Source organism: Periplaneta americana, chromosome 12, assembly GCF_040183065.1.
Source record: "Periplaneta americana isolate PAMFEO1 chromosome 12, P.americana_PAMFEO1_priV1, whole genome shotgun sequence".
NCBI classification, from domain to species: Eukaryota; Metazoa; Arthropoda; class Insecta; order Blattodea; family Blattidae; genus Periplaneta; species Periplaneta americana.
The window spans coordinates 38990689-39062777 of NC_091128.1; positions in this window are offsets into that span (position 1 = coordinate 38990689).

A 72089-nucleotide genomic window follows, 5' to 3' on the forward strand; every position below is an offset into this window, starting at 1 on the left:
GGCGGTATGGTCGACACTCCTTCCAGCGACCAGGAGTTAGCAGCGGCGGCACTCTCTTCCTCTTCAAATTCTGACCCCTCTCCGCCAGAAAGTTCCTCGTCCGTGTCCATGTCGTCCAAATTTATTACGAATCGATCGCTAATTTCGTCTACTAGTCCGTCCTTCTCCCAATAAAATTGTTCCACTTTTTCCACGTGTTCACAGGCCTTTCTCCAATTATCTTCCGTCACTTTTGCAAGAGCGCTCTCAAACAACAATTTCACATCTTTACTTTTGAACGAAATATTACGCTTCGCAACGTCATTTTTAACCTGCCCCCATATTAATTCGATCGCGTTTAAATCACAATGGTATGGTGGCTGTCTCACTACAGTATGGGAGTGCATTGTCGCAATTTGGTCGATTTCGTATGTTTTGAAATTATCTTTTTTAGTTTTTACAAGTTCATATAATACAGGTTTCGTGGATCGTAAATCAAATTCAATGTTATTGTTACGAAACCAGGACTGCATTTCAGATTTCGGTGTTGATGAAATTGGTGCCTTATTGAGTTCTGTTGAATGATAGGAGGCATTGTCCATTACAATGATGCTATTGAGAGGAATGTTTGGTAATAATTGATTAATGAACCAGTTCTTAAATACAGTGCTGTCCATCTCCTCGTGGTAGTCCTTAGTTGATTTAGATTTGAAAGTTAGAAGCGCGTTTGGAATGAAACCTGTCGAACATCCGGCGTGTAAAATAATAAACCGTTGACCATTTCCTATTGGGGTTTGAAGTGGGAAGTCAATTTCGTGATCATCGCTTTTCCAAACTTTGCTTTTCGTATGGTTCACATTAACCCAAGTTTCGTCTAGATAAACAACGGCGCGTCCAGTGGCGCGTAATTCTTTCATTTTTCTTAAGAATTTAAATCTCTTTAAAATAACATCTGACCTTTCCATTAAAAATTTTCTGCCTTGAGTATTTTTAACATACCTAAATTTCATTTTTTAAAGAATTTCTCTCAAACTCCATATGCTTCCAGTGAATAAGCTTTCCTTAATTAATGCGTCATTTATATCCTTCAAACTACGCAAAAAATCAGTCCCATACAAAGAATAAATTACTCGTCTTATAGCGGCGGCAGAAAATGAGGCAATTGCAGTTTTCTGAGGGGTCCTGTTTGGGCGTTTCTTTCCTGGAGTTCGCAGAACACTTCCACTTTCTAGCGCCTCCCTTTGTTTTTTTTAAATCCTGCTAACACTACGAGACGATATACCTGTCGCTGCAGCAGTTCTTTCGATAACACTCGACACATATTGTTTGCTTTCCGCATTTCAGCGCCTCATATTCTTCAGTAAAGAATTTGTGTACATTAATAACCATGTTCATACTGTCCGACTTCAAGGCTTTCCCGCGTTTTCCCATATTGCCTACCATGATTATTAAAAACAAGAGCGCAACACTCATTACAATGTTTAAGATAACAGGGAAACCATGCAATTCCGAAAACATTTTGTTTAAATTGTGAATTACTGTATATTATATTATATTATATTATATTAAATTGACACAACGAGACACACACTTACTTCACTATTCACTATTCACAAAATACTACTGAATAAATGAACTCGAACAACGCCAAGACGCCACTGAGAGACCCACTAATTGGGTTTGCAATAGTGTGTTCTAGAAGGGCCAAGGGAGAAGGAGGGAAGGAAATTCCAAGAATTCTACAAAAGAAAACCTTTCCCCCCTTACATCTGTTGACAGTCGATAGACAAGGACCGCAGACAAGGACAGTAGAAATCACGCCAACTTAACCCTCATGCACTGTAAATTACTGAGGCATATTCCAATTTAGCGCGAACATGACAATTAAAAAGGAGTGTCAAAGTCGAAGTGTTTTGTAAACTTTTTGAATTTCGAATAATAAAACCCAGATTTGTTTCTAGCATCCTCTCCTGTTCTTCTCCCATTTCCACTGTTCGTCTCGTAATTACTTTTTTGTCCTCGAATTCTCCTTGTATGTCCCCATTCTCCTTCTACTAATCTTGTTCTCCTTGCATCCTCCTATTCTCCTCGTACTTTCCCTATTTTCCTCGTATTCCCCCTATTCTTTCCGTAATCTCCTTGTTTGCCTCGTAATCCCATTGTTCTCTTTGAATTCCCCATATTCTCCTTGTATTTCCACTGTTCTCCTTGGATTCCGCTTGTTCTCTTTGCATTCCCCATGTTATTCTTGTGTACCGGATATATTTAAAAAGATGATAATAAAGATGATAATAATAATAATAATAATAATAATAATAATAATAAAAGTAAAATAATTATATTAATATTGTTATTATTTTGCGGATATTATATAAGATTATTATAATATTAGATACATTGTTTAGTTGTAGGACATTATAAACGGCAATATATTATAGTGAAGTAAGTAACATAATTATTACTTTCAATTTCTCTTAATTTCAATCAGCGAAATAGAGCAAACTGTAATATACGAGATGTTGCAATAATTTCCGATTTCACCGAGGACGTCTTGTAAGAATTAAGAATATGATAACCATTTAAATAAAACCCATGGTTACGGTATTCCACAACACTAGGAGACGCACTTCGGTTTTGCTCCCCATCTTTACACTATCACCTCACTTCAGGAATTATCTGCTAAACCTACCAAGTATATAGAATGAAAACCAGTGAAAATTGTTTGCAAAGATTCACTGCCTGAATTAGGAAATCGTCAAATTCTTTCTTTGTTGCTGAAATATCAGAATGATCTGACAAAATCTCTAGTATGAAGTACCGCTAAAATTATCGTTTTATGTTCTGAAAGCAACGTTCCCAAGGGGTGGTCGAGCTATGTATTAACTGGCAGGCAAATATACTTTTAGTTAGTCTCAACGTATATAAATGAGATAACGTCAAAATGTTTACCTGTATTTCCTTGGAAAACTACACTTCACTTTCTGTTAAAACAAGTTAAATTTAAAAATACACTACTTTTCATATCTATCGCGCAAATTCGCCTGTAAAATATTGTCATAGATGAACTACACTTGACACTAAACATGCACATACTGTATCTCTAACCACGACTAAAAATCGATTTTCGCGTTTATCGCTCATACCAAAGAAAAAGAGGGTTCTGTTCATAAGGCGCCACATACGCTTTGTGCTCAAGATAAAGCTGAAAACCAGCCTCTGAACTCGGGATCAGATTGCTTGGAATTCTATACAAACCTTACATATAATTTCCCCTTCATACATTACAAGAAACATTTTAAACAACATAATGAAACGTTTTACAATTCACAAAAATGAATCAATTGCACTGGCAAGGGAACCGTCCCAACTGGGCCGCGGCTATTTGAATGAAAATTATACAAGCTAATTTTTGTATGAAAAAACAACGTGGTAATGTTTGCTTTTATCGATTTCTTTTTATTAACGATATATAAAAACTTTAAACAAGGGCGTAGATATGCTACTCTTGCGGTAAATGCAAGCAGAACAACAAGCGCAAGTTCTAAATCCAGAGGTACTCTTCATGTAACATGTTACATTCTAAATAAATTTGAATTTTAAATTACTCTTACCTTATCGATGGAGTGTGGATTCGGACAAAGGGTCATGAACACTACAGACATTTAACAAATGCTGCTTCTTCACAATCTTCCATTTCACATTCTCAACTGTTGACTTGACGCAGAGTTTGAAAACCATTGTCCAGTATATATCTTACATCGCCACATGTCTTGCAGTACAGGGGAACAGAACTGATGATAGACAATTGAGCGTAATTTTATTATAAAACTACCATGCACATTTTCTGTACTATTTTCAATTATGATTTTGTGTCCGAAATAGTCTTCTATTCTCCGAATTACAATATTATAGTGCGGAAAAAGTAAACGTCAAGTGGCTGCACAAACTTAGAGGTCTTGGGGGGAATTATTTGCGTCTGACTTGTTTTATTATCTAAAAACATCTTTATTTCGGGATCATTAAAAATGGTTTTTATCAGTTTGCACTCCATGAATCTACACTGCCAAGCAAAAAAACGCAACGCTTGAATAAATTTGAAATATCAAAACATAATACAAATTATAACATTACTGTGTGCTTCTATGGACCTGTTTATGGTAGGCAAGTGTTAATTCATGTTTTGGTAAGGTAAATATACTCATCGGGTGATTTGTGACACCTTATTTTCCATATCCTGTCCCTCACTCTATATTTATTGCTGTGCCATTAAAATTTACAACCGTAAACACAAGCAGCTAAAACAAAGTTACAACACTATTGTTTTCTTTTTTGTGTTTAATGGAATTCCGTGATATTGAACTCAGTTTTAAGCAACATTTAAGAGAGTTACGATGCCGTTAAGTCCCGAGAACGCCACTAGAGCAATCATGTTGGAAAAAGATGACCGCAACTTACATTATGTGACTCAGGTGTTGCATACATGGCCCCGTAGCTCTTCAAGGGTACCTGGAGCATGTTGACGGACATTCCTCTCTAAAATTCCCCACAGATGATCAATTGGGTTAAGATCCGGACTGCGTGACGGCCATTGCATGAGTTGAATCCCTACTTCACTGAGGTACTGGAAGACGTATCGCGCCACACGAGGACGTGTATTGTCCTGCACGAGCACGAAATTGTCACTAATTTATGATGCAAAAGTAAGAACATGTTGCCAAGAATTCCTTCAATGTAGCGATGGGCAGTAAGAAACCAATCTTCCACAAAACAAGTTTGGTTCGTTTAGACAAACTGATGTCTGTCCACACCATCACTGAACCGCACAGAAATGTTGTCCTTGATGAAAAGTTGCATGGAGAATATCTTTCTCTAGTCCTCTTCCACACTCTTTCTCTTCCATCTGGGGATCTGAGGCAGAATCGGGACTCATCTGAGGACAAAACTGTTCTCCACTGTACCTCAGCCCATTCCTGATGTTCCCTTGAAAATTGTAAGCGAGTTAGACGATGTTGTCTTGTAAGTTCTGGGCAGGGGCAGATCTTCTGGAGATCAGGCCAGCATCATGTAACCTCCTCCTCACAGTCTACTCACTGACATTCACACCTCGCACTTAGTCTAGTCGATTTCTGGCTTCGACCGCATTGGTGTGGCGGTTACGCAGCACTTGAAGGCGCAAGAACTAGTGTTAGCAACTGAGTGAATGTTTCGAAACAGTGTGTCGACACACTGAGATGTTCCGTGATTCGAAACACTAGGACTTGAATGTTTCGAAACAGTAACTGTTTCAGTTTCACCATGGTTTGATGCTGTGTATCGACTGTTATCTGCTGTATCGAGCGTCGGGTGTAAGAGAAGAGAACCAATGAAACAGTTAATGTTTCGAAACACTGATTGAAAGCGAAAGCGTCCCATGCGTCCTGTCTCAAATAAACTGCTTCGCGAACGGAAGTTTGCCGACATACTTTTAAATCAAGACGAGTACCTATATTTATGTATTGAATTAACTTCAATAATCTGAATACTTCTCATATAAACAGTATTCCAAATCTTAATAGTAACAATTATCCTGAGTTTCACGAATAGGAGAACTTGGTGCACTGGAGTCACTCGATATAATCACATCAATTATTATTATTATTATTATTATTATTATTATTATTATTATTATTATTATTACATCCACTTGAATACATTTGAAATCATTGAGAAACTGGCTTACATTGTAAACTGTAGCTTTTCCCAGCATATTATGTCTGCAGCTTGCACCTCGTTAATAAAACTCTCCAAGAATTAACTCAACTTTTTCACATTACACTGAACACACAAACACATAATGACTCCATAACTGATTACATGTTGGATCGCTATGAATTATTGCAGTTTTTAACGTAAAATGGGCTCACTATTCTTCATTCATCACATATATGTAAACACAAAAACACGCGATAACACATGTCTATATACTGACGTAATGACTCTGAAAATTAATTGTTTTAATTGCCTATTATTGGTGCCCTATGGATACAATTTAAAATTAAATGCATTGTTCATTTAAGTTTCATTAACAAACTTATTATTGCATGTTAAAATTTAAAAAAAAAAATTATTTTCGACACTTTTTTACTTGAAAGTCGAGTACGCCTTTCTGTTATTATTTGCCCTTGCTTTGAAAAAATTCGTTCGCAAGGCACTGAAGTGGCCATAATACACAGGCGTCGTTTCATGACTTTATAAAGTGTCGGAAAAATCTCTTTATATTCCTTCCACCATTGTAATAGATTTTCCACCCTGCGTAGAAGTGGCATGTTCAAGAATTTATCAACCTCGACAATACTTGCTGCTCGAGGGTTGTCCACTTCGGGTTGAACTGTACTTCCTTCTATAGATGCGTCAAAATCTCGCCAAGCGGAACTCGAAGGTGTTGTGGATTCACCAATTACTGTTTCTTGAACAGACTGTACACTCGTAGTTTGCGCCTCATTTCTTTGCTGACCTCTTCTTGTTTCGGAACACTTGTTAATTATGACTTCCTTTGTTTGTTTGAAGCGCTGATCATCTTTAGAAAATCCAAAATATTTGAATCTAGGATCCAATAATGTTGCTTCCCATACTAATGGCAAGTTTCCATACTTTCGTATCAATTGACATGACACTTCATCTATCAGCTTTGTTACTAGCTCCAAAACAGTTTTGTCACTATAGCCGGTCTCTTTCAGACGAAGGCAGTGACTTGACAATCCTTTGCTGAGTAACACGATTTTCGATAAAGTCACATTTTTTTCGCTACTAACTTCATTCGTGACCTCTTCAAAACATGCAAGGGCTTCTGTATATTTTTCGATTATATACCAATCTCCCTGAGTCAACTTTTGAACTGACTCAGGATTTAATATTGCTAAGGCACTTTGAAGGGGCTCCTTCATTTCTAGAATTCTCTTAAACATGTAATATGTGGAATTCCAACGAGTAGGGCAGTCTTGAGTTGGTGTTAGGTCAGAATACCCCATCTGTCTCTGTATGTTATGCAGCTTTTCGAGGGCTTGTGGGCTGCGTTTGAAATATTCAACTGTTCCCTTTACTTTCGCCCGAGTTTCTCCCTTTAATTCTAGGCTACTTTGAACAACTAAATTCAAACTATGCGCAAAGCAAGGCACGTGCCACCAGTTGCAAAGTTGTACAGCCCTGATCATATTAGCAGCATTGTCTGTGGTGCAAGCTACAATTCTCTGTTGTATTCCCCATTCCTCTACAGTTATTTTTAGTTCTTTGGCAATATTTTCTGCTGTATGTTTACCAGAAAATTTAAAACATGATAGTAAGTATGACTTTAGACAGCAGTTATTATCAATGAAATGGGCAGTTACAGCGAAATAATTTTAATTTTTCAATGATGTCCATCCATCAGTTGTTAAACAAATGTATGAGGCATTTTTTTGAATGTCACTTTTGACTTCTTCCAATACCAGGTCGTACAACTTATTTAACATACTATCTGAAAGGGTTCTTCTACTAGGTAGATCATAATTTCGATCCAAGAGATAAATCAGTTTTTTGAATTCAGGACACTCTATCATGTTGAAAGCATAGTAACCTTTAATTATAAATCTCAAAAGTTGATCATCTATTTTGGCTCGTTTGGTGATCGACATCGGTCTTACCGTGAATCCACTGATTTTGGATTGCCTCGTGCTTCTATTATTGACAGCTGTTGAAGTTGAAGGTTGAGGAAAAACTTCATCACAATCCATGGAAGTGGTCAAAGTGTCTTGCTTCTCTGTCCGTGTATCAATGGTTAGGAGACCATTGTCCTCTTCTTCGATATATTCAACAGTTGTAGAGCGGCTTTCTTTTAAATTAACATTTCGATGTAAACAAATGTCGAGTCATATTAGAAGTAGATGATCCCCTTGTTGAAATCACAGCCGAATAAATGTTGCACTTCACTTTATTTGGAATTGTCCGAATGAAATAATCCCACACAGCACTTCGTAACGCCATCGCACTAATCACAATAACACAACGACGCCACGACGAACTAGAATATCTAAACTGAACCTCTAAACTCACACTGTCACTAGCTACTGAATTCTGGAGTCGTGCACATCCAGCAAATAGTATTTTGTTACTTATTAAGTTATTAGGCTACGTAAAATTATTTTGAGTTGCAGTTCCATGCTATTGGTTAGTTTAGGCCATAAAATTAGTCCTTCTTAAAAAAAAAGGAATATGATTGGTCAAAATTCTTGCAGAGGGATAGGAGTATAATTATTCTCATACTGTCGGTTCTGAAAATTCGAATCTTTAAAATTAATGCAAAAGCATTTTCGACAAAGTGGTACTTCGAGAATAATTCGGCACGTTTTATGGCACCTGTGCGTGATTGTTTAAGGCAACAGGGACTCAGAAAATCCCCAGCGAAAATTTTAAGAAGGCAGGTCGGCGACCTGTAACACAAGACGGCGTCCGGGATTGTGTGGGACATTCCCGGCTAGGAAGACGCGGTTAAAGCCATTGTCACTGTCGGTGTGATTAGAGAAGGTGTGTATCTCGTTTGCGAGTAATTCGGCACGTTTTATGGCACCTGTGCGTGATTTTTTAAGGCAACAGGGACTCAGAAAATCCCCAGCGAAAATTTTAAGAATGTAGGTCGGCGACCTGTAACGCAACAAGACGGCGTTCGGGATCTAATTATTGTATTCGTGATTGTGTGGGACATTCCATTGTTTTCCTCCAATCCGTCCATATCCACTGTATCAACTACAGTATCACTACATCTCACGTATTGAACATCTGGTTTAATTGACATATCATCAATGATTAACGAACCCAGTGTTTCTTCTTCCCCCAGCAAACTGCGCTGTTCAGCTAGCCGTTGAGATCCCTTTATGATGTTTTCGTGCATGTGCCAATATATCTCTTCAGTGTGGATCTGCTAGGAAGTGTAAGTTATGCGTTTCTTCCGAAATCATAAGCCGACTGAGATTTGCTTCGCCATAAGACACAATATCTAATAGTAGACTCACTCCAGCCATGACTTTTTGGTCCGAACGCGTGTAATTGTTCAATAAAGAACGATGCCTTAACGTCACCCTCATTTGCAGCATCTTCCAATTCTCTAATGTTTAACGATTTAATTTTATTTTCTGATTCAATGCAGCGCTTTTCTAAAGTCTTTGCTTTTGTTGCTAGTTCTTTTATTTTGCATTTCACTCTACGATTGATCCGCTTGAGCGATTGAATTTGTCTTCTTTTCAAGACACAATACGAACTAGGATCGGTCTGAATATGAACAGATTTCTTTGACGAATCTGCAGCTTCAGGGGTAATGTCACTCGTATCGACATTATTTTCCAAATTTAATTGTCCCGGTATGTCTTTCTTTTTCTTTCGATGGTTTTCAGGTGCTCCTTCTCTCACTCGTTTTGTTCTACAGGAAACATTCTTTACTTGTTTTAGGAAGGGTAACAAGGAAATACGGAAGGAGTTACACCTAATTTTAGGATCCTCTTTGAACTGCACTCCTTGAAATCGTTTTCAGTGAAATGTAAACTGCACACTACACTGCGATCAGAGGGCTGCCATAACCCGTCATCATCACCTACAAATATTGTAATAAAATAATTTAGCATGCATTATTTCACTTCTCAATAAAATCTCTGTTTTCCAAATGTTGGTACGTCAATGTAAGATAGGCCTACACTTCACATGATTTAGCATCACAACAAAACAAGACATTTGAAAATAGTGTCTTGCTTAGGCCTATTAAAAAGCTTAAATAACCATTAAAATGCATAGTTGTTGCTATTGTTGTTTAGTGAACTGTCAGAAGACAGGTTCAAACTTCATAAGTGGCACCAATAAGACATAATTTATGAGGCAACTAGACCAGGAGATAGTGGGGTAGGGTGTCTAGTTCCTGTTCCTCTCCATTGCATACATCGCTGACTAGTAATATTTTACACTAATCTGACTTCAGATGTAAACAAACAATAGAGAAATTGTGCTCATCAGACAGAGGAAACAGAAATAGTATTTTCGAGTTACCTAATTTTATGAACCAAATTCTTGCTAATAGGCAACAATTTCTTAAAAATGTTTTCATATTATCACTTATTGTATACATTGTTGAACAGATTGTAATTTTGCTAATGAACTAAAAGGCATAGACGTTTAGGTTTAGAAAATACAGTACTATTTCATTTGCTACATTGTATGACGATGGCGGGTGATCTGCTCGAAGGCATGTATATCCTTTAGACGAGACAGTGGGTATGCGAACCAGACCCTCCCTCGGTTTCCTAGGTAGGTTGATACTGCGGTGGTTGTCTTCCGCTATATATGAATGAAGGACATCACAGAACACAGTCCCACGAACAGAAGATCAGTTCCTCCATTCCCAATCGGAAATCAAACCACGGACCACTGATTGGGAAGCGCACATGCTATCCGCATAGCCACAACTGCGGACCATTTTATAATTTTTGGCTATAAAGCCATTGTTGAATACGCAATAATATATCGTGTTGGCCTATTAATAAAACTTGCCTTTCGCTACGCTCTAGTCCTAGTTGAACTTGACAAAGAAATATTTCCACTTTACATTTCGGATCACAGAGATTTTATTGCATTATATATTTATAGTTATAAATCGGCAGCTAATAGACGTCAATTCATATATAACAAATTTAACAAATTTTGGGTTTAATTAACCTCGTCGGGATATGACTTGCATCCACTTTGTACTATTCTCACCATCACTCGGAAATTCATGAAAAGATACTGTGGTACCTTTAATCCTTTTACTGGTACAAAAAGGAACACAGCAGTACACCATTTTACACTTAAAATACACTACACAATATGAAACAGAAACATATCATCGACATATCCACGTGCTTACGAACGAGCTGTCGTCTACTAGTGTTTCCTTTGTATGGTCAGAGCAGTGTATATTAGAGAGTACCGCATTCTCGGCGGCGGCAGCCATATTTACTCCTGGCTCGGCACAGATGCATAAGCAGTAATGCTAGAAGGAAGGTCATTAAAGGCGATATCATACATGTTGTTGTGGTTTATTGAATACAGGAGACGAGGATTAATAAACATTATTGTCATAGTGGAATGACTGATTAGAGATAACACTTTATTATTTATATAATGTCCATTTCAATAGGGATAACATCAGCAATTTTCTATGCAGTTCTCGTACCAACACTTCGACTGCCACCATTTAGCAGATTGCTGTAGTGCATTTGCTATAACAGACAATTTTCTTAACAATAAATAGGCCTACATTCTAGTTCTAAAATACAGTGATAAGACTTTTTCAAAAATATTATGACAAGTTGGGAACGTATGAGTTGAAGTGTTAATAATTATAGACTTCAAATTCTTTACTGTAAACTCATTTTCTACCAACGTTACACATTTTTCTACATTTACAGATTTACAAGGGTATACAAGTGACATATCCTTGTACGACTTTAGAGTCACTAATGTGCTAATAAAATTTACAGATTCATCCCTGTTATCAGTTATTACTATTAGAGATGAAAAACAGTTTTCACAAAAACGATATACCTATAACTTATTTTGTTTTATTTTGAACAAAACTGATCCCAACAAGTAGTAAAGAGCTTGTTGTTCACTCAAGTTAATATTTCTGTTTTCAATTAAATTACAATTTAGCCTATATCAATTTCCTTTTGCTCACATTCATCTTCACTAGACCTTTCTGCTTCGGGTTTACTTACATCTGTACTTAGAAACTCAACTAATTGTTCAGAATCGCAAACTGCGGAATATCCATGCTCCGTTTATGAGAAAAATTGAGAAATCGTAATGCAGTTTTGAATTATTTTGCATCCGGGATTGGATTTATGGAATGGAAAGTAGAAAATAAATTTTCTAACGCATCCTGCGTCGATCTATCTAGTATAAGATATTTGAAGTTCGCTTTATTATGACAACTTTCTTGAGAATCAAGAACTATTTTTTGTTACCAGTATTATACCAGTTTGGAATGGTTTCTAACGTCCGCTTTTGACCACCTTGATGTTTTCAATTATAAATATTATGTCATTACTTACTTACGGCTTTTAAGGAACTCGGAGGTTCATCGCCGCCCTCACATAAGCTCCACATCGGTCCCTATTCTGTGCAAGAATAATCCAGTCTCTATCATCATATCCCACCTCCCTCAAATCCATTTTAATATTATCCTCCTATCTACGTCTCGGCCTTCCCAAAGATCTTTCCCCTCCGGCTTCCCAACTAACACTCTATAGGCTATGCATTTCTGGATTCGCCCATACGTGCTACATGTCCTGTCCATCTCAAACGTCTGAATTTAATGTTGCTAATTATGTCAGGTGAAGAATACAATGCGTGAAGTTCTCCGTTGTGTAACTTTCTCCATTCTCCTGTAACTTCATTCCTCTTAGCCCCAAATATTTTCCTAATTACCTTATTCTCAAACAACCATATCCTCTGTTCCTCTCTCAAAGTGAGAGTCCAAGTTTCACACCCATACAGAACAACCGGAAATATAAGATTTTTTGACAGCAGACTAGATGACAAAATATTCTCAACCGAATAATAAGAGGCATTTCCCATGTTAATTCTGCATTTAATTTCCTCCCGAATGTCATTTATATTTGTTACTGGTGCTCCAAAGTTATTTGAATTTTTCTACCTCTTCGAAGGATAAATTTCTAATTTTTATATTGCATTTTCATTTCGAATAATATTCTGGTCACGAGATATAATCATATACTTTGTCTTTTCGGGATTTACTTCCAAACCTATCGCTTTACTTGCTTCAATTCCCGTGTTTTCCCTAATTGTTTGTGGATTTTCTCTAACACATTCATGTCATTCGCATTTACAAGAAGCAGTAATCCGTTCAATTCCAAATCCTCTCTGCTATACTGAATTTACCTAATGGCATATTCTAGAGCGAAGTTAAAATGTAAAGGTGATAGTGCATCTCCTTTCTTTAGCCCGCAGTGAAAATATTATGTCATTGAGAAATTAATCATTGAAATATATTCCTCCTCTTGTTTGTGACTAAGTGCTAATTTTGTACATCTACAATTGATTACACATTGATTAACTGCACGACAACACGGCATTCTTCAAGATAACAATGAAATATCGCATTAGAAACCTCTGTTCCTACGCAAGTCTTGCGTTGTACAGTCTTTCCGCAGGAGTAAATATGGCTGCCGCGGCGAATTTGTCGGATCAAAAGAATGCGGTACTCTCCAATATACACTGCTCTGTGTATGGTGGGTGACTAGCGCTCAAGCGGCCGTTTGAGAAGTTACAGGGCGGACAGTACTCCGACTGATCTGGGTAGATCTGTTATAATATATGTAGGTCTAGCTTGTACCTTTGCACTGTACGTGAAACCGTCGACGGAGTTGTATGCAACACCTGAGCCACGTAACGTAAACTACGGCCATCCTCTACCAACGCGACTGCTCTAGAGGCATTCATTGGGCTTAACGTCATCTTAACTTTCTTACATGTTGTTCAAAACTTAGTTCATTATCACAGAATTCCATTATAAGCAAAAAAAAGAAAACTATAGTGTAGTAACTTTGTTTTAGCTGCTTGGGTTTAGGGTTGTAAATTTTAATGGCACAGCAATAAATATACAGTACGGGACAGGAAGTGGCAAAGAGGGTGTCACAAACGACCCAATGGGTACACGTTTCTTCCCAAAACATGAATTAACACTTGCCTAACACAAACAGGTCCATAGAAGCATACAGAAATGTTATAAATTGTATTACAGATTGATATTTCAAATTTATTCAAGTGTTGCGTTTTTTTTTTTTTTTTGCTCGGCAGTGTAGTAGAAGTAATATATGAGCCGTTCAGAGCAAAAGTGGTGTAAATAAAAATTGGGTAATGAGGTTTAAAGTAAAAATTCTGTAAAATACAGCGCTAAGTAGCAATTAATATTCAGTTTATTTAAACAATTAGTAGTCAGTGGATAGCAAGAAGGACATATTAATTGCTACTTTGCGCTGTATTTTACTTTAACTCTCATTAGACTACCCATTTTTGACTTACACCACTTCTGATCTGAACGGCACATATCATTCTTAACATCAGTAATGAACTGACTCATCAGTCATCATTTCACATGGTTTTTTGTGAGTTTTCCTAAATTGCTAGCATCAACCACAAGATTAAATGGAGTTTCCCTTTCAATACTTCAACTTTGGACCCAAACTCTCCTTTCGGTTCTTGGAAGCAAAGGTAAAATCGAATTCCTAAGGTGCCAGCCGATGAAATACGGACATTTAGAGTGTAGCAATGCGTGAAAGAAAATAATGATTGCATAACTGTATGGGTGTTCTTTTCATCTGTCTGTGATAAAATCCTCCACATATCATCTCGTATTCAAATCGAGAGCGATCGGTGGTGAATACGCAGTCAGCATTGCATGGGATTTTAAGAAATAATTTTGTTTATATCTGTCACAAAATGTTTCGTTGTTTCAATTAGTATAGGTTCATCCTGTACCATCTTTTCTTTCTGTTATTTTTCTGTTTTGTTTCTTAAAACGTCGCAGAAACTTTTCACATGCAAGTATCTGATTTTTTGCTGATAATATAGCCTAGTTTTTTAAAATTAAAATCGTGGACAGTTAGGTTCTTTTGACGGCATGCCTTGAACGCATGTAGCATTTCTTTCCTTATTGTGTCCCGTGTGCTTGATTTGGGAGTTTTTAAAAATATTCTATAGTCTTTTTTTTATATACTTCACTGTGCACTTAATTTTTTTTTTTTTTTTTTTTTTTTTTTTTGCTGCAGATGTAATCATATTCTAGTTGTTTCCTAGGGTTTTCAGGCTCTCATACAGTTCCGTATTCTTTCGTACCTGTCAAGAACATTTGCATTTTTTCGTGTGCGGATTACTCAGTTTTTCAGTACTTGAAGGTTCGTATTCACTAGTGGAAGGTGCTGGATCAGATTCTGAATCTACACTTCCTTCATGCAAAGTTTCGCCACTATCCGAATCACTATCGACGTCTAAAGTGTCACACGTTAGAATAAATGTCCTGTTTTCATATTTGCCATGTTAAGTAGTAGAAGTTCATACGCAAATGCTCATCTTCTGCTTCTTCTCAGACTATTTCACATACACATTATCAACTTCCACTTTTAAAATGTTAACAACGCTAATGGGATTAATGCACGTCATAATATAAGATTCGTATTCAATACAAAATGTAAACACAAAAGTAGACCGTTCCTTACGAAAGATACATAAGAACATAACACAAGATAACACAGACTGTCTAGCCATGGACATAACCACATGCAACAGTGAACGTGGATTCAGCCGCAGAGAGGGCGCCGCAATTGCCAGTCACGTTCAGCTCAAGAGAGGAATAAGTCTATGCATTCGAATTTCATGATTTTATATATCGTCTAACAACAAAAAAACACAAAAGCGACTATTACCATGTTATTTACCAAACAAAAATTAGCTTGTATATTTCTTATTCAAATAGCCGCCGCCCAGTTGGAACGGTTCCCTTGGGAGAGGCATTCGCTTTAATTATTATCGCAGAGTAGTGCCAAATCACAGTGGCTGCAGTGAAACCATTGCACGTCGATAAGATAAATGAATGTGTGAAGTAAACATAACCGATATAACTAAGATATATATGTTTAAGAACCATGTAAACTCGAGAAAAGAAAAATGATTGGCTTCAGGAAATCTTCATGGTGGCCATGCACGAAGTTTTTCATCATACTGTCTTCATGATCTCGTTGACTGTTTTTCCTTCCACGTCTTTACAAACAATCTAACCCTATTCTGCTGATACGTATGTCTTTCTACTTTAGACAATGATAGGCTATAGGCTAACTCTCTAAACTCCCTAATATAGGAATTCAGTGGCTGTTCGTGCCCAAAATGTCAGGAGTTCACTATATTTATGATATTACATAGTTTTCCAACAATTTAAACAATGTCCCATTTCTTAAAATTAAAAAAAAAAAAAAAAAATACTACAGTTCTTTAAAGTAGATAATTCCCTTAAATTGATGATGATAATAATGATGATCAATATTTTTGAAAGAGCATGGTGTCTTCATTTTCTGAGCCAAATGGTTTAAATATTACACACCAGTGTATGTCCAGATCGTGTCTTTACTCTTAGCAAATAGCAAACTCGGGAAACAAAATAATTTATTTGTAGATGTTTCGCCGCTTTGCTTCTCTGACATCAAGTTGTTATGATGTCATACTTGTGAACAAGAAATTTGTTATGCTCAACAACTTAAGGCAGATGGCTTGCGGAACCGAAGGCTACTGCACTCGACTCCCACTGAATACCACACTCAAAGTTATCAGGATTTCTGACATCACCGTTATAATATCTTATAATGGAAAAAGAAGACTAACTGTACCTCGTTTCCAACTTCCTTAACATTTTATTGTGTAGCTAATTTCCCTAGTTATACTTAATTTTGCTAGTATCACTTGTTTTACTTGTTATATTGCTTTTAATCAGGATATATAGAAAATCTACTCACTTTCTCAATTCGGATTCAAGATTAAATTAATTGCAAACATAACTATACTTGATTTATTGAATTTACTACTTACTTACACAAAATAACTACCTTCGTTCGTTCGTTCGTTCGTACGTCCGTCAACCGATGCCATAATTTCTTCCGAATTTTCTTGAAATATCTTCTGCAATCTAGACGGTGAACAGCCAACCGTAATCGAAAATTAAAGAGATCCTCACGAACTCAGAGCAACGGGTTTTGTATTCTCAACAGCAGCAATTCACTTTCAGTAGGCAAAATACCCTTAAGACGTTTATGCCTTAAGAAAAACAATAGTGTCAACATAATTAGGACAATACGAAGACGCATGTCGGATTATATTTAACAGTAGTAACGTTGTAAGTGAAAACAATGCAATTCCGCTGAGGAAAATAGTTCTGTTAACGTTCCCGGCATCGATAGTCAATTAGAATTAAACACGACCATACTTAAAGAAAAAATCAAAGGGTGTTAAATCTGGAGACCTAGCGGCCATTCTCCTGGTCCACGCCGAGCAATCGAATGTCCAGAGAACTGTTCGTCCAGTCTGCTGCAACATTTCTGTGGTTTAACCTACCAGAATGAACAATGATATCAATTCTTTGCTATTTCGATAATGTCATCACGAAAATCAAGAAATTTGTTACAGGAAAGCTTCAAATACTCACAACAATGCATTGAAACTGTCACAGGTTAACCAAACATTATAGCTGGGAAAGTAAATTACAAGAATTGCATAAAAACACCTTTTCCAAAGCTTCTTTAGTACTGTACCATGTTACAAAATATCTGTAGATGCAGTATTAAATAACTATTGTTTGTGTCATTATTGCGATTAGAGATATCTCAAAACGGATTGCACCATCGTTTTTTCTGAAAATTCCACATGATTTTGAGTACATATATGACTCCTTTTCCATTTAAAATTTCAATATTGTATTCAAAATGGTGGCTTTTCAGATAGCTGAGGGCTAGAATCGAATGTGTCACTAGTAGAGCATTTGGTCTTCGGTAACACAAATAGTAACCGAAAATCAAGCATATGGAAGATATTTATATAGTTAAGACTTTTGATTCACCCTGTACAGTTATTTAAATAATTAAATTGTTTTTCCAGCGGTTCTCTGAACCACTGAATACATAGGACGCACCACCACTGCAGGAAATAAGCACCAGTTGTCCGCGATTTTCACCGGCGTGCATGTGGACAGGAGACTGCCAAAGCCTTGTGTCGTAGCTAAAAGTTTTATGATATCAAACGAATGTTAGGGTGTTCGAATCGCGCTGATTGCTTGATTTTTATAAGTTTTTAAACAGTCTCTCGTGATATTAATTTTATTCCACTATCGGTATCGTCATCGTCATAATTTTCCCACAATTTGTCTTATTAGCATGTAAATTTACTGAGCTGCCAGAAACAAAAATACTCATGAGCATAATAAACAATCTCACGTTTGACTGACACTGCATCGGTGTGCTTCTGGTCGACTAGTTTGTTGTTGTTAGCAAGCAGAAATTGGTTTTTAGGCTTGACGAGTTTTTAACTTTGATAAAAGGAAATGGTGCTATTGAAGAATAATAAAGACGATAAATTATACTTTGAAGTGACAATGAAAAAATGAAAATTTTACTTTAACTTACACTAATAGCCTTCCTTATCCAACGATTCTGTCTGGACTTCATGGTTTATTAGCTAAGATAACCAGTGTAGAGATTATTCTCTCATGTCTTTTCGATGTAAAAACTTCATTTTAATTAATTATTCTATTTTCTCCTTCTTTGAAATAGTTGAACAAATTATTTCAAAATTACAGTAATTAAATTTACGTACTAACACTTTTATGTGCATTTCATTTCAGTTTCTTCTATTTTACATTTCGTCATTAACATTTTTATATTAACGTTATGCAATAATTCCAGTTGTGAAAAACACCAAAAAAATACTGTACACTATGAGTTTTATTTAAAGAGAAACAAATGTTAAAAGGATTAGGTAAACTGTAATTAGGCTAACTTTATGACGATGTTACTAAACTCTAATATTTTAAATATTTTGTATTAACACCGTTCATCTTTACGGTGTGGAATACGTAACTATAAGGCTAGACATATATAATTTAGATACTAAGTACAGAGGACTGACCTGGCTTATGCACTGTAACTCTTTCAATCTTATAAATAATATAATTATGCTTCCGCGAGTAGTAAGAATTATATTATCTTTTTCTATTCTAGTATAAGAAATCGCTCACAAGAGAGGGCATTGATTTTCATATTGAATGGACACTCAAAGTAAGCTCTTTTCAGGGCTAGGTACATCAATTTCCAAAAAATTATAACAAAAAATAGCATATTCAAGAAACATACAATTCCCATTTAGACCTACCATAAATTAGAATCAGGATATAGATTATCATCATCGTCCTTGCAGGTAGGCCTATTAGCCCTAGTGTCCTGTTACGGTCTGCGCCCATCTTTTCAGGGGGCGTCCCAAAGATCGTCTTCCATGTGGTATATAGCGGAGAATTTGTCTTGGGAGTCTGGAACGATCCATCCTATTGACATGGTTAAGCCATTTTTGTCTATAGTGGTTGAGATGTTCATAAATAGGTGTAATTTGCAATTCTTGTCTAATTAGTCAATTCCTTTTTTGGTCAAGCAAGCTGTAGCCGGCAGTCCTCCTTAGAAATCTCATTTCCGCAGTTGTTAGGCGTTGAATATCTGAGTTTCGGACAGTCCAGGCCTCACTACCATACATGAGGACAGGTCTTGCTACAACTTTATATGCTTTTAAGATGGTATGTTTTTGGGTTTTCGTGGTTGTGAAAACCTGGTTGATGGTTCTTAAGGCTCCATTAAAATATTGAATATTTTCAGATATAGGCCTATCAGTAACAGATAAATAAGTCATATTATAACCTAATTATTTAAATGAGTTTACCTGTTCTAACGTATGGGTTCCAATGCAAATTTTACTCCTACCTGGCTGTTTACCTTGGAACGCCATAATTTTTGTTTTGTTTGGGGAAATTTTCATATTGAAATTTTGTGCTATTATATTCAGGTGATGTATTGAGTATTGCAGTTCGTCTTCATTTGTAGGAAAAAGAACCTACCTGATCGTCTGCATATAATAATGTATCTAGAGTACAATTTCGGAAGAGCGGGATGTTTCCATGAATTGTTAGTCGCCAATGTCTGATGATGCAGTTGATGTATATATTGAATAAAAGTGGTGACTGTAAATTACATAATTGTGTAAGATAGAAATTTAGTTAATACTTTATTATATCCAAGCTCAATCTGCAACATGATGATATTATGTATTACTGTTAGTAGTAGCCAGCGGCGTAGCTCAGTCGGCTGCTGAACGGAGTTCGCTCGGACGTGGGTTCGTTTTACTTGAAAGTTGGTTTTACTGCAGCGGTCACTGAGTGGACAGAAGTGCAGACAGCTAATGCTGGACGTCCAACTGTGACGATCAGATAATGCCAAACCACGCCATGAAGACACTTCAGAGACATTGAGATAGATCATTACCGTCTTAATCTCGGCACTAGAACGAGGTGGTATGGTCGGCACCACGCTGCGATTGTCTTTTGCCTCCGGAAAGAACCCGGTATTCATCTAGAATGATTCACCATGAAAAACCTGAGCAGTTACTGAAAAGATGAAAACAAACTGAAGTCTATTCGAGACAGAAATATTATTTTCTCAATCATATTATGTGGTGTGCGTCATGTGTTAGTGAAACAAGGAAAGTTACACTTTGACAGAAGAAATGCAGCAAAATTATCACTGACATTATATGTTTTTATCACTTTTCGCGAAGTCGAAAGGAGTTTCTTACAGTAAAGTATTGCTTAAGTGATCACTTCACTTCAATTTCCGCTATTTTCACATAAGCACATTCGCCTTTATAAATAGGAGACCTTGTATATTATTCATTATTGACATAATATATGAAAATTAATTAAAATAATTTATAAATGAAGTGAAGACACCAGGAGATCAAACTTATAGCAGCAAAGAATGAAGGCAAACGAGAGACGAGGAAATAAGAAATAAAGAACATAATATTACTATGAATGCCACAATAAGTTCTTACCTAGTGTAACAGAATAATGCAATAAATGCGAGTGCAGCTGGAAAAAGGATACAAAAGAAATGTACAAAGAAAAGAACGTCATTTTATATCGATGGCTAAGAGATGATACGTCGTATCTACAAAAATTATTTAGTTTAACTGCATTATATTATTTATCATTATGTTTACAAAATTGGACAGTTAACTAATATTTTGTCCTCGAGTAGAAGACCTTGCGAGGTAGAAGCATATATAAAAAGTCTGTCTATTTTGAGAGAAACTAAGGTACCTGAGAGTGTTAAGTCCCAGCATATTATAAGGCCCACTACCTAGTTTTGGCATTAGTTACACAAAAGAGAGCAACCGCTCTTCAGGCCTTTTCTTCTTGCATTCGAGTGAGGCATAAAGAAATTAAATTCTCGTTCTTGTTTGTAGCTGACTGGTTGCAACAAGTTATGTGATTATTTATGCTTTCTTCAAAAATGTTTGCAAAATTTAAGTTGATATTTAATCGTTTTACTGTGTGTTGTTAATATAATGTTAAATACACGTTATTGTGTAAACTTTAAAAATTTGAGGCTACCATGAAACTTTCGCTAATGAGCATATGAGCAGTTCATAAATTAAAATTGGCGCGAAGTAACAGAGCAGGCTCATGAAATAAATACGTAGAAACGCCCACAAGTTCATAGAAGTCCCTGCACTATAAAGTTCAAACTCTGAAGCACAAACTTTCATGCAAGAAATGAAACAAACGAAAGGCTGACAGTTCCCAATGCAGAGAGAACATTGGATGAACCATCAATTTCAGGATTTATAAACATCCAAGGGACTCGAATGAGTTCTGTCTGCGAAGAAAATTGTTTTAGACATGCATATGTGTGTCTCTTGTGAATATTGGGTGCACGATGAATGTGTAGGTCTCACTGAGGAAAAAATTGAAGGCTTTGTATGTCCAAATTGTGTTCAATATTTATATTCTTTATTGTGGCCTTATTATCTGTCATAGCAGGATATAAGGCTCAGTGACATGATGTGAATTTTCATTGCTCAGAGCATTTATGTGTCTGAATATTTATTTGAAGTAAACTATTATAGGATAAATGTAAAAGTATGCTATTCCATTATTTAAAAATTGCTAAACGTCCCCATTTCAAAGAAAGAACATTTTATTCCTTAGGTGGGCCTTATTACCATCGGTTACCTTAATTGCAGACCTCGGGGGTAAATACTGATAAGCATCAAAATTGAGATCGACAGTTTTCTGGTTGTTAACAGCCTATTAGTCACATTATGTTTGATTTGATTAAATAATTATGTAAATATGTTAACAAATTATTGGATTATGCTACTTGAAATATACAGCAATCTTCTTGCGTTTGCAGTAAAAATTAAAATGTATGCAATTTGTATATGTGGATTATCATTATTTAACCGCCAAGTCTTCAATTTTTTTAACAATTTTCTAATTCACCTGCAAATTCACAGATACGAGGTGTCACTTCTTAGCCATGGATATATTATGTCAACTGAATGTTAAGATACTACCTAATTCTTACTAATTGCAAATGGTCTTTGGAAGTAAAGAACAACTGATATAGAAACGAAGAACTGTAACTAAGAATGTGACAAAATTTGATTATTATAACATTATTATTCATTACGTATTATACTACAACTACATCTTCATGGAGGCTTTCACAGCCTCAGGTAAAGAGTTGTAAAATGGAACGCTAATATATATATATATATATATATATATATATATATATATATATATATATACAAGACTAACATTGTTTCACGTGGAAGAGTCTGAAGATATTTAACTGAACATTATAAATGAGTAAATAACCATGAAGAGCCCTTGTCCACAAGGTATTGAGGTTGGGAATGGCAGGGCGGAACTCGACGTGCAGCCACCTCCTCGTGGTGAGTTCTGGGTTGTTTCATTTCATAGTGAATGAAACAAGCAAAGAGCTGCATTTTTACTGTAAGTACATTAATTTTAACTATTTATGATGTTTAGAAAAACTCTACTGCAAGAAACAATTTGATTTTTTCATATAACACTGTATAAACAAACCAGCGTCACAATAGCCCTGCCAAGACTCTGGAATTCGTTACCTTCTAGCATCAGGGACTGTCGAAATAAAATTCAATTCAAACGCAAACTTACTAGGCACTTGGTCAGTAATTGAGACTCGTTCAGACATGGTTTCTTGTAAATAGTTCTTTTAATCTACCACAAAATATCTCAATATCCGGTAATTTCATCACTATAGAATTTTGTTATTCTAGGTTTAATTTGTAATTTAGTAAATACAAAAATATTCTTTGTTCTTAACTTCTATGATAAAATGTCTAGCTTTCATTAATCAGGTATTCTTGTCGCACTTTAATTTTTATTGTAATTGTAATTGTAAATTTAATATTAATTGTAATCTTATTGTTCATGTTATAGTTGTAATCCCCTGGTAGAGGGGCAGAGAAGGCCTGACGGCCTTATCTCTACCAGGTTAAATAAATAAATGTAATTTAATCTAATCTAATCTACATCGACACATACTTTCTCACCGAATGTTTCACTACTTCACAAACATGCACATTTCTACTGAAAATGATGTAACCATTTATAATTTATTTTCTTGCACTAGCATTCGAGGGACATGTGTAAATGAGATAATTTTAGTAAGTACCAAATTCATTGGATGAAAGTTCATATTCTGGATTATTGATAACCACGAAATTAAGAATTTATTTCAAATAATGCAACGTATGTTTTCAATACGCGCAGTTCCCCAAGAAAAGGAACGAGACGATGGAATATTCTTAAGTCCCAGATGTAAGACACTGCGCATGATCGGACACCAGAGCACTGATACACAAGGTAACGAATATTGAGTTACTTAAATTCAGACAATTTGGTTTGTTGCTAGAATCGTTCCGAAATTCACTTCAAAAACTGCAAAACATATGGCAATATCACGTAAATAATAGATAAGTATATGCAGTAGATAAATAGTGTAGTTAAATCGACATTTGAACCTTCATGACTAGAACGACACACCGCGCAGAAATGAAAGCTTTCGTGTTGTCTCAGTAGCCAGAACCTAAGACTTCTGTGTCTTGCCCAGAAGAGAGCGGGTTCGATTCTTAATCTATAACAAAGTTTTTTTTTTTTTGTCTGAATAACGTTGAAATATAGTTTTACAGAGTTCTCAGATTAAGTGTTAATGATCGCAGACAATAGAAAATTACAAATTGAGGCGGTAGCCTGAAAAGGGGCCCATGGGTCTATAGGCCCTTTTTCGGGAGAATGTTTAAATCGAGTCTCCGTGTTAAAATCTACTTGCTTACTTAGTTTCGTTTCAATATCTTGTACACAGAGGGCAGGGTAGCTAATTGAATGAACCCATCGACTCTTGCGTAGTTGTGAAATGCAGCAAACATCGACACAGTCAGTTTGAGGCAGGCTCTGCAGGCAGTATAATTGTGTTGTGTGTAGCAGTTGTGATCTGTGTGCGATCTGAATTGTTTCAAAATGGAATGAAATGAACATAAACGAAAAAAGGGGGAGAGGACATAAAAATGAACTTAAAACGGGAAGACAGAAAAATGAACAAACATGATATCACGTATGTAACTTCGAAAGGTGCTATTGTTGATGGTAAGTTTTTGCACCCATTACCTCCTGCTGCCAGAAGGAATGTTTCTCCAAGTTCACTGCTGATGAAATATTTTACAGTGGGCAAACAAAGTTACTGCAGGATGCTACAGTGGCAGGCTCATTATAAAAAAAAAAACTTGTCATAAATGTAACTTAAATTCCAAAAGTAAGTCGTGAAAATGTAGGGACATATTCTCTGCGTCGAAGTGGTGTTCAGCTAGAGGTATGTCGTCAAAAGATTTTGGAAATCTTCAAAATGTTTCCCAAAAAACTGAGAGTAATACAAGGGAAAATATTTAAAAGTGAAAGATTTGAGGGATAAAGGAGTTCCCATGAAAACAGACCATATAAAATTAACAACAATATAATGGGATTTACTGCAGTCATACCTGCAATCGATTCCACATAGCAAGATCCTTTATTGTCCACTAACCCAAACCTAAACATCAAGATTATCTTTGGGTTATTCTGCGATTATTACAAAGAAAAGACTGTGAAAAACTGAATGTGAAGTGCAAAACATATTGAAGAGAGAAGAGTTAGAGTGGGAGAAAACATCAATGTAGGCCTACTTAGTTGATTCCCAAAGTGAGTGTGAGTCCATCAAGGATGTGCCCTGAAGTGTAAACTGCACTGAATGTGAATCGAGATTAATCTATACTAATAATAAATCTGTAGCCGAAATTTTTCTGGTAATTTTCGATTTTCCAAAAATAATTGGTCGTAACATATATAATTAACCACCCTGAAACCGAAAATCGCATTTTTGAAATGTTTGTTTGTATGTCTGTCTGTATATTTGTTACCTTTTCACGCGATAATGGCTGAACCGGTTTATATGAAAATTGGAATATAAATTAAGTTCGTTGTAACTTAGATTTTAGGCTATATGGCATTCAAAATACTTTATTTAAAAGGGGGTTATAAGGGGGCCTGAATTAAATAAATCGAAATATCTCGCTTATTATTGATTTTTGTGAAAAATGTTACATAACTAAAGTTTCTTTACATATTATTTCCGATAAGTTTTATTCTTTACAAAATTTTGACAGAACTGATATTTAATGAGATAAATGAGTTTTAAAATTAAAATAACGCCATCTAAGACGGTGCAATGAATTAAGAACAAATGACTTCGTCTATAAGGGGCCTTGGACAACAACAATCTATACAGGGGCCTTGGACATCAACAATCAAAAGCTATTAAACATAGCCTACAGAGAATGTTTCTGTGTTTGTATGAAGTAATATCAGAAGCTAAATTAACCTATTTGTATAATTAATTACATTATTTCACCATTGGAAAGTGTAGTTTCTCTAGATGGACATAATCCTATAATGTTATTACAGTAACGTCTGAGTAAATCGAGGACAGGTAAGATTAAAATAGCTTCTTATGCACAGAATATTTGATAGGCTATTTTGTACATTCGTTTTCTGTATGTCTTAAAATAATATTTATGTACACTCATTTTAATCTCAGAGAATTAACGAACAAGGAGAGTGTACTGATTTAGTATGCAGTAATAGTACGTTAGGTTAGCAATCCATTATTTTATAATTCAAATTTTAACTATGCTCAATTGAATCGTGTTAAAATACATAAAATATATATGCGATAAATGAAATGCAAAAGAAATTGGGTAATGAGCGAAGCAGATTATCTTGCGCTGTTGTAAAAGTTGTTCCCTCGATCAAACGTCCTATTTTAATTATGTAATTACTTTATATTTATTTCTAACAGGTGCAGCGGAGCGCACTGGTACGGCTAGTATTAAATAAATAACTTGTAATCTGTATTCTGTACCCAATAGATATTCTTGATTCTTACGTATTCGGTACAATTTATGACGTAACTATGAGATATATGTAAGAAATATAATTTTTCTAAAATTATTAACAAATCGTAAACCTCTGTAATGTGCGCCGTTCAATGATTATATCAAATTTTGCTAAAATATAATCATACTGAAAGTGTTTTGATAAAATAAACTTGTTCTCTCGAAAAAGGGCCTATAAAATACTTCAATAAAATATATTCTTTTATTAACACTATTAAATTCGGAATATATTATTTAACAAAAACTTGTAGACCAATATTATTGTAACAGTATGAAAATTGTTATGTTGATAAAAGTGCATCCAAATCGCAATAACATACAAATAAATTTTTCAATCATTGTTTTCTCCAAACATGACTTTTGCTTATGGGCCCTTTTTCCGGCTACCGCCTCAATTATAAAAGATTACAAATGCTAATAGTGTGCAGCTTAAAAGTAGCGACGTGTGACAAGGTTCTCAGGGTTGCAGTCGCAGCATTTTTGATATCTGTTTTGTTAAAATTTAGCAGCGGTTGCGAACAGTGTTGCCACCCAAATGTGCCAATAATACATTATATTATTTTAATATATTTCAAGAAGAAGAACAAGTCATTCATAATCATAAGTAATGCCCTGATACTGCCTTTATCAGCGGAATCGTGATAAGGAAGGTAGTAAATATAACAGAAGTACGAGGCCAAACTTAGAAAACCAGACAAACTTGGGATGACGGGCACGTCCCATGAGATTGGAATTGACTCCCACAATCTGAATCATCACTTGTACTTATAGAAATTGTTAAAGAGGAATCTTGTATAAAAATCCAGAATTTTAAGGATTGAAAGGCAATATAACGAAGGTCCATTTTGAATCTTGCGTACACTACTTTTAACACTTGAGAATATGATAATGATTAACTGATTAAAACTCCCTCGTAAGCTCCGCCCCTCCCGGGATTCCTGTGTGAAGTTTGGCGGGCGGCGAACCCTGTTCCGCCGGTTGGAATCGGTTGCCGTCCTCGGTCCGTGATCTTCATGACCTTGATTGTAAGAGGGCCTAAGTTGGTCCAAGGCCGGTGTCCATGCCTGACTGAGCTGGAGTCCACTATCTCTGTTAAAGTTATGACAATTCCCGGCCCCGGATTGGCCGATCCGCCAACCAATCCCGTTTCACCTGAGACAGCCTAACATCTATATTACCTTTCGACTTTCTGTTCGGACATCACTTCCCTGAAGATGGCTGCAGAGATAGCAGTCGAAAGCTTGGAGCATTCCAAAATCTTAACTCGGCTGATATCCCGCGAAAACATATTAGCGAACCAACGCCGAGAAAGCCTCAAATCATACATACTTGCCGTATATAGCCTATCGATTGTAACAATAACAACATCCGTGGTTAGTAAGGAAGGCTGTGAAATATCACATAAACTGCAGTTTCACTATTTTCTTGTAGTATTCCTGCTAATGTTGTAAAATAAAAGTATATGAATAATTTAATATCAATTCATATAAAATAATAACGTCAACATGTTATAAAAGTCGTATTTATATATTTTTAAAAAACTAGTCTCAATCCCAGGAAAATAGCTTTCCACCTCGCCATGACTGCTAAAGTCCTCGAAAACCAATATAATTTCTTATCGAAATTTCTTTTGCAATCCAGTGTACTAGACTGTCATCTACAGCTTCTGCTCACTGAAGTTAGTTTCATTTTTCATTAAAGAATCCACGTTCACCACTCATCAAGTAACAATGCCGTCTTCAACAATGCAAATGTAATAGTAAACCGCAATTACGAGTTTTTATTTCATTTAAAGCAAGCAAAGATAGCGCTTTGTGAAGGGAATATGTATTGAGGAGCTCGGTTCGATTCCCATAGGACAACCAGGATGAACCTCTTCCCACTAAGGCAAGCTTTCTAAGTTATATTACGATTCCTACTTGAAAACTGCGATAACAAGTAGGGAATAAAAACATTTAGGTCTTGTAGCGTCAATGGCGATTCTAGGAATATATATATATATATATATATATATATATATATATATATATATATATATTACTGGGGGCTGATAATTAAATCTCGAAAAGTCAGGCACATTTAAAAGCACTACGGAAAGAGTGACGCAATATAAAAATTATTCAGGACAATGAGGATTTACGGTTTTAATACATTACATTGTTTTATTACCATCATTCATTGTCAGTAAATATAAAAAAAAATTAAATGTTGTAATGCAGCGCTTCTGAAAGTGTGGATACTCTGAATCGTAAATTGTATTTAAATAGCATTTAAAATTTGGAGAATAGACTACTGCAAAATGTTACAAAGTCACAAAAATACGAATCAATACAACATCAAACATCACCAATAATAATTTTTATAATATAATCGTATTATTACAAAATAAATATTAATAATTATTATATATCATTATTAATATCATCAATACATTAAAGATCTAAAAAGAAATATTATATTAAATTTCTCAGTTCCATATCTGGACTCTTGAGTATTTATCCATGAAAACAAATTACCGAAATAAGCTAAATGCAGAAGGAGAAAAAGGTTTTAGCTTTCCATCTACGCCGATGATCACTAGTTGTGTTAAATTAAATTCCAAGCGTTCCGAGAATTTTAGGCGGCTTTTACAAGTATTTCAGAAATTTTAAAACAATTCCAGGAATCTATATGTAATTCAATGATTCGATCATCGCTGTTTATTGCAGTATTGTAGGTCTAGAGAGACTCTACAAGCGACAGAGAAATATTTCAGAGAAAGTGAACTCTAAAAGTTTCATACAATCCAATCATTCAGGAATAAGAGTAATTTAATTGCGTCAATCATGGGACACCCTACATTATTTTCATTTATAGCCCTTCAAACTTCACCCTCGTCGATTAAAATTTTACTATTTACTATTCCACATTTTCGAAATTTTCTAGGGAAAAACAGGAGCTCATGCAGTGGGAATGACATGCAACCCATGCAGTGGGAACCAGCATCTGGCTACACCAGGATACCAGCAATGTATGGGAATTAATACTGGTGGACTAAATGTTTCGTCAACAAGGTAAGACCTTGCGGCTTTCATTTTCTTTTCTAGGTCAAGTAATTGAATTAGCATGAACTGTTACTCCAGCAATATTCCTGGTCCGCACTGCAGTAGCAGGGAACTGAGGTTTGAGATTGTTTACCTCTAGAAATATAAGGCTTTTGCTCTGAGAAATATTCATGTTAAATTATTGCATTTTCGTAACGTCTTGAACGGGAAATTCTCTTTAATTTTTTTAATGAATTTGTACAGATATTTTGATAGCTTGCATATTCGAATGTGTGGAAATATTTAGATTTGAAAGACGATAAAACATTATGTTCTTCCGTAAAGGGTTTTGTGTCTTTTGGGGTTTATGCAACATGAACTATTACAAACCGCGTAGAAAATAATCACGAGTACAATACGGAAACAAAAATTGGAGCTCCCTTATTATCAAAGTTCCGCTTAAAACACACTGCGCATGTGCAGTAAACAAAAGCTCCTGTATATATGTTACTTGTCGACAATCGTGCGAAATTGTTGCCTACATACAGGTGGACTTCCATCAAGAATCGCTCCATGAAAGAATTTCGAGAAGATTGAGTACTCAGTGTGTATGAGAATGCGTAGCACTTCTTTTTATAACGATTTTGTTGAGACGGGCTGTTCGCTCTTGTAGCCCCTGTTCACTCTGCTTAGCATTTTCCTGGAAATGCAAGTGCTGTAATTTTAACTATGATTTTTCTGGCGTTCACAACAAATATAGAAAGACGAGAATAAGATCATTCCAGTATCCATGTTAAACAGTGTAGCGTGTACATAAATTTACAATACGAATAGTGACCATCGTGGAGACTTGCAATGTCCAAAGATTACTGGACACCGCATAAAATAATCTTCACACGTAATTTCACGTCCACATCAAATGTGAGCTCTGTTAGACATATTTTCGCTCACGGAACCAAGAGCCAACGCGCTTTCGCAGTACAATCAAAATTACCCCATGTCTAACTTTGTGCCACCCACTCCACATGAATATAAAAATTAAAGTTGAAACTTTTCGTTTTTCAGGATTTTATTAACCCTATAAATTATTACTTTAATAAATCATATTCAGTTCACGATTATTTCTTAGTAGGGTCTGTTTCAAAATTTCTCTTATAATTGAACAAATTAATAATACTGAAGTACTCGTATTAGTTCCATTAATCTTGATACAAATTTAACTTCATCTTGTTCCTGTTTTGCATCTATGTATTCCGCAAACTGAAAATTAATTAATGGCATTTGTGAACTTAAAAATGGTGTCGTTCTAACAATCTTAATATTAATGTAGACAGAACATCATGTTTATTTCTTTTACTAATAGTGTTATTTTCACGCATTTACCGTTTCAATGGCATGAATTTAGTCTTAAATCATCCTGGAAGACCAATTTTTTTGGTTTCATATTCGATAATGATCTTAGTTGTCTTTTCACATTGATGATCCTTATAAAGCCTTAGACTCAATAAGGGGGGCAAAGGCTAATTGGGATTTCCTGGTCTCTGATCGGGTCAAAAACCCTGATGGAACTGATATTTAACCCTTGCGGTGAATTTCGGTGAAGTCCGGAGGGCCTAATTAGTCAAATCCACTCTCCTCACCTCCACGCTGGGGCCCCCTGGGATCTTTTAAGATGCGAAAGAGAGAGTGGTGTGCGGAAAGCAGTGGAAAGCTGCCGCATTCATTATCACAAGAATAATTTGCAAGTATATCATGATGAGTTCGTCCCTGGTAAAAAACTCCGGACGTAAACTATCCCCCCGATCGGATGTCCGGGTGGGGGATACTAGGGAAGGACGCTTCATGATGCAAGCCAACGAAGAGAAGAAAAGAAGACCGATGTCTACCGGATCGTGGAATGTGCAGACTTCAAATCTACCAGGTAAGTTGGAAAAATTGAAGGAAGTAATGAGTCTCGGAAGTTGTTGAAGTATCATATTTTTTCTTAGATAACACAGACAATGCAGGATACAATATAAACTCGTTTCACTTCAGCGCGAACCAACATAGCCTGCTTTTATTTTGCGTTTATTTGAATATTTAAAATCTTTTTTGGTTTACGGGTTTTTTAGGAAATGTTCTACTTTTTGGTGCATTATTGTCCTTTTCTTCTTTTGAACGGAGTTTTTTTTATGGTGTAAACATAGTCTACATTCCAGAACCTACTGTAGGTTGAGTCATGCAGAATTTTGCCTTATGGTTGCAACAGCCTTAACTCCTGATCACGTGTGTAACGTGATAGCCCCCATTCAACACAAAAAACAAATACTGCAGCCACAGTCCTCGCAGTCAGCATATGTATCTTACAAGTGAAGACACTATTGACAGAGAAAGTGCTGCTTCTATAGCAGTTTCTCAAGGCTTGCTGGCTGATTATCATCGTACCACAATCTCTTCACACGCATGCAAAATAGCCGCATACTAGCCATTCCAACACATAAGACATCATCGTGTTCTTCATACACAATCTCGCTATCGCGCTTGTGGAATACTCACCCAGTGGCATCAGAAATCTGTTCCTCCATCCACTGTTTGAGTTGCTTGAGAAACTTCTTGAACTAGCAACTAAAACTTACCCTAGTACAAGCCCTAGTAATGCCGCACTTCGATTATTGTGACGTTTTGTTAAGTGACCTAAGTTCTGAACTGTCAGTCATGTTACAGCGAGTTCAGAATATGTGCGTCAGATACGTGTGCAACATCCCACGATATGATCACATATCACCGTCCTTCGCAAGTCTTTCGTTGCTCCGACTTAAATAACGTAGAACTTTACACTCCTTGTCTTTACTCTTTCGAATTCTGCACACCTCAACACCAAGTTACCTTTCGTCTCGTTTCTCTTATCTATACTCTAACCACAACGTAAATACCAGATCACTTAGCCTATCTGTGGCACGCTAAGTATACCTCTTCATAGAACATCTTGTTATGCATCTTTTACAGTATCCACCTCGCGACAATGGAATTCCTTGTCACAAAATATTATGGGCTGCAAGACAATAAACACTTTTAAAAACAGCTTAAAAGATAACCTTCTTAGCATTTCACTCCAATCATACTGATTTAAACTATCACGGACTACATTGTTACTTATTCCTTTAGACATGCATCCAGATAGCGTTTTTCAAAATTGTTTCATAATAATCTCTTTCTATCATCTAACATTATTTGAAATATATTAACATTCTACGTATTTTAGCTTACTTCTGCTACACAGTTTGTATTTCAGTGCTTAAATAATAGTTCATAGTATTTTGTTGTTTAATTCGTAAATAACTCTTGCACACATGTAACTCTTATTTAAATCAAATTTTTGAATTGTTTGTAAGTTCATACATATGTAGGCCTATGTATACTTTTTGCTGGTTGAGTGGAAGAGAAGGCCTTACGGCCTTAACTATGCCAGCTAAATTAAATTATTATTATTATTATTATTATTATTTTTATTATTATTATTATTATTATCATCATCATCATTATCATCAGAGACTGTCAGAATTAAACAGTATTCAAAAATTAATTTAGTAAGCTATTTTTACTGGGTAGAGTACAATGTAGTAAACTGAGTATTCTAACTTTATTGTAAATGTTTCGAAATTGTTACTGTTTCATTTACATTAAAATCTTACTTATTCAAGCCCGTGTCCCTCCAATAACGTTCATTCATCGTCGTCTCTACACATGTAATATTTCGATAATAAAACCTGTAGCATGCCAAAACTCCCTTGTCGGTATAAAATATCTTATGGAACAGCAGAATTAAATAAGAGAGAAATTCTCTAATATTTATCACTGTATGAAGTCAAAACGAGTAGTAACCCACCCTGGAATATTACCTATGTATAAGTAGGCAGATTGCATTCTTATAAAATATTATAATTTCTACGTATTTGTGTGTCAGCATTTAACACTTGTACAGCTATAAAATAGTAATCAATTTTTTACTCGTAAGTATTAATGAAGTGAATAATAATAATAATAATAATAATAATAATAATAATAATAATAATAATAATAATAATAATAATATCTTAAATGTAGAAGATGTGAAAACGTTCGCATCTTTTTTTGTATCAGTATTTCAACGTATTCGCGCGTTTGGATATTGTCGTGCGACGTCATAAAAAATGGCCGACAGGCACGACAAGAAGGATAATTTGCCTTGGAAACACTATGGTTTGCTATTTTGAACGAATGTTTCAGGATTGCTGCGAACTGCGGTTGGAGTTTTCAAAGCAGGATCTGCGCTCGCGGGACACCGTGGATTTGCGGGAGGCGCAACACGGATGTCCTTAGGGAGGCCAGGGCTGGTGAGACTTATTACAATGACTGGGATGGCGGGAATAGGGGGGTATTATCTGTGAAAGAACGGTGGTCTGGCGGACAGGGATGAAGACTCCGCGACGCCTGATCCACCTCCCTCTTCATCCACAAAGTCAGACCTCCGGTATCCCACACGATTTCGTTATTTTTACATACCCCCCACACCAATAGGTTCAATGGCGGTCAAAGAACAGTCATCACCACAATCCCCATCACCTTCACCTCCATCTCCACCGCCACCGCCACCGCCAGCTCAGTCTCCGCCTCCGCCTCCGCCTCCGCCTCCGCCTCCGCCTCCGCCCCGTTCTATCCTGAAAAAGGATAAACAAGAAGAACGGGATCCCGATCGTCCCAAGAAGAAGGTCCAATTTGACCTCTCCCCGAAGTACCGGCACTATTCACCTCGACGATCAGAGGACGAAGACTGCAAACCCCCAGAAAAAGAGTCTCTCCGCGAGTTCTATGTACGAGTTATGGGGGAGGAGTACATCAGGAGAAAGGAACTCGGATTACCAAGCAGTTCAGAGGAGGAAGACTAGCCCCAAAGGCAATAGGGAGAAACAGCGTGAGAAGATCGCCAAAAAACCAGAAAAGAACGCCTGTCCCGGAGACAAAGGTAAGAGATTACGTATCGAACTTAGATAATAATGTACTCCTGCCTCTATCTTGTAGCAGCTTCTGTACTCTGACTACTTAGATCAGCGGCTTCCAGCCTATAGGGTGTCAGGATCCTTAAAGGTTCATATTTTATTTTAACGGACTCTCTAAAATGTTTAGTATAATTTAGGCCCTCAAACTTGTTCTACTCGTTAAATGTTTGCGTGGTGTAGTGAAGTAAGCATCCTTAATAGTATGTATGGAAATTAAATTTTAGTTTCAGCTTTAAATATGATCTGAAATCAACATATAAACATAATTTGCGTTGTGCAATGTTTTCTGAGAAAAATGCAATTATATATATATATATATATATATATATATATATATATATATATATATAACTGTAGACAAGTTTAGTTCAACATTAAATTTATTCTCTTGCGAGTACTAAATCGACGTTTTAATTCTAAGAAGAACAGTTGGACGAAGAGCAGTTTCGCTTCAGAAAAGAAAAGTTATGTGATTGAACTGCTACCAACAATCGGCGAAACATACCTAGAAAAGAATAAAGAAGTATATGTGTAGTATTTGTGGACCTAGAAAAGGGGTTTGACAGAGTGGATGGGAATGAACTGATGGCGATCCTAAATAAATAAGTGTGGACTAGAAAGAGAGAAAGCTGTTCAGTAATCTTTATTTGCAACAACGAGTATAAGTCAGGATAGGAGAAAAAATGGCAGAAGGAAGTGAAATAGGCAAAGGAATACTTAAAGAGTGCCCTCTAACACCTACCGTGTTCAACATCTACCTGGAGGATTTAGTGAACAACTGTTTTCAGAACATGGGATGTGTGATAGTAGGAGGATAAAGAACAAAGTGCAAAAGATTCGGTAATGATATAGCGTTGTTAGCAGGAGAGGAGATGATACTAAAGTGTATGCTACTGGGGTTATATGACAGCTGTGTTAAGTATGGGATGAAGATAGATGCAAACAAGACGAAGACCATGATCATAGGAAGAAAAATGAAGAAAGTACATTACAGAGTTCTAAATAAGGCAGTAGAGCAATTGGACAGCTTCATATACTTGGGATGTACTATAAGCAGTAACATGAGCTGTTACCAGGAAGTCAAATGGAGGATAGCAATGGCAAAGGAAGCTTTTAATAGAAAAAAGAGCATCTTCTGCGGACCTGTGAAAAAAAGAATTAAGAAAGAGACTAGTGAAGTGCTTCGTGTGAAGTGGAGTATTGTATGAGCCAGAAACATGGATAGGAAGTAAAGAGAAGGAAATACAAACATTTGAAATGTGGATATGGAGAAAATGGAGTGCACAGACAGACTAAGAAATGAAGCTGTGTTGGATAGAGTGGATGAAGAAATAATGATGCTGAAACTGATCAGGAAGAGAAAAATAATTATTTGGATCACTGACTGAGAAGAATTGCCTATTGAAGGGTGCGCTGGAAAGAATGGTGAAAGGGAGAAGTGTTCGGGGCAGAAGAAGATATCAGATGATTGACGACAGTAAGATAACGGATCATATGAGGAGACAAAGAGGAAGTAGAAAATAGAAAAGATTGGAGAAAGCTGGGTTGGCAATGAAAGACTTTCTCCTGGGCAGTACACTATGAACAAATGAATTTGTTCTTTAGAGGAAGAACAATTGTTTGCACACATCTGAAGTCTGACTAGTGTAATATGTAGCTAGTTGGAGATGTATGCAATGAAGAGGGAACAATTGTCATCCAGTGAAAACAAGCACCTGTGTGGGAGAAATTCTGAATAATTGACTATTTTTCAATACTTTCCCGCCAAATAAATCTGACAATAAATTTAGAGGTATCACTGTGATGTCAAACGAACCTCAGTTCTGGGCAGTAGGAACACTAATCTTTCACCTTGCAATTAGTGCAGACAACACACGACTCGAATACTGGTAATGATGTTTGAGCAAAAACAGTTTCTGGGTTGAAGGACGGGATATCTTGCTGTTCCGCGAATCGTAAATGTTACGGAATGCAAGCGTTGAGAGATTATAATTGGCAGCAATTCGTGTCACTGAAAAATTGCGGGCGAAATAGGAAGAAGCCACGCTATATTGCAAATAACGATGTAATTTATCAACGATAAAAGTGACTACATTGCTTTAAACAAAGGATTTAATGACTTGAATTGAATTTGTTTGCAGAACAGCAGCACGACAACATACCTGGACAAGATATCTAAACAACTAAATAAAGACATTTCACGTAATTAATGTCACTTACCTGGCTTTAAACAAATAAATTATGTTACAGAATAGCATTTTATGTCTTTACAGAAGCGCAAGAGGAGATGATTATACCTGGATATGACACCTAACTCCTCAACAAAGACATCCCACCTAATTAGTGTTATTTGACTCGCTTTAAACAAATGATATAATGACTTGAATTGTAATACAGACTGGCATTTCTTTCCTTTACAGAAAGGAGGACAAGAGACATCGTCGCCTGTAACATTTTGGTGAGTTAATATTTACCATTTCTTACTTGTTTCTAGTGGCACACCCAAAAATATAACCATGGGAAGCTATTCATATTAGACGAACATTAAAGCTGTACGCAAAGCGTGGATAGACTCAGAAGTACAGACAGCGTCGCTGTATGTGATTGGCTGACTGGGAATGTTTACGGCTACTAAATATTGTCCAAACAAAATTTACATAACTTCGAACATTATCGAAAGTTTGAGCTTTCCAACATCTAAAAATCTAGCCACATAGAAGCCTATTAAAAATAAACTGTTTCAAACATCACACATTTCCCACAATAATACTTGTAGATAAGACTCGTCAAGCATTAAAACCTTTCGCCTTCTTCCTTTTTTTTTTTATTTTCCTTTCTTTCTCCGTTTCATTATTATTATTATTATTATTATTATTATTATTATTACTATTATGATTATTATTTAGGAAGCTTGAGCCCGAGTAGGTGTGCCGCTGTTTGTTTCTAAACACTTTTCTTTTATCAAATACCTTTGTTAGTGTTATGCTTCAAGATAAACATGTTGTAACCAGAATACGCACCCATCGCGCTAGTCTCACTTTACCTCACAGACAACACAAAGGTCAATGCCTTGCTCAAACTTAACAAGTTATTTGAGCCGTTCAGAGCAAAAGCGGTGTAAGTCAAAATTTGATAATGAGGTTTAAAGTAAAAATTCTGTAAAATATAGCGCGAAGTAGCAATTAATACGTCGTTCTTGCTATCCGCTCACTACTAATAGTTTAAATAAAGTGAATATTAATTGCTACTTTGCGCTGTATTTCACAGAATATTTACTTCAACCCTCATTACCCATTCTTGACTTACACCACTTCTGCTCTGAACGGCTGATTCATTAAATGTTGTGCTCTTGTATCATCTGATCTTGATTTCAGACAATTATAGCTAAGCGAAAATTTTACAAGGGAATTGTCCCACGTCGTGTACTTGGAATTTAATGGAAATGCATATTTAAGCTAATTTTCGTTCGTTAAAAAACGTGGTGATATTGATTCGTTTGGTTTCTTCCTAGTTTACGAAATATAATGACTTGCAAATCGATCTACTTACGCCGCTTCTTGTGCGCACCGTATCACAACTCTAGTATACTTTTCTTTTCTAGCATGGTACAATAGGAGATGTTAAATATCAGTTTTTTTTTTTTTTTCGCAAAAAACGTTTTAAGTTAGTTAACAAGAGAATAACAATAATAATAATAATAATAATAATAATAATAATAATAATAATAATTATTATTATTATTATTATTATTATTATTATTATTATTATTATTATTATTATTATTATAGCATCAAATTGTGTCTTTCTGGATCGATCACAATTTTTGATTCTATACAGTAGATCACACTTTTACAAGGCAAACTACAAAATTATAATGCTGGGAACATACCATTGAGACTAATTTAGTTCTATCTAACCACAGATTACGAAAGGTACAAATTTCAAAACGTGAATATAATAATTAAGAACATTCTATTCAACTAAGAGGGCAATTAAATTTTTTGTACATCATCATTATGAACAGTTTTCATAATCGTGCATAATATGCCACATTATCACAATAGTGCCATATAAATACTATGATGACAACAAACGCACACTTTTGTGCCAAGAAATCTCTTTTCCTCTAGCTGCCACTAGAGTGCACTGAAATGTATGTGTGAATGACAACATACTTACTGGAAGCTAAGCTCATGCATTTGCTTTGTTTCCTTGAATGTAGTTAGTACATACGTATGTTCTAGAATTTTTAAAGGTTATGAGGTACTTTGTCTGAAACTACATTAACAACTTCGTCATAGCTAACCGTTTAATAAGGAAACATGATAAAAAATTTAAACATATTTTTTGTAAACTCAATGGTTTACGGTAAAATCATGACCACGTAACCAAAAAGGACAAATGTTGCCAATGATAAGGGAAAACATATTTCCCAGCAACTCTCACCTCACCCCCATACATGAAATGGACGAAGGGGAAATTAACTTTATATAAATTATTATTATACTGTATAAACATTCAGATTTCTGCATAATGTTAACTAAATAAAAAGAGACAAGCAATATCAAAAGAAAAACTTTAATTCAAGCAGAAAAAGATTAGGAAAATTTGTTGCAAATGCTACATGGGATGTTAAGGAGGGAGGATGGCTTTAATATGGTGGAAATCCAGTGAATTAAAAATAATGTTTTGCTGTAAAATACACTTTGATATGTGACAAATGCATGTTACATAGAATGTAATACGGATTCGTGCCTTTGCAACGCTATTTTGAGGCTCTAGTGCACAAGGTTTTCAAGGGGCAAGGACGTTTACAGTGTGGTGGAAAACCAGAAAATTTTTGAAAGAGAAATGTTTTCTTTAAAATAATTTTCGAAATTTGAAAAATTCATCAGACAAAATTTTTATGAACACTCGCGGCTCTTTTAGGAGTCATTTTTAAAGCTCTGGTGCACAGGGAAAACGACAATAAACTTGGATTGCAATTTCTATAACTTTAATTTGTTGTTTTATTCTCACACAAAAGAGTTAATATCTTTACATCTTCCGAACTATTAATGCTACATAATTCATGATATGTGAAACACACATTCTTAGGCTATTATGAAACTTTTCCCTGTTGTCATTTTGTTGTCTTTGAAAAATATCCTCTAATGTTCGGAGATGAGAATCACTACTCAAAAGTGGATATTAAAAATATATATTACTAAACACACAGTATGGTGAGTGTGTAATTTTTTTTGGAAATCACAACGCAATTAAACTTTAAAATTATAACAGGAAAATTTATTATTTTAGTAAAAATATTTTATTTTTATTTTGTGTAATTGTAAAGGATGAACTATCTGATTGTGGCTCCTACGCTGTTTCATTGTAAAATACAATAGAAAGCCGGAACAATTTATACTAATGGTGGTAGTAGTAGTAATAGTAGTAGTAGTAGTAGTAGTAGTAGTAGTAGTAGTAGTAGTATTAGTAAACGTACCAGTGGCAGTAGTAGTAGTAGTAGTAGTAGTAGTATTGCTAGTAGTAATAGTAATAGTAGTAGTAGTAGTAGACGTACCAGTGGCAGTAGTAGTATTAGTAGCAGTACTTCTAATAGTAATAGTAATAGTAATAGTAGTAGGAGTAGTAGACGTACCATTGGTAGTAGTAGTAGTATTAGTAGGAGTACTGCTAGTAGTAGTAGTGGTAGTAGTGGTAGTAGTAGTGGTAGTGGTAATAGTAGCAGTAGTAGTAGTAGTAGTATTGGTAGTAGTAGTAGTGATAATAGTAGTAGTAGTGGTAGTAGTAGTAGTGGTAGTAGTAGTAGTAGTGGTAGTAGTAGTAGTGATAATAGTAGTAGTAGTGGTAGTAGTAGTGGTAGTAGTAGTAGTAGTGGTAGTAGTAGTAGTGATATTAGTAGTAGTAGTAGTATTAGTAGCAGTAGTGGTAGTAGTAGTAGTAGTAGTAGTAGTATTAGTGGTGGTGGTGGTAGTAGTAGTAGTAGTAGTAGTAGTAGTAGTATTAGTGGTGGTGGTGGTTGTAGTAGTAGTAGTAGTAGTAGTAGTAGAAGTAGTAGTAGAAGTAGTAGTAGTAGTAGTAGTAGTAGTAGTAGTAGTAGTAGTAGTAGTAGTAGTAGTAGTAGTAGTAGTAGTAGTAGAAGTCCTCCTTTATCTTCCCTCTATCCCATTCCTGGTAACTATGTATTACTTGTCTACATTAATCTTATAAGAATCTTTATAGAATGGGATTCTGTCAAAATGACTTATCGGTATTTAAGAAAGAACAACAAATATTTAAACATATGAATAATAATTCATTGAATTAAAGAATATGTTGATAACGTTTTCGCCTATTTGGCATCTTCAGGCATATGTTCAAATATCTCACGTGGTGCATTGAAGAATTTTACTAATATTTACATATTCATTAAATAGAATATTAAACAATCTAACAACAAAGAATTATTCATTTGAATATTTATTTATTCATTTGTTTACATATTTATTTATTCATTTGTATACTTATTTATTTATTCATTTGTAAGCTTATTTATTTATTCAATTGTATGCTGATTTATTTATTCATTTGTATGCTTATTTATGTATTTATTCATTTGTATACTTATTTATTTCTTCATTTGTATACTTATTTATTTCTTCATTTGTATACTTATTTATTTCTTCACTTGTATTATTATTTATTCAATTGTATGCTTATTTATTTGTTCATTTGTATACTTATTTATTTCTTCATTTGTAAACTTATTTGTTTATTCATTTGTATACTCATTTGTTTAATCATTTATATAATTGTTAGTTTATTCATTTATCGATTCATTCGTTTATTCATTCGTCCCTTCCTTCGTTCGTTCATTCGTTCGTTCATTCATTCATACATTCTTTCATTCGTTTGTTCATTTGTTTATTCGTTTGTTCGTTCTTGCATGCATTCATTCGTTCGTTTGTTCATTCTTTCATTCATTCGTTTGTTTGTTCATGCATGCATTCATTCGTTCGTTTGTTCATTCTTTCATTCATTCGTTTGTTTGTTCATGCATGCATTCATTCGTTCGTTTGTTCATTCTTTCATTCATTCGTTTGTTTGTTCATGCATACATTCATTCGTTCGTTTGTTCATGCATACATTCATTCGTTCGTTTGTTCATTTGTTCATTCATTCATTCCTTTGTTCGTTTGTTTGTTCATTCATTCATTCATTCATCCATTCATTCATTCATTTATGCCTATTACAGGGCAAAGCCCAATTACAATAGACAGTACAGAAATTTGTTTAAAACACAGAATTGCAGATAACATGAAAAAAGAGATGAAACAGATACAAATGCAAAATATGTGTAAATACAAATTGAAAATGAAAAATGAAAAATGAAAAAAAAAAACAGACAAATAGATACTATCTAAATAATGGCACGGATATAGATATAAATGAAAAATAGGTAAGTATAGATATCAAAGCCAAAAATGTAAAATATAGCTATAATTGGCAAATCACAGAGTAACAAATAGATAGCAATACTATTTAAAATCAAGTAACTTCAGTAAATTAATAAGAAAATGTTTATATTTCATGTAAGAAATGCTGAAATCTAGATCCCATGTTTTACATATTTCATTGAAATTTGAACATATTTTTAACACTGTGAATTTTTATGTGCTGAAGTGTTTGGTTTTTTATAATACGTATAACAATTGACGAGTTCTTAAATGTGATGTTCTAGCGTTAACCTGGATTTGTGATAATATTTCGCTATTATCCAATAGACCGTTGAATATTTTATACAAAAACGTTGCTCAGCAGGTAATCTACGACTTCCAAGAGACATTAAATAAATTCAGCAAGTAGTTTGTTGTACGAAATTTTGTTATAAAGGGCCGAATAATGATATTTTCTGAAATAGAACGAACAGAGTCACAATTCTCATAAGGTTGACGACATCATTTAATTTAGTATGTTATTGCAAAATTTATGTGTATTTCTTATCAAACTGGTGAAGGATAATTATCACTACGTACACAGTCATCCTTTCCTACTTTTTCATTAGAAACAGCGATAAAGTTTGCAGTAATATACTGCATTAGATGATGACATCACCCTTAAGAAAATTGTGACTGTTCGTTTTTCCTCTGTACCCTTCAGATATCTTGAGAATCGTTTTTGAAATTTTTCAATTTCATTACTAAGATATGATTTGCAAGTGGGTGACCAAATTACTGAGGCATATTCCAATTTAGCGCGAAAATGACAATTAAAAAGGAGTGTCAAAGTCGAAGTGTTTTGTAAACTTTTTGAATTTCGAATAATAAAATTCAGATTTGTTTTTAGTATCCTCTCCTGTTCTTTTCCCATTTCCACTGTTCGTCTCGTAATTACTTTTTTGTCCTCGAATTCTCCTTGTATGTCCCCATTCTCCTTGTACTAATCTTGTTCTCCTTGCATCCTCCTATTCTCCTCGTACTTTCCCTATTTTCCTCGCATTCCCCCTATTCTTTCCGTAATCTCCTTGTTTGCCTCGTATTCCCATCGTTCTCTTTGAATTCTCCATATTCTCCTTGTATTTCCATTGTTCTCCTTGGATTCCCCTTATTCTCTTTGCATTCCCCATGTTATTCTTGTGTACCGGATATATTTAAATAGATGATAATAAAGATGATGATGATAATAATAATAATAATAATAATAATAATAATAATAATAATAATAATAAAAGTAAAATAATTATATCAATATTGTTATTATTTTGCGGATATTATGTAAGATTATTATAATATTAGATACATTGTTTAGTTGTAGGACATTATGAACGGCAATATATTATAGTGAAGTAAATAACATAATTATTACTTTCAATTTCTCTTAATTTCAATCAGTGAAATAGAGCAAACTGTAACATACGAGATGTTGCAATAATTTCCGATTTCACCGAGGACGTCTTGTAAGAATTAAGAATATGATAGCCATTTAAATAAAACCCATGGCTACGGTATTCCACAACACGAGGAGACGCACTTGTTTCGGTTTTGCGCCCCGTCTTTACACTATCACTTCACTTCAAGAATTATCTGCTAAACCTACCAAGTATATAAAATGAAAAACAGTGAAAATTGTTTGCAAAGATTCATTGCCTGAATTAGGAAATCGTCAATTTTTTTCTTTGTTGCTGAAATATCAGAATGATCTGACAAAATCTCTAGTGTCAAGTACCGCTAAAATAATCGTTTTATCTTCTGAAAGCAACGTTCCCAAGGGGTGGTCGAGCTATGTATTAACTGGCAGGCAAATATACTTTTAGTTAGTCTCAACGTATATAAATGAGATAACGTCAAAATGTTTACCTGTATTTCCTTGGAAAACTACACTTCACTTTCTGTTAAACAAGTTAAATTTAAAAATACACTACTTTTCATATCTATCGCGCAAATTCCCCTATAAAATATTGTCATAGATGAACTATAGTTGACACTAAACATGCACATACTGTATCTCTAACCACAACTAAAAATCGATTTTCGCGTTTATCGCTCATACCAAAGAAAAAGAGGGTTCTGTTCATAAGGCGCCACATACGCTTTGTGCTCAAGATAAAGCTGAAAACCAGCCTCTGAAGTCGGGATCAGATTGCTTGGAATTCTATACAAACCTTACATATAATTTCCCCTTCATACATTACAAAAAACATTTTAAACAACATAATGAAACGTTTTACAATTCACAAAAATGAATCAATTGCACTGGCAAGGGAACCGTCCCAACTGGGCCGCGGCTATTTGAATTAAAACTATACAAGCTAATTTTTGTATGAAGAAACAACGTGGTAATGTTTGCTTTTATCGATTTCTTTTTATTAACGATATATAAAAACTTTAAACAAGGATATAGATATGCTACTCTTGCGCTAAATGCAAGCAGTACAACAAGCGGCAAGTTCTAAATCCAGATGTACTCTTCATCCTTGATACCTTCATACAAATGTAACATGTTACATTCTAAATAAATTTGAATTTTAAACTACTCTTACCTTATCGATGGAGTGTGGATTCGGACAAAGGGTCATGAACACTACAGACATTTAAATGCTGCTTCTTCACAATCTTCCATTTCACATTCTCAACTGTTAACTTGACGCAGAGTTTGAAAACCATTGTCCAGTATATATCTTACATCGCCACATGTCTTGCAGCACAGGGGAACAGAACTGATGATAGACAATAGAGCGTAATTTTATTATAAAACTACCATGCACATTTTCTGTACTATTTTCAATTATGATTTTGTGTCCGAAATAGTCTTCTATTCTCCGAATTACAATATTATACTGCCGGAAAAAGTAAACGTCAAGTGGCTGCACAAACTTAGAGGTCTTGGGGGGAATTATTTGCGTCTGACTTGTTTTATTATTTAAAAACTTCTTTATTTCGGGATCATTAAAAATGTTTTTTATCAGTTTGCACTCCATGAATCTACACTGCCAAGCAAAAAAACGCAACACTTGAATAAATTTGAAATATCATAACATAATACAAATTATAACATTACTGTGTGCTTCTATGGACCTGTTTATGGTAGGCAAGTGTTAATTCATGTTTTGGTAAGGTAAATATACTCATCGGGTGATTTGTGACACCTTATTTTCCATATCTTGTCCCTCACCCTATATTTATTGCTGTGCCATTAAAATTTACAACCGTAAACACAAGCAGCTAAAACAAAGTTACAACACTATTGTTTTCTTTTTTGTGTTTAATGGAATTCCGTGATATTGAACTCAGTTTTAAGCAACATTTAAGAGAGTTACGATGCCGTTAAGTCCCGAGAACGCCACTAGAGCAATCATGTTGGAAAAAAATGACCGCAACTTACATTATGTGACTCAGGTGTTGCATACATGGCCCCGTAGCTCTTCAAGGGTACCTGGAGCATGTTGACGGACATTCCTCTCTAAAATTCCCCACAGATGATCAATTGGGTTAAGATCCGGACTGCGTGACGGCCATTGCATGAGTTGAAGCCCTACTTCACTGAGGTACTGGAAGACGTATCGCGCCACACGAGGACGTGTATTGTCCTGCACGAGCACGAAATTGTCACCAATTTATGATGCAAAAGTAAGAACATGTTGCCAAGAATTTCTTCAATGTAGCGATGGGCAGTAAGAAACCAATCTTCCATAAAACAAGTTTGGTTCGTTTAGACCAGCGGTTCCCAAAGTGTGCTCCGCGGAGCCCTTAGGGCTCCGCGAATGATTCTCAGGGGCTCCGTCCGCGGAATTGATGAAGATGACAAAAATTGCTAATTCCATCTAGTCTCTAGCGGGAAAAACGGAAACTACTTCCATCAAGCTAAAAATACTTTCTGAGAAATTAGTTTGCGTTCTTATTGCTACATGGAAGCATTAATATTAGATCTACTCGTCACTGGAACTATCTTGATCTTTCTTGCTTGCCAAGTATTCAATGATTCTCGAAATTTATTTTATTTTTTATATACTGGACAGGCAGCGTTTATTATTCGTGGTACGTGGAATCTACAGGGACATCATTTTATTTTTACTAACATTTCTGATATTAACCTGGCTATACCTTTGGGTCAACGATTAAGAACCGGAAACGCCGTTTGCTACCCCCTTCCATGACTGGAGTTCGATGATACTGGCGTAATATACAAACAAATTACTTTACTAGGTACAGGAGGGAAGAAAAGTAGTTCATCCATTTACGTAAACTAGGAAATATCGCGATTTTGAGTTTGATAATTTTCATTAGATTTTTGTTTAATCAAATTACAGTACAGTATTAACAATGAGTGTTTTTACTCTCGAACTGAGTTATCCATGAGGACGTATTTATTATGCAGTGTATATTATACTGTCTACAACACATTAGCGTACAATATAGAGAATGAAGTTAAATAGAAAAATAATCATAATATGGATATTTAAACACATTTTTAAAAAGGTGGCCGTTCATTTCGATACAAGCTTCAATTCTTTTGTGCATATTATCGCACTATAGACTATTGTACGTAATTCCAATTACCAGGTTCGTACTTCGTATTAGTAACTCATGTTGAAATAATTCTGTACCTACTCTATAAAAGAGACCTTACGTACTGTAAATTCAATCTTCACTTCTGCCCATCCGAAAGGATAAAATTACTCAGACATGCTATCTACTGTCCGCCCAAGTGGTTAAGTCGCAGCGTCGTAGAAAGGGAGGAAAACACGTGACAGTTAATTACTTAACGAGATCCTTTTATTTCAGTTATTTTAAACAGTTGTGTGGGTATAATATTACGTAGACGTTCAATTCCTAACAGAAATTAATGTTCTCAGAAAAGAGCTAAGACAGCCTAGCCATTAGCATTTACAGAGAGGCGAATAGAAGCAGGTGGGGGGGAAATCGGGATGCGACATAGGCAAATGGAAAATGATGCAATATTGAAAGCTCTTTCGTCACTGGAAAACGCGAACATATTTTTGGAACGTACTGTTTACTATGACCGTAAGGTTACTATGACTGTATATGCGGTCTTGGATCTGTGTGGAGGACGGTTGAACTTCATTAGTAGAAGGGGTGGGAATGAAGTACATTCAAAAATTCAGGTACAATAAAAATTTAAGTAAAATAAAATGATGTCCCTGTACAATCTATTGACTGTTACGTTACCTCAAAAAAATATATACCGGTACCGTATACCAGCATGTTAATTTGATAGATGTGTTGGCTAAACTTTCATTGAACCGGAACTGTGGCTTAAGACGGGCTCCCTAAAACCTAAGAGTCATTAGCCATCAACCATTGCTCAGTCAAAGGGAGATAACAACAGCTATAACCTTACTTTCAAAGAAGATAGTGCGAATATGTTGAACATGATCCTGTCTCTGAGTCTACCATGCCTAGTGTAGAGGTATTGAAAGTAACAAAAATATTGTGATTTATATTTGGACATGGGATTCACTGAGTTTGCTGATGAACGTCCACAGTGTGTGATACGTAACAAAGTTTTTTCCCAATAGTTTTATGTCTCCTGCCAAGCTTAGACGGCATTTCTCAATTCAAAAATTCACAAATAAAACTGCAGACTACTTTGAAAGAAAAAGTGACGAACTCCATGCAGTTCAGACAAAATTTTACCTCGTGTAAAAACAAACAACGAGAAAGCATCAAAAACGTCGTACTTGGTTAGTCATGACCAGGCTCTTCCTGGTAAACCTCACCCTTGCTGAAACTCTTATGAAACCACTATTAGTGAAGGTAGTGAAGTGCATGGTGAACGAGAAAACTGCAAACTTGAATCCATTGTGCCCTTGTCAAATAACACTGTGCATGATGGAATCCAGAATATATGAAAAAATATCATGATTTTCCGTATCAGTTAAACGAAATTTTCGTTACAACTTGACAAATCCACGGCCTTTGCCGGATTAGCTATGTTAATTATGTTTGTGCGGTGTTAATTTTCAGGTTCTTTCATGAAATATTTTGTTCTGCAGCCATTGCCATCCTCTACAAGCGGTACTGAAATTTTTTCTTCTTCATTGAAAAGTCGATACCGTGGGACAATTGCACTGACGTGTGCACAGATGGCGCAAAGGCCATGGGAGGTCCTGTTGCTGGCGCTGTTACAAGGATCAAGAAAATTTAAAAAACTGAACAAGTAGTCACTGTGTAGGTACTATACCAACACCTCCTCTCAACGAAAAAATACCAGCTTATTAAAGCAGGTACTAGACAACGCCGTCAAAATTATCAACTTTGTTAAGGCACGACCTTCGCAGTGTAAACTACTTAAAATCCTGTGTGAAGATATGGGTAGTATACACAAGTCCTTGTTAGTAATATTACACACAGAAGTGCGATGGTTGTCGCGCGGTAAAGCGTTGTCCCGATTACATGAACTTCGAACGGAAGTTCATTTACTTTCGAATTACCAGAACAGTTTGCTAGCAGATTATTTGAATGATCAGGAATGGTTGTACAAATTATGTTACTTGGCAGACTTTTTTCAAAAATGAATTCAGCACATACATACAAGGTAAACGGAAGATTATATTCGATGCTGATGACGAAATTGTCACACTGAAGAAAAATATAGCGTTCTACATAGAAAGCGTCGGCAATAAGGATCTTACGTTTCTCATTGACTTCAAACTTTATAGAAGAAAATAACATAACAATGAATTTCTCATTCATAGCAATAATGAAAGAACACCTTGACAATTTGCTTCAAAATATGAATTCATAATTTCCAAGGGACACTCAGGAATCGATTATAAAGAAATATGAGTGGCTTGTAGATCCATTTCCAGTGATGTCAAAACCAGCAGCCCTCACTGCTTCAGATATGAGGTCCTTATAGACATGGTTTCGAACAGCCACTGTCAGGCATAATTTAAAAGCAAACCATTTCCGAAATTTTGGGCTATGTTAGGGGAGGGTCTTTTGATATTAAGTTCAAAAGCTAAATTTCTCTCACTGCCTTTTGGCACTGTGTACGTCAGTGAAACGACCTTTTCGAGGTACACGGCTACAAAAACAAAATATCGAATTTGTTTGGAGACAGAAGACGATATACGTCTTCAACTGACTTCTGTGACACCGGACATTGACGAACTCTGTCGCAAATAACAGGCACATTCTTCACATTAACTTTGGGTGGGTCGACTTGGTTGGCGAGTTGGTATAGCGCTGGCCTTCTATGCCCAAGGTTGCGGGTTCGATCCCGAGCCAGGTCAATGGCATTTAAGTGTGTTTAAGTGCGACAGACTCATGTCAGTAGATTTACTGGCATGTAAAAGAACTCCTGCGGGACAAAATTCCGGCACATCCGGCGACGCTGATTTAACCTCTGCAGTTGCGAGCGTCGTTAAATAAAACATAACAATTTAACAACTTCGGGTGTATATGTTACATTGTAACATTTTTTAAATATCTTAACTACGTGTTAATATCATTTTGTAGATTTAAATAAATTATATCCAGTACTTATTTACTATTGTTTCCTTTATATATATATATATATATATATATATATATATATACATACATACATACATACATACATACATACATACATACATACATACATACATACATACATACATACATACATACATACATATTCATACTTCCGTTTATGTACCGTGTGAAATATGCTTCATAGAACGTAGACAGATAAAACTAAAAAGTAAACATTTCTTGGGGCTCCACGAGAAACTTTTGCTTCAAAAAAGGGCTCCGTGGCTGAAAAAGTTTGGGAACCGCTGGTTTAGACAAACTGATGTCTGTCCACACCATCACTGAACCGCACTGAAATGCTGTCCTTGATGAAAAGTTGCATGGAGAATATCTTTCTCTAGTCCTCTTCCACACTCTTTCTCTTCCATCTGGGGATCTGAGGCAGAATCGGGACTCATCTGAGGACAAAACTGTTCTCCACTGTTCCTCAGCCCATTCCTGATGTTCCCTTGAAAATTGTAAGCGAGTTTGACGATGTTGTCTTGTAAGTTCTGGGCAGGGGCAGATCTTCTGGAGATCAGGCCAGCATCATGTAACCTCCTCCTCACAGTCTACTCACTGACATTCACACCTCGCACTTAGTCTAGTCGATTTCTGGCTTCGACCGCAGTGGTGTGGCGGTTACGCAGCACTTGAAGGCGCAAGAACTGGCCATCTATAGCAAGAAGTTGACCTTTTCCTACCATTCTCGGTCTTCGAGAATATGAACCGAGTTCCTTGTACCCTAGACCTACATATATTATAACAGACCTGCTCACTCTTCCCGCACACAATGCAATGAGCTGTCCGCGTCGTAGTTCAACGTTTTGCCGCAGGATCGCCACTCACCCACCATCAAATGTATTCGTTCATATGGAACGTAACCATGAATGTCAGACTGTTATACATGCATTTAATATCACATTTAAACAGTTCATGCAACAAATGTAGTACGGAATGTTATATAGTCAATTGATTACCTTATAAGTTGACGCGCCGGGATGCATTTGTTTTCAATATAAACAATGTGGTGCCGGTACTTCATCATTATCGATTATCCAACTGCAGCTTATATTTTGTGCACCTTTCTTGACAAGGGCTTAGAGTAAAGTGCTGTTTTCTTACATCTTGCCTCTTCTGACATTCTCCGACAAAAATTACTAATGTAAGGTCTGAGGAATTTGTTTAATAGGAGATCACATAATTTTGACTCGTGATTACCATCGTTTTTAGGACTATCACATTTTACAGTAGGATTTCGGATCAAGACAGGATGTAGAATATCTTTACTTTTTTTTAAGGGATTTTTATCTTTGTACATGTAGGGAAGAGCGATTTTTGCTGCAGAATCGAAAGAACACACTATTTTCAAGAATTTCAATGTAGGATAAAAATATCCTCCTCTGTTGACATTTTTTAAGAGAGAGAGTGCAGGGATACCAACATCCTTAGATACAAATAATTGTTTACAATTTTCACAATTTAGATTGTCCTTGACAGTTCGTATCAAATAGCTAGCAATAACTGCTAATGTTGCTGTAGTTAATGTGGATCAATGTTATTGGTGCCATTTTCTAAGTCTTGTAAGGTGGGGAAAGAATTTCTATTAATGTTGAATTATTATTTTCATTCTGTGAAATACTAGTGCATGTTGATTGTAGCGTCACATCTCCTGACAGTATATTCTGTATTCCTGTACTATTGTCAACAGCGTTAGCGTTCAGAGATGCAGATATCATGCCTGTAGTTAGGATTTTATGAATAGCCTGGACAGCAACTACTGCATTCGTCTGGTCATTACTCCCACCCATTCTCCCTTTGGAACTAAACAGAATTTCAATTTGATCACTGGAGAACTTCCTTGTGAGTACAAAATGAAAACCTGATAATAGAAGATATTTAATGCACTGCATAGTTGAAATAGTTGTCAGAGTAATGACATCGTAATTTTCTTTACTCAGAAAGTGAGTTTTCGGATTTGTGCAGGTGTTTTTCCAAAGATCAAGGTAATTCGGAAAATCATTTTCAACCAATAAAGTCTGGAATCATCTACTTCAAAAAAATGCTTACAAGTCTCGTCGCGAGAATGGATATGATATGTGGTATTCCGAACATTATGTATGTTAAACCAAGTCCTCATTATTTCCAGGAACTGTACAGTTGCTTCACAGTCCTCAAAGCCTGTTATTCCGAATGCTGGACCCTGATCCTTTAAAATAATTAGAGAAGCAGTGACATCTTCAGAAAATATTTGCACGGCTCTCTTAACATTCATCTTTTCAAAGTTACTGGGATTTAAATGTTTTTTCTGTAGGGAATCGGACAGGCTTCCAGACTTCATTCTTCTGAATACTATACAACATTCTAAGGTACTTGGGACTTATTGAACTGCCATTATTGAGAAATGACTTCTTAAGGAAGATGTTTCTGACATTTTTTATTACATGACAGTAATCATATGACAAAAACAGAGGTCTTGAGGAATCAAGAGGGCGCTGTATTTGTGGCTTAGGCTGTCCTCCACACATTTCAGAGAACATCTTGACATTGGTCGCGCGGTTGTCGGTGACGATCCTAATTACAAAAAATCCTGCAGATTCTACTTCTGAAATAACATTCAGCGTAAGTTCTTTCAGTTCTATTCCTGTCAAGTTATTAGTAAAATAATAATGCACAGGAATAGCAAAGTGTGTTGAAAGACCTTGAAATACAAAACATGTAAGATGAGTGGCAATTACATTTTCTCTTCCATTGTTTTCCTCCAATCCGTCCATATCCACTGTATCAACTACAGTATCACTACATCTCACGTATTGAACATCTGGTTTAATTGACATATCATCAATGATTAACGAACCCAGTGTTTCTTCTTCCCCCAGCAAACTGCGCTGTTCAGCTAGCCGTTGAGATCCCTTTATCATGTTTTTCGTGCATGTGCCAATATATCTCTTCAGTGTGGATCTGCTAGGAAGTGTAAGTAATGCGTTTCTTCCGAAATCATAAGCCGACTGAGATTTGCTTCGCCATAAGACACAATATCTAATAGTAGACTCACTCCAACCATGACTTTTTGGTCCGAACGCGTGTAATTGTTCAATAAAGAACGATGCCTTAACGTCACCCTCATTTGCAGCATCTTCCAATTCTCTAATGTTTAACGATTTAATTTTATTTTCTGATTCAATGCAGCGCTTTTCTAAAGTCTTTGCTTTTGTTGCTAGTTCTTTTATTTTGCATTTCACTCTACGATTGATCCGCTTGAGCGATTGAATTTGTCTTCTTTTCAAGACACAATACGAACTACGATCGGTCTGAATATGAACAGATTTCTTTGACGAATCTGCAGCTTCAGGGGTAATGTCACTCGTATCGACATTATTTTCCAAGTTTAATTGTCCCGGTATGTCTTTCTTTTTCTTTCGATGGTTTTCAGGTGCTCCTTCTCTCACTCGTTTTGTTCTACAGGAAACATTCTTTACTTGTTTTAGGAAGGGTAACAAGGAAATACGGAAGGAGTTACACCTAATTTTAGGATCCTCTTTGAACTGCACTCCTTGAAATCGTTTTCAGTGAAATGTAAACTGCACACTACACTGCGATCAGAGGGCTGCCATAACCCGTCATCATCACCTACAAATATTGTAATAAAATAATTTAGCATGCATTATTTCACTTCTCAATAAAATCTCTGTTTTCCAAATGTTGGTACGTCAATGTAAGATAGGCCTACACTTCACATGATTTAGCATCACAACAAAACAAGACATTTGAAAATAGTGTCTTGCTTAGGCCTATTAAAAAGCTTAAATAACCATTAAAATGCATAGTTGTTACTATTGTTGCTTAGTGAACTGTCAGAAGACAGGTTCAAATTTCATAAGTGGCACCAATAAGACATAATTTATGAGGCAACTAGACCAGGAGATAGTGGGGTAGGGTGTCTAGTTCCTGTTCCTCTCCATTGCATACATCGCTGACTAGTAATATTTTACACTAATCTGACTTCAGATGTAAACAAACAATAGAGAAATTGTGCTCATCAGACAGAGGAAACAGAAATAGTATTTTCGAGTTAACTAATTTTATGAACCAAATTCTTGCTAATAGGCAACAATTTCTTAAAAATGTTTTCATATTATCACTTATTGTATACATTGTTGGACAGATTGTAATTTTGCTAACGAACTAAAAGGCATAGACGTTTAGGTTTAGAAAATACAGTACTATTTCATTTGCTACATTGTATGACGATGGCGGGTGATCTGCCCGAAGGCATGTATATCCTTTAGACGAGACAGTGGGTATGCGAACCAGACCCTCCCTCGGTTTCCTAGGTAGGTTGATACTGCGGTGGTTGTCTTCCGGTATATATGAATGAAGGACATCACAGACCACAGTCCCACGAACAGAATATCAGTTCCTCCATTCCCAATCGAAAATCAAACCACGGACCACTGATTGGGAAGCGCACATGCTATCCGCATAGCCACAACTGCGGACCATTTTATAATTTTTGGCTATAAAGCCATTGTTGAATACGCAATAATATATCGTGTTGGCCTATTAATAAAACTTGCCTTTCGCTACGCTCTAGTCCTAGTTGAACTTGACAAAGAAATATTTCCACTTTACATTTCGGATCACAGAGATTTTATTGCATTATATATTTATAGTTATAAATCGGCAGCTAATAGACGTCAATTTATATATAACAAATTTAACAAATTTTGGGTTTAATTAACCTCGTCGGGATATGACTTGCATCCACTTCGTACTATTCTCACCATCACTCGGAAATTCATGAAAAGATACTGTGGTACCTTTAATCCTTTTACTGGTACAAAAAGGGACACAGCAATACACCATTTTACACTTAAAATACACTACACAATATGAAACAGAAACATATCATCGACATATCCACGTGCTTACGAACGAGCTGTCGTCTACTAGTGTTTCCTTTGTATGGTCAGAGCAGTGTATATTAGAGAGTACCGCATTCTCGGCGGCGGCAGCCATATTTACTCCTGGCTCGGCACAGATGCATAAGCAGTAATGCTAGAAGGAAGGTCATTAAAGGCGATATCATACATGTTGTTGTGGTTTATTGAATACAGGAGACGAGGATTAATAAACATTATTGTCATAGTGGGATGACTGATTAGAGATAACACTTTATTATTTATATAATGTCCACTTCAATAGGGATAACATCAGCAATTTTCTATGCAGTTCTCGTACCAACATTTCGACTGCCACCATTTAGCAGATTGCTGTAGTGCATTTGCTATAACAGACAATTTTCTTAACAATAAATAGGCCTACATTCTAGTTCTAAAATACAGTGATAAGACTTTTTCAAAAATATTATGACAAGTTGGGAACGTATGAGTTGAAGTGTTAATAATTAAAGACTTCAAATCCTTTACTGTAAACTCATTTTCTACCAACGTTACACATTTTTCTACATTTACAGATTTACAAGGGTATACAAGTGATATATCCTTGTACGACTTTAGAGTCACTAATGTGCTAATAAAATTTACAGATTCATCCCTGTTATCAGTTATTACTATTAGAGATGAAAAACAGTTTTCACAAAAACGATATACCTATAACTTATTTTGTTTTATTTTGAACAAAACTAATCCCAATAAGTAGTAAAGAGCTTGTTGTTCACTCAAGTTAATATTTCTGTTTTCAATTAAATTACAATTTAGCCTATATCAATTTCCTTTTGCTCACATTCATCTTCACTAGACCTTTCTGCTTCGGGTTTACTTACATCTGTACTTAGAAACTCAACTAATTGTTCAGAATCGCAAACTGCGGAATATCCATGCTCCGTTTATGAGAAAAATTGAGAAATCGTAATGCAGTTTTGAATTATTTTGCATCCGGGATTGGATTTATGGAATGGAAAGTAGAAAATAAATTTTATAACGCATCCTGCGTCGATCTATCTAGTATAAGATATTTGAAGTTCGCTTTATTATGACAACTTTCTTGAGAATCAAGAACTATTTTTTGTTACCAGTATTATACCAGTTTGGAATGGTTTCTAACGTCCGCTTTTGACCACCTTGATGTTTTCAATTATAAATATTATGTCATTACTTACTTACGGCTTTTAAGGAACTCGGAGGTTCATCGCCGCCCTCACATAAGCTCCACATCGGTCCCTATTCTGTGCAAGAATAATCCAGTCTCTATCATCATATCCCACCTCCCTCAAATCCATTTTAATATTATCCTCCTATCTACGTCTCGGCCTTCCCAAAGATCTTTCCCCTCCGGCTTCCCAACTAACACTCTATAGGCTATGCATTTCTGGATTCGCCCATACGTGCTACATGTCCTGTCCATCTCAAACGTCTGAATTTAATGTTGCTAATTATGTCAGGTGAAGAATACAATGCGTGAAATTCTCCGTTGTGTAACTTTCTCCATTCTCCTGTAACTTCATTCCTCTTAGCCCCAAATATTTTCCTAATTACCTTATTCTCAAACAACCATATCCTCTGTTCCTCTCTCAAAGTGAGAGTCCAAGTTTCACACCCATACAGAACAACCGGAAATATAAGATTTTTTTGACAGCAGACTAGATGACAAAATATTCTCAACCGAATAATAAGAGGCATTTCCCATGTTAATTCTGCATTTAATTTCCTCCCGAATGTCATTTATATTTGTTACTGGTGCTCCAAAGTTATTTGAATTTTTCTACCTCTTCGAAGGATAAATTTCTAATTTTTATATTGTATTTTCATTTCGAATAATATTCTGGTCACGAGATATAATCATATACTTTGTCTTTTCGGGATTTACTTCCAAACCTATCGCTTTACTTGCTTCAATTCCCGTGTTTTCCCTAATTGTTTGTGGATTTTCTCTAACACATTCATGTCATTCGCATATACAAGAAGCAGTAATCCGTTCAATTCCAAATCCTCTCTGCTATACTGAATTTACCTAATGGCATATTCTAGAGCGAAGTTAAAATGTAAAGGTGATAGTGCATCTCCTTTCTTTAGCCCGCAATGAAAATATTATGTCATTGAGAAATTAATCATTGAAATATATTCCTCCTCTTGTTTGTGACTAAGTGCTAATTTTGTACATCTACAATTGATTACACATTGATTAACTGCACGACAACACGGCATTCTTCAAGATAACAATGAAATATCGCATTAGAAACCTCTGTTCCTACGCAAGTCTTGCGTTGTACAGTCTCTCCGCAGGAGTAAATATGGCTGCCGCGGCGAATTTGTCGGATCAAAAGAATGCGGTACTCTCCAATATACACTGCTCTGTGTATGGTGGGTGACTAGCGCTCAAGCGGCCGTTTGAGAAGTTACAGGGCGGACAGTACTCCGACTGATCTGGGCAGGTCTGTTATAATATATGTAGGTCTAGCTTGTACCTTTGCACTGTACGTGAAACCGTCGACGGAGTTGTATGCAACACCTGAGCCACGTAACGTAAACTACGGCCATCCTCTACCAACGCGACTGCTCTAAAGGCATTCATTGGGCTTAACGTCATCGTAACTTTCTTACATGTTGTTTAAAACTTAGTTCATTATCACAGAATTCCATTACAAGCAAAAAAAGAAAACTATAGTGTAGTAACTTTGTTTTAGCTGCTTGGGTTTAGGGTTGTAAATTTTAATGGCACAGCAATAAATCAATAAATATACAGTACGGGACAGGAAGTGGCAAAGAGGGTGTCACAAACGACCCAATGGGTACACTTTTCTTCCCAAAACATGAATTATCACTTGCCTAACACAAAACGATCCATAGAAGCATACAGAAATGTTATAAATTGTATTACAGATTGATATTTCAAATTTATTCAAGTGTTGCGTTGTTTTTTTTTTTTTTTTTTTTTTTTTTGCTCGGCAGTGTAGTAGAGTAATATATGAGCCGTTCAGAGAAAAAGTGGTGTAAGTAAAAATTGGATAATGTGGTTTAAAGTAAAAATTCTGTAAAATACAGCGCTAAGTAGCAATTAATATTCAGTTTATTTAAACAATTAGCAGTCAGTGGATAGCAAGAAGGACATATTAATTGCTACTTTGCGCTGTATTTTACTTTAACTCTCATTAGACTACCCATTTTTTACTTACACCACTTCTGATTTGAACGGTACATATCATTCTTAACATCAGTAATGAACTGACTCATCAGCCATCATTTCACATGGTTTTTTGTGAGTTTTCCTAAATTGCTAGCATCAACCACAAGATTAAATGGAGTTTTCCTTTCAATACTTTAACTTTGGACCCAAACTCTCCTTTCGGTTCTTGGAAGCAAAGGTAAAATCGAATTCCTAAGGTGCCAGCCGATGAAATACGGACATTTAGAGTGTAGCAATGCGTGAAAGAAAATAATGATTGCATAACTGTATGGGTGTACTTTTCATCTGTCTGTGATAAAATCCTCCACATATCATCTCGTATTCAAATCGAGACCGATCGGTGGTGAATACGCAGTCAGCATTGCATGGGATTTTAAGAAATAATTTTGTTTATATCTGTCACAAAATGTTTTGTTGTTTCAATTAGTATAGGCTCATCCTGTACCATCTTTTCTTTCTGTTATTTTTCTGTTTTGTTTCTTAAAACGTCGCAGAAACTTTTCACATGCAAGTATCTGATTTTTTGCTGATAATATAGCCTAGTTTTTTTAAATTAAAATCGTGGACAGTTAGGTTCTTTTGACGGCATGCCTTGAACGCATGTAGCATTTCTTTTCTTATTGTGTCCCGTGTGCTTCATTTGGGAGTTTTTAAAAATATTCTATAGTCTTTTTTTTTTACATACTTCACTGTGCACTTAATTTTTTTTTTTTTTTTTTTTTTTTTTGCTGCAGATGTAATCATATTCTAGTCGTTTCCTAGGGTTTTCAGGCTCTCATACAGTTCCGTATTCTTTCGTACCTGTCAAGAACATTTGCATTTTTTCGTGTGCGGATTACTCCTTTTTCAGGACTTGAAGGTTCGTATTCACTAGTGGAAGGTCCTGGATCAGATTCTGAATCTACACTTCCTTCATGCAAAGTTTCGCCACTATCCGAATCACTATCGACGTCTAAAGTGTCACACGTTAGAATAAATGTCCTGTTTTCATATTTTCCATGTTAAGTAGTAGAAGTTCATACGCAAATGCTCATCTTCTGCTTCTTCTCCGACTATTTCACATACACCTTATCAACTTCCAGTTTTAAAATGTTAACAACACTAATGGGATTAATGCACGTCATAATATAAGATTCGTATTCAATACAAAATGTAAACACAAAAGTAGTCCGTTCCTTACGAAAGATACATAAGAACATAACACAAGATAACACAGACTGTCTAGCCATGGACATAACCACATGCAACAGTGAACGTGGATTCAGTCGCAGAGAGGGCGCCGCAATTGCCAGTCACGTTCAGCTCAAGAGCGGAATAAGTCTATGCGTTCGAATTTCATGATTTTATATATCGTCTAACAACAAAAAACCACAAAAGCGACTATTACCATGTTATTTACCAAACAAAAATTAGCTTGTATATTTCTTATTCAAATAGCCGCCGCCCAGTTGGAACGGTTCCCTTGGGAGAGGCATTCGCTTTAATTATTATCGCAGAGTAGTGCCAAATCACAGTGGCTGCAGTGAAACCATTGCACGTCGATAAGATAAATGAATGTGTGAAGTAAACATAACCGATATAACTAAGATGTATATGTTTAAGAACCATGTAAACTCGAGAAAAGAAAAATGATTGGCTTAAGGAAATCTTCATGGTGGCCATGCACGAAGTTTTTCATCATACTGTCTTCATGATCTCGTTGACTGTTTTTCCTTCCACGTCTTTACAAACAATCTAACCCTATTCTGCTTATACGTATGTCTTTCTACTTTAGACAATGATAGGCTATAGGCTAACTCTCTAAACTCCCTAATATAGCAATTCAGTGGCTGTTCGTGCCCAAAATGTCAGGAGTTCACTATATTTATGATATTACATAGTTTTCCAACAATTTAAACAATGTCCCATTTCTTAAAATTAAAAAAAAATACTACAGTTCTTTAAAGTAAATAATTCCCTTAAAATGATGATGATAATAATGATGATCAATATCTTCGAAAGAGCATGGTGTCTTAATTTTCTGAGCCAAATGGGTTAAAAATTACACCAGTACATGTCCTGATCGTGTCTTTACTCTTAGCAAATAGCACTGAATACCACACTCAAAGTTATCAGGATTTCTGACATCACCGTTATAATATCTTATAATGGAAAAAGAAGACTAACTGTACCTCGTTTCCAACTTCCTTAGCATTTTATTGTGTAGCTAATTTCCCTAGTTATACTTAATTTTGCTAGTATCACTTGTTTTACTTGTTATATTGCTTTTAATCAGGATATATATAAAATCTACTCACTTTCTCAATTCGGATTCAAGATTAAATTAATTGCAAACATAACTATAGTTGATTTATTGAATTTACTACTTACTTACACAAAATAACTACCTTCGTTCGTTCGTTCGTTCGTTCGTTCGTTCGTTCGTTCGTTCGTTCGTGCGTCCGTCAACTGATGCCATTATTTCTTCCGAATTTTCTTGAAATATCTTCTGCAATCTAGACGGTGAACAGCCAACCGTAATCGAAAATTAAAGAGATCCTCACGAACTCAGAGCAACGGGTTTTGTATTCTCAACAGCAGCAATTCACTTTCAGTAGGCAAAATACCCTTAAGACGTTTATGCCTTAAGAAAAACAATAGTGTCAACATAATTAGGACAATACGAAAACGCATGTCGGATTATATTTAACAGCAGTAACGTTGTAAGTGAAAACAATGCAATTCCGCTGAGGAAAATAGTTCTGTTAACGTTCCGGCATCGATAGTCAATTAGAATTAAACACGACCATACGTAAAGAAAAAATCAAAGGGTGTTAAATCTGGAGACCTAGCTGCCATTCTCCTGGTCCATGCCGAGCAATCGAATGTCCAGAGAACTGTTCGTCCAGTCTGCTGCAACATTTCTGTGGTTTAACCTACCAGAATGAACAATGATATCAATTCTTTGCTATTTCGATAATGTCATCACGAAAATCAAGAAATTTGTTACAGGAAAGCTTCAAATAATCACAACAATGCATTGAAACTCTCACAGGTTAACCAAACATTATAGCTGGGAAAGTAAATTACAAGAATTGCATAAAAACACCTTTTCCAAAGCTTCTTTAGTACTGTACCATGTTACAAAATATCTGTAGATGCAATATTAAATAACTATTGTTTGTGTCATTATTGCGATTAGAGATATCTCAAAACGGATTGCAACATCGTTTTTTCTGAAAATTCCACATGATTTTGAGTACATATATGACTCCTTTTCCATTTAAAATTTTAATATTGTATTCAAAATGGTGGCTTTTCAGATAGCTGAGGGCTAGAATCGAATGTGTCACTAGTAGAGCATTTGGTCTTCGGTAACACCAATAGTAACCGAAAATCAAGCATATGGAAGATATTTATATAGTTAAGACTTTTGATTCACCCTGTACATTTATTTAAATAATTAAATTGTTTTTCCAGCGGTTCTCTGAACCACTGAATAACTTACATAGGACGCAACGCCACTGCAGGAAATAAGCACCAGTTGTCCGCGATTTTCACCGGCGTGCATGTGGACAGGAGACTGCCAAAGACTTGTGTCGTAGCTAAAAGTTTTATGATATCAAACGAATGTTAGGGTGTTCGAATCGCGCTGATTGCTTGATTTTTTGTAAGTTTTTATACAGTCTCTCGTGATATTAATTTTATTCCACTATCGGTATCGTCATCGTCATAATTTTCCCACAATTTGTCTTATTAGCATGTAAATTTACTGAGCTGCCAGAAACAAAAATACTCATGAGCATAATAAACAATCTCACGTTTGACTGACACTGCATCGGTGTGCTTCTGGTCGACTAGTTTGTTGTTGTTAGCAAGCAGAAATTGGTTTTTAGGCTTGACGAGTTTTTAACTTTGATAAAAGGAAATGGTGCTATTGAAGAATAATAAAGACGATAAATTATACTTTGAAGTGACAATGAAAAAATGAAAATTTTACTTTAACTTACACTAATAGCCTTCCTTATCCAACGATTCTGTCTGGACTTCATGGTTTATTAGCTAAGGTAACCAGTGTAGAGTTTATTCTCTCATGTCTTTTCGATGTAAAAACTTCATTTTAATTAATTATTCTATTTTCTCCTTCTTTCAAAAAGTTGAACAAATTATTTCAAAATTACAGTAATTAAATTTACGTACTAACTCTTTTATGTGCATTTCATTTCAGTTTCTTCTATTTTACATTTCGTCATTAACATTTTTATATTAACGTTATGCAATAATTCCAGTTGTGAAAAACACCAAAAAAATACTGTACACTATGAGTTTTATTTAAAGAGAAACAAATGTTAAAAGGATTAGGTAAACTGTAATTAGGCTAACTTTATGACGATGTTACTAAACTCTAATATTTTAAATATTTTGTATTAACACCATTCATCTTAACGGTGTGGAATACGTAACTATAAGGCTAGACATATATAATTTAGATACTAAGTACAGAGGACTCACCTGGCTTATGCACTGTAACTCTTTCAATCTTATAAATAATATAATTATGCTTCCGCGAGTAGTAAGAATTATATTATCTTTTTCTATTCTAGTATAAGAAATCGCTCACAAGAGAGGGCATTGATTTTCATATTGAATGGACACTCAAAGTAAGCTCTTTTCAGGGCTAGGTACATCAATTTCCAAAAAATTATAACAAAAAATAGCATATTCAAGAAACATACAATTCCCATTTAGACCTACCATAAATTAGAATCAGGATATAGACTGTCATCATCATCGTCCTTGCAGGTAGGCCTATTAGCCCTAGTGTCCTGTTACGGTCTGCGCCCATCTTTTCAGGGGGCGTCCCAAAGATCGTCTTCCATGTGGTATATAGCGGAGAATTTGTCTTGGGAGTCTGGAACGATCCATCCTATTGACATGGTTAAGCCATTTTTGTCTATAGTGGTTGAGATGTTCATAAATAGGTGTAATTTGCAATTCTTGTCTAATTAGTCAATTCCTTTTTTGGTCAAGCAAGCTGTAGCCGGCAGTCCTCCTTAGAAATCTCATTTCCGCAGTTGTTAGGCGTTGAATATCTGAGTTTCGGACAGTCCAGGCCTCACTACCATACATGAGGACAGGTCTTGCTAGAACTTTATATGCTTTTAAGCTCGTATGTTTTGGGGTTTTCGTGGTTCTAAAAACCTGGTTGATGGTTCTTAAGGCTCCATTAAAATGTTGAATATTTTCAGATATAGGCCTATCAGTAACAGATAAATAAGTCAAATTATAACCTAATTATTTAAATGAGTTTACCTGTTCTAACGTATGGGTTCCAATGCAAATTTTACTCCTACCTGGCTGTTTATCTTGGAACGCCATAATTTTTGTTTTGTTTGGGGAAATTTTCATATTGAAATTTTGTGCTATTATATTCAGGTGATGTATTGAGTATTGCAGCTCGTCTTCATTTGTAGGAAAAAGAACCTACCTGATCGTCTGCATATAATAATGTATCTAGAGTACAATTTCGGAAGAGCGGGATGTTTCCATGAATTGTTAGTCGCCAATGTCTGATGATGCAGTTGATGTATATATTGAATAAAAGTGGTGACTGTAAATTACATAATTGTGTAAGATAGAAATTTAGTTAATACTTTATTATATCCAAGCTCAATCTGCAACATGATGATATTATGTATTACTGTTAGTAGTAGCCAGCGGCGTAGCTCAGTCGGCTGCTGAACGGAGTTCGCTCGGACGTGGGTTCGTTTTACTTGAAAGTTGGTTTTACTGCAGCGGTCACTGAGTGGACAGAAGTGCAGACAGCTAATGCTGGACGTCCAACTGTGACGATCAGATAATGCCAAACCACGCCATGAAGACACTTCAGAGACATTGAGATAGATCATTACCGTCTTAATCTCGGCACTAGAACGAGGTGGTATGGTCGGCACCACGCTGCGATTGTCTTTTGCCTCCGGAAAGAACCCGGTATTCATCTAGAATGATTCACCATGAAAAACCTGAGCAGTTACTGAAAAGATGAAAACAAACTGAAGTCTATTCGAGACAGAAATATTATTTTCTCAATCATATTATGTGGTGTGCGTCATGTGTTAGTGAAACAAGGAAAGTTACACTTTGACAGAAGAAATGCAGCAAAATTATCACTGACATTATATGTTTTTATCACTTTTCGCGAAGTCGAAAGGAGTTTCTTACAGTAAAGTATTGCTTAAGTGATCACTTCACTTCAATTTCCGCTATTTTCACATAAGCACATTCGCCTTTATAAATAGGAGTCCTTGTATATTATTCATTATTGACATAATATATGAAAATTAATTAAAATAATTTATAAATGAAGTGAAGACACCAGGAGATCAAACTTATAGCAGCAAAGAATGAAGGCAAACGAGAGACGAGGAAATAAGAAATAAAGAACATAATATTACTATGAATGCCACAATAAGTTCTTACCTAGTGTAACAGAATAATGCAATAAATGCGAGTGCAGCTGGAAAAAGGATACAAAAGAAATGTACAAAGAAAAGAACGTCATTTTATATCGATGGCTAAGAGGTGATACGTCGTATCTACAAAAATTATTTAGTTTAACTGCATTATATTATTTATCATTATGTTTACAAAATTGGACAGTTAACTAATATTTTGTCCTCGAGTAGAAGACCTTGCGAGGTAGAAGCATATATAAAAAGTCTGTCTATTTTGAGAGAAACTAAGGTACCTGAGAGTGTTAAGTCCCAGCATATTATAAGGCCCACTACCTAGTTTTGGCATTAGTTACACAAAAGAGAGCAACCGCTCTTCAGGCCTTTTCTTCTTGCATTCGAGTGAGGCATAAAGAAATTAAATTCTCGTTCTTGTTTGTAGCTGACTGGTTGCAACAAGTTATGTGATTATTTATGCTTTCTTCAAAAATGTTTGCAAAATTTAAGTTGATATTTAATCGTTTTACTGTGTGTTGTTAATATAATGTTAAATACACGTTATTGTGTAAACTTTAAAAATTTGAGGCTACCATGAAACTTTCGCTAATGAGCATATGAGCAGTTCATAAATTAAAATTGGCGCGAAGTAACAGAGCAGGCTCATGAAATAAATACGTAGAAACGCCCACAAGTTCATAGAAGTCCCTGCACTATAAAGTTCAAACTCTGAAGCACAAACTTTCATGCAAGAAATGAAACAAACGAAAGGCTGACAGTTCCCAATGCACAGAGAACATTGGATGAACCATCAATTTCAGGATTTATAAACATCCAAGGGACTCGAATGAGTTCTGTCTGCGAAGAAAATTGTTTTAGACATGCATATGTGTGTCTCTTGTGAATATTGGGTGCACGATGAATGTGTAGGTCTCACTGAGGAAAAAATTGAAGGCTTTGTATGTCCAAATTGTGTTCAATATTTATATTCTTTATTGTGGCCTTATTATCTGTCATAGCAGGATATAAGGCTCAGTGACATGATGTGAATTTTCATTGCTCAGAGCATTTATGTGTCTGAATATTTATTTGAAGTAAACTATTATAGGATAAATGTAAAAGTATGCTATTCCATTATTTAAAAATTGCTAAACATCCCCATTTCAAAGAAAGAACATTTTATTCCTTAGGTGGGCCTTATTACCATCGGTTACCTTAATTGCAGACCTCGGGGGTAAATACTGATAAGCATCAAAATTGAGATCGACAGTTTTCTGGTTGTTAACAGCCTATTAGTCACATTATGTTTGATTTGATTAAATAATTATGTAAATATGTTAACAAATTATTGGATTATGCTACTTGAAATATACAGCAATCTTCTTGCGTTTGCAGTAAAAATTAAAATGTATGCAATTTGTATATGTGGATTATCATTATTTAACCGCCAAGTCTTCAATTTTTTTAACAATTTTCTAATTCACCTGCAAATTCACAGATACGAGGTGTCACTTCTTAGCCATGGATATATTATGTCAACTGAATGTTAAGATACTACCTAATTCTTACTAATTGCAAATGGTTTTTGGAAGTAAAGAACAACTGATATAGAAACGAAGAACTGTAACTAAGAATGTGACAAAATTTGATTATTATAACATTATTATTCATTACGTATTATACTACAACTACATCTTCATGGAGGCTTTCACAGCCTAAGGTAAAGAGTTGTAAAATGGAACGCTAATATATATATATATATATATATATATATATATATATATATATATATATATATATACAAGACTTACATTGTTTCACGTGGAAGAGTCTGAAGGCATTTAACTGAACATTATAAATGAGTAAATAACCATGAAGAGCCCTTGTCCACAAGGTATTGAGGTTGGGAATGGCAGGGCGGAACTCGACGTGCAGCCACCTCCTCGTGGTGAGTTCTGGGTTGTTTCATTTCATAGTGAATGAAACAAGCAAAGAGCTGCATTTTTACTGTAAGTACATTAATTTTAACTATTTATGATGTTTAGAAAAACTCTACTGCAAGAAACAATTTGATTTTTTCATATAACACTGTATAAACAAACCAGCGTCACAATAGCCCTGCCAAGACTCTGGAATTCGTTACCTGCTAGCATCAGGGACTGTCGAAATAAAATTCAATTCAAACGCAAACTTACTAGGCACTTGGTCAGTAATTGAGACTCGTTCAGACATGGTTTCTTGTAAATAGTTCTTTTAATCTACCACAAAATATCTCAATATCCGGTAATTTCATCACTATAGAATTTTGTTATTCTAGGTTTAATTTGTAATTTAGTAAATACAAAAATATTCTTTGTTTTTAACTTCTATGATAAAATGTCTAGCTTTCATTAATCAGGTATTCTTGTCGCACTTTAATTTTTATTGTAATTGTAATTGTAAATTTAATATTAATTGTAATCTTATTGTTCATGTTATAGTTGTAATCCCCTGGTAGAGGGGCAGAGAAGGCCTGACGGCCTTATCTCTACCAGGTTAAATAAATAAATGTAATCTAATCTAATCTAATCTACATCGACACATACTTTCTCACCGAATGTTTCACTACTTCACAAACATGCACATTTCTACTGAAAATGATGTAACCATTTATAATTTATTTTCTTGCACTAGCATTCGAGGGACATGTGTAAATGAGATAATTTTAGTAAGTACCAAATTCATTGGATGAAAGTTCATATTCTGGATTATTGATAACCACGAAATTAAGAATTTATTTCAAATAATGCAACGTATGTTTTCAGTACGCGCAGTTCCCCAAGAAAAGGAACGAGACGATGGAATATTCTTAAGTCCCAGATGTAAGACACTGCGCATGATCGGACACCAGAGCACTGATACACAAGGTAACGAATATTGAGTTACTTAAATTCAGACAATTTGGTTTGTTGCTAGAATCGTTCCGAAATTCACTTCAAAAACTGCAAAACATATGGCAATATGACGTAAATAATAGATAAGCAGTGGCGATTTCTCTTAAGGAGCACAGGAGCAGTGCACCACCTCTTCAAATAACACATGTTTTTAAATGTATGTCAATCAGCTACAGTAGACTATGTGAGCGACATAATTCTTTATTATAATACTACGTAAAAATAACACTGCACGTGTACTGATCTTGTTGACGCCTGAGACTTATGTTTACCGCTCGACACTTGCTGCACACTGTTCCAGTGGAGCATGCGCAGTAGTACTGTTTCACTGGCAGGCTTTGGAGCATGGTAGGGAGGCAATACAATGTGCATAAGAGGGGTTAGGAGCACTTTCAGATGTGTTCTCAAGCTGTTTGCAGTAGTAGTTAGATCGTTGCATCACAAATGTTACAATGAATAGTGTGCAAAATCTTTTAAATATGTAATTTTCTGTAAGACATTTACACGAAAAGATCAAAATAAAGAAGATGGGTACACCTACACGTGAATTAAAATTACAAGTGGCGAAGCATAGTAATAGAGAAGGGAAAAGGAAATTGAACATTCGGACTTACGAAAAAGCAATATGCGGCTGCAATGTAAAAGACGCTGTATTTTGTTTTGCTTGCCAATTGTTCGACGGTGATAATTTATTGACAAAAACAAGTACGTTTTATTAATGTTATTTATTTTTCTGTTTGAATTTAGGACTGTGCGTAGTAACGACATAATTTTGATTATCGTTCTGCAGGTATGATTTATTTGAATCACATGAATGAAAGAATTAAAAACACGATTCTTCAGCTGCACACATCAATAATAATGTTAAAGTAGCAGTATTGGGTCAAACAACCATACAGACACAATTGGATTTAATATTGGATTGTTGAACTTCACAATGATAAAGTTACCAATAACAGATATGTGCGTGCAGTTTTGTGGAGCTTTTGAGTTGGCTTTAAGAGGTCACGATGACGGAGACTCATCTTTAAACGCTAGTATTTTTCTTGGCCTCATCAATTTCAGTTCTGAATTAGACGTACTCTTAAGCAACATTTGAAAAGAGCAACAGTGTTTAAGAGCACATCAAACACTATACAGAATGAAATCCTTCAAGCCATTTTGATGTATGCCATGATGAGATTTCAAAGAAATAAAGAAAGCTGCTGACTTTTTACCAGTTAAGGCTGATGAGACGACAGACGTATCGAATGTTTGTGAACGTGTGAACTTTGTTATAAAACGCAATATAGCTAAAACAATATTATTTACGGTGTGCTGCAATAGAAATTGAACATTATGCTTTGCTATTAATGGACCTACATAGGAAACTAATTAACTGCAATTTCGTGACTAACAAAATTATGTAAATCTATACCTATATAACATATGTTAATAGTTATGGAGTAATTAGTACAAATAATGATGATAATAATAATAATAATAATAATAGGGTGTAATAATAATAATATGATAATCATAATAAATATTTGTGCACCACCAGGATTATTTATCACCACACGCCACTGTAGATAAGTATATGCAGTAGATAAATAGTGTAGTTAAATCGACATTTGAACCTTCATGACTAGAACGACACACCGCGCAGAAATGAAAGCTTTCGTGTTGTCTCAGTAGCCAGAACCTAAGACTTCTGTGTCTTGCCCAGAAGAGAGCGGGTTCGATTCTTAATCTATAACAAAGTTTTTTTTTTTTGTCTGAATAACGTTGAAATATAGTTTTACAGAGTTCTCAGATTAAGTGTTAATGATCGCAGACAATAGAAAATCACAAATTGAGGCGGTAGCCTGAAAAGGGGCCCATGGGTCTATAGGCCCTTTTTCGGGAGAATGTTTAAATCGAGTCTCCGTGTTAAAAACTACTTGCTTACTTAGTTTCGTTTCAATATCTTGTACACAGAGGGCAGTGTAGCTAATTGAACGAACCCATCGACTCTTGCGTAGTTGTGAAATGCAGCAAACATCGACACAGTCAGTTTGAGGCAGGCACTGCAGGCAGTATAATTGTGTTGTGTGTAGCAGTTGTGATCTGTGTGCGATCTGAATTGTTTCAAAATGGAATGAAATGAACATAAACGAAAAAAGGGGGAGAGGACATAAAAATGAACTTAAAACGGGAAGACAGAAAAATGAACAAACATGATATCACGTATGTAACTTCGAAAGGTGCTATTGTTGAAGGTAAGTTTTTGCACCCATTACCTCCTGCTGCCAGAAGGAATGTTTCTCCAAGTTCACTGCTGATGAAATATTTTACAGTGGGCAAACAAAGTTACTGCAGGATGCTACAGTGGCAGGCTCATTATAAAAAAAAAAAACTTGTCATAAATGTAACTTAAAATCCAAAAGTAAGTCGTGAAAATGTAGGGACATATTCTCTGCGTCGAAGTGGTGTTCAGCTAGAGGTATGTCGTCAAAAGATTTTGGAAATCTTCAAAATGTTTCCCAAAAAACAGAGTAATAACAGGGGAAAATATTTAAAAGTGAAAGATTTGAGGGATAAAGGAGTTCCCATGAAAACAGACCATATAAAATTAACAACAATATAATGGGATTTACTGCAGTCATACCTGCAATCGATTCCACATAGCAAGATCCTTTATTGTCCACTAACCCAAACCTAAACATCAAGATTATCTTTGGGTTATTCTGCGATTATTACAAAGAAAAGACTGTGAAAAACTGAATGTGAAGTGCAAAACATATTGAAGAGAGAAGAGTTAGAGTGGGAGAAAACATCAATGTAGGCCTACTTAGTTGATTCCCAAAGTGAGTGTGAGTCCATCAAGGATGTGCCCTGAAGTGTAAACTCCACTGAATGTGAATCGAGATTAATCTATACTAATAATAAATCTGTAGCCGAAATTTTTCTGGTAATTTTCGATTTTCCAAAAATAATTGGTCGTAACATATATAATTAACCACCCTGAAACCGAAAATCGCATTTTTGAAATGTTTGTTTGTATGTCTGTCTGTATGTTTGTTACCTTTTCACGCGATAATGGCTGAACCGGTTTATATGAAAATTGGAATATAAATTAAGTTCGTTGTAACTTAGATTTTAGGCTATATGGCATTCAAAATACTTTATTTAAAAGGGGGTTATAAGGGGGGCCTGAATTAAATAAATCGAAATATCTCGCTTATTATTGATTTTTGTGAAAAATGTTACATAACTAAAGTTTCTTTACATATTATTTCCGATAAGTTTTATTCTTTACAAAATTTTGACAGAACTGATATTTAATGAGATAAATGAGTTTTAAAATTAAAATAACGACATCTAAAACGGTGCAATGAATTAAGAACAAATGACTTCGTCTATAAGGGGCCTTGGACAACAACAATCTATACAGGGGCCTTGGACATCAACAATCGAAAGCTATTAAACATAGCCTACAGAGAATGTTTCTGTGTTTGTATGAAGTAATATCAGAAGCTAAATTAACCTATTTGTATAATTAATTATATTATTTCACCATTGGAAAGTGTAGTTTCTCTAGATGGACATAATCCTATAATGTTATTACAGTAACGTCTGAGTAAATCGAGGACAGCTAAGATTAAAATAGCTTCTTATGCACAGAAAATTTGATAGGCTATTTTGTACATTCGTTTTCTGTATGTCTTAAAATAATATTTATGTACACTCATTTTAATCTCAGAGAATTAACGAACAAGGAGAGTGTACTGATTTAGTATGCAGTAATAGTACGTTAGGTTAGCAATCCATTATTTTATAATTCAAATTTAAACTATGCTCAATTGAATCGTGTTAAAATACATAAAATATACTTACTTACTTACAAATGGCTTTTAAGGAACCCGAAGGTTCATTGCCGCCCTCACATAAGCCCGCCAGCGGTCCCTATCCTGTGCAAGATTAATCCAGTCTCTATCATCATATCCCACCTCCCTCAAATCCATTTTAATATTATCCTCCCATCTACGTCTCGGCCTCCCTAAAGGTCTTTTTCCCTCCGGTCTCCCAACTAACACTCTATATGCATTTCTGGATTCGCCCATACGTGCTACATGCCCTGCCCATCTCAAACGTCTGGATTTAATGTTCCTAATTATGTCAGGTGAAGAATACAATGCGTGCAGTTCTGTGTTGTGTAACTTTCTCCATTCTCCTGTAACTTCATCCCGCTTAGCCCCAAATATTTTCCTAAGCACCTTATTCTCAAACACCCTGAACCTATGTTCCTCTCTCAGAGTGAGAGTCCAAGTTTCACAACCATACAGAAGAACCGGTAATATAACTGTTTTATAAATTCTAACTTTCAGATTTTTGGACAGCAGACTGGATGATAAGAGCTTCTCAACCGAATAATAACACGCATTTCCCATATTTATTCTGCGTTTGATTTCCTCCCGAGTGTCATTTATATTTGTTACTGTTGCTCCAAGATATTTGAATTTTTCCACCTCTTCGAAGGATAAATCTCCAATTTTTATATTTCCATTTCGTACAATATTCTGGTCACGAGACATAATCATATACTTTGTCTTTTCGGGATTTACTTCCAAACCGATCGCTCTACTTGCTTCAAGTAAAATTTCCGTGTTTTCCCTAATCGTTTGTGTATTTTCTCCTAACATATTCACGTCATCCGCATAGACAAGCAGCTAGCTGATGTAACCCGTTCAATTCCAAACCCTGCCTGTTATCCTGAACTTTCCTAATAGCATATTCAAGCGCGAAGTTAAAAAGTAAAGGTGATAGTGCATCTCCCTGCTTTAGCCCGCAGTGAATTGGAAAAGCATCAGATAGAAACTGACCTATACGGACTCTGCTGTATGTTTCACTGAGACACATTTTAATTAATCGAACTAGTTTCTTGGGAATACCAAATTCAATAAGAATATCATATAATACTTCCCTCTTAACCGAGTCATATGCCTTTTTGAAATCTATGAATAACTGATGTACTGTACCCTTATACTCCCATTTTTTCTCCATTATCTGTCGAATACAAAAAATCTGATCAATAGTCGATCTATTACGCCGAAAACCGCACTGATGATCCCCAATAATTTCATCTACATACGGAGTTAATCTTCTCAAAAGAATATTGGACAAAATTTTGTACGACGTCAACAAAAGTGATATTCCTCGAAAGTTACCACAGTTAGTTTTGTCCCCCTTTTTAAAAATAGGCACAATTATGGACTCCTTCCATTGTTCTGGTACAATTTCCTTTTCCCAAATAGCAAGTACAAGTTTATAAATTTCGCTATATAATGCACTTCCACCCTCTTGTATTAATTCTGCTGGAATTTGATCGATACCTGGAGACTTGTACTTTTTCAGATTTTCTATCGCA